The sequence below is a fragment of the Thermobia domestica genome, chromosome 12, assembly GCF_964235325.1.
Source record: "Thermobia domestica chromosome 12, izTheDome1.hap1.1, whole genome shotgun sequence".
Taxonomy (NCBI): domain Eukaryota; kingdom Metazoa; phylum Arthropoda; class Insecta; order Zygentoma; family Lepismatidae; genus Thermobia; species Thermobia domestica.
In genome coordinates, this window is record NC_137465.1 from 202914848 (window position 1) to 202986936 (window position 72089).

The 72089-nt window shown below is 35.6% G+C and overlaps 2 protein-coding genes across 3 annotated transcripts in view; both read right to left on the minus strand.

The window, feature by feature from the left end:
- Nucleotides 1-16690: 16690 nt before the first annotated feature.
- Nucleotides 16691-48553, minus strand: wfs1 (wolframin ER transmembrane glycoprotein wfs1). 2 transcript variants are annotated; one of them, XM_081734560.1, is made up of 6 exons: nt 48435-48553; nt 41362-41466; nt 35548-35667; nt 33961-34057; nt 30563-30783; nt 16691-26519 (listed from the first exon to the last, which is right to left on the minus strand). In XM_081734560.1, exons 1-6 carry the CDS (start codon nt 48451-48453, stop codon nt 24568-24570), a joined length of 2514 nt encoding a protein of 837 aa, XP_081590686.1. In that variant the 5' UTR covers nt 48454-48553; the 3' UTR covers nt 16691-24567. The 2 variants fall into 2 exon arrangements, with proteins under 2 accessions (XP_081590686.1, XP_081590685.1); XM_081734559.1 differs by having other exon boundaries at nt 48104-48477.
- An 11930-nt stretch (nt 48554-60483) lies between these two features.
- The window catches only part of LOC145665860 (phospholipase D1-like), an 11643-nt gene continuing 37 nt past the window's right edge, over nt 60484-72089 (minus strand). Inside the window, exons 1-6 of the mRNA XM_081732974.1 lie at nt 72004-72089; nt 70555-70663; nt 69742-69873; nt 66289-66492; nt 65237-65353; nt 60484-62009 (exon numbers count right to left, since the gene is read on the minus strand). The exon at nt 72004-72089 is cut by the window's right edge and continues 37 nt beyond it. Coding sequence (XP_081589100.1) covers nt 61905-62009; nt 65237-65353; nt 66289-66492; nt 69742-69873; nt 70555-70663; nt 72004-72089 — 753 coding nt within the window. The 3' untranslated portion in view covers nt 60484-61904. The remainder of the gene's footprint in view (nt 62010-65236; nt 65354-66288; nt 66493-69741; nt 69874-70554; nt 70664-72003) is intronic.

A 72089-nucleotide genomic window follows, 5' to 3' on the forward strand; every position in this document is an offset into this window, starting at 1 on the left:
ATGCTACAAACATATTACAGCAAGTAAGATTACTAGCATCAGACAAAGAAATAGTTTTTAAATTATATTTTCCGGTTTTTGCTAATATTTCCGAACAACTTTTATTATTATTATTATTATTAAAGGCTTCAAATTTTTGGAAATGTTACCGATTTCGATAAAATCTTCAACAAAGATGAGGTTCGGGATAGTTTTTATTATTTGACTTTGAAGGTGCAACTTGAGGGAAGGGAGAGGAAAAAAATGACAGATACAGAGGTTGTTCAGTCTACATTTGGCCAATTTCGACTTACCTAAAAATTTGGAAGAATCCATGGCGCCAGGTCAGTAAGTGCTTGATGTGGTTCCCTTGGTTTCTAACAATAGCCCGACAGCGTAATTTCCACTGTAATAGGCTTCTCTGAAGAACTGTGAGGGGAATCTTGTCCCATTCCCTTTGCACAGCTTTCCAAAGTCCTTCCACAGCTGTCACACGCCGTTTTCCCAGTGGCCTTGGTGCATTCCCGTTTCCTAGGCAACTTCGTTGGTGATCCAAATGATGGAGCTTCGTTGCCCTTGTACTTTTTAATAACATTTTTTATTCCACTTAAACTGATGTTGCAACCATTCTTCTTGCACTGTTTTATAATGATAGAAACACTAAAGTGGGTGTCATAAAGAATCGCAACATAGCCTTCCCAAAACCGGTTTAGTTTGGTCAGCATTTTGGTCACAGAGCGGAAACCCACACACTTGGAAACAAATTTAACACAATACTCACAACAATGGTCCTGTTTTGTGCGTTATTGTCGTCCGCGCGGAAAAAGAACTCTGTTCCCAGGAAGCCACTGCACAACACTGCAGGACGCCACGAGCCAGGACGAGTGAGTCCATTCTGCCCGGGAGGGGGAAGGAACGAAATCGGCCAAACGTAGGCTGAACAACCTCTGTATTAGTGTCGAATCGATAGTTTTCGGGGTGGCTGAGATGAACAGTGATACTTCCGGCCGTTTAAATCCAAATTCAGTCCCATTAGTACTCTAAGGGAGAATGGTGAAATTTAAAGATAATTGAAAATTACGATATTAATGTCGAATTCATAGTTTTGGAGCTCCAGAATTTCATTGGTGACAGTTTTGGTGCCCTTTGTGTCCAAAATGAAACCTATTCTCCTCGTGTGAAGAACTGGTATTCTGCTAGTCTGTAATAATAACGAACGGAACTTTCACATACTTAACCCTTTAATATATTTCTCGCTGCTCAAATTTACTCACTTGTGCGGTATATATGTGTATATGTATATAAGATCATCTCTCTTTTTGAGTTATTCGAAAAATGTACAAAGAATACCAGAATTTTACCAGAAATCAGAAAACAAAAAAGTAGAATTAATCTTGTTGCTTTAAGTATTTTTCCGTTAGCGAAATACATTGTATATACAGTAGGACGTCGATAATCCGAACGTCAAAAATCCGAACGCGGTCCCTAGAAGCTTTTTACATTTTGTCTTAATATAACTCTAGCGATGAACAAACAATAGTGTGTCCGTCGACGTTGTGTGAGGTCAGTGTTTTTACAAGGGTTCATTCATATGTAATTGTTTGTCATACATATTTTTATTTTTTATCTTCTCTTAGACTTACAAGTTTTAAGTGTGACTTACAAGATCAGTGTAATTTAGTGTACGAGCAGGTTCTTCAGAAACATTAAATGTAAGTAGCCTTTCGTACAGCATTATAATTACTGTATGTAGGCCTACTGAATAACCACTGTATCGGTAGAACATACCGTACAGTATAAGTAAGCCTAAATGGCATTTTCTTGGTCATTTTTGAAAATCCGAACTACCTGTGATCCCAATTAGTTCGGATTTTCGACTTCCTACTGTATATGCTGCAGACATGTTACAACAAGTACGAAGACTAGCATCAGGCCAAGAAATAGTTTTAAACTATATTTTCCTGTTTTTGCCAATATTTCCGGACAAATGATTTTTCTAATGGATTCAAAATTTCCGGAAATTTTATATAGAACAAGGAAGACATGTTTGATTTAACATATTAACTAAAATGATTCTGGCCCCGTTATTTTAACACTTCCCTGCCAACGAGGGGGAACTTCGTAAGATTGCTCGAGATAATTTTAATGCGTCTATACTAATTAAGCTAACTAGGATTATATTTTAGTTTCTTTTGTAGTCATAACTCCGTTCTATCACGGTGCTAACTTTGAAGTGTTTGGATGAGTTGTGCACAAAATTCCCTATTCTAATGCAAGAAACATAAGTAGGCCCCTACTCAATTATCTTAACTCTAAACTAGTAAATACAAAATAGTTTTAATTTTGAAAGCATAATATAATAAAATATTCGAAAATTTCAATTTTACCCAAATTTTCCGTTTTCTTCCGAGTGCGGGAAAACCGTAAAAATCTGCTTTTCTACACAAAATTTCCGTCTTTTCCCCAGGCCTTCACAACACTAGTGTGAACATACAGTGCACCGGACACTCCTAACAATGGGCCTCCGCAGCAGACGATCCATTCATGTGCGAATGTTAACACCACGATATCGGCAACTACGACTGAAATGAACACGTGACCATCGCCAGTGGACCTTGGCAAAGTGGCAGAGCGTTGCATTGTCTGATGAATCCCGATAACTTCTTCATCATGACGATGGGAGGGTGCAAATCCGTCGTATTCCAAGGGAACAGCTCATTGACACCTGTACTGCGGGTCGGAGACAAGCTGGCTGTGGCTTAATTATTATCTGGGAAACATTCACGTGAGCATCCATGTGTCTAGTGGAGCTCGGGCAAGGCACCATGACGGCCGAGGCGTATCGCACACTGCTTGCAGACTACACACACCCCTTCATGACGACCATGTTTCCCAACGGTAATAGCATTTTTCGACAAGATAATGCACCGTGTCACAAGGCCAAGATTGTGATGGAATGGTTCGAGGAGCGCATGAGCGAGTTCCAAGTGATGTGCTGGCACCCCAACTCACCGGATCTGAACCCAATCGAACACATCTGGGATGTGATTGAACGTGACGTCAGGGCGCATCGCCCCCCCCCTCCCCGGAATTTACGGGAATTAGGTGACCTGTGTGTGCATATCTGGTGTCAACTCTCTCCAGCGACCTAAGGATCATTGCGAGCATGCCAAGACGTGTCGCCGTTGTTATTTGTGCCAAAGGTCGACAAACTGACAATTAGGTAGGTAGTCACAATGGTCTGGCTGATATGTGCGTATATTTTAACTTGTATAATTTGTCTCCATTCGAATTACGAGACGTCTCGACTCGAATTCGAGTCGAGTCGAGACAGAGACTGTCGAGTCGAGACAGAAACATATTTTCGAGTCGAGACAACATTTTCTCGAGACGAGTCGAGACAGGCTTAAATCTCGACTCGACTCGACTCGTGCGCATCCCTAGAAATTAGGGTATTTGCAGTGAATCAGGCCCGTATCCAGGGGGGTCTAGGCGGCCGCCCCCCTTCCCTAAATTTTCGCTGGCCCCCCTAAAATTTTCACGGTAGGCTTGCAAATGCACTATAATATGGTGATGAACTATAAATGGTTGGATCGGTCCCCCCTAACTTCAGCCACCTCTCCCTACATTTTTGGGCTGGCTACCGGCCTGCAGTGAATCAATATATTTTTAGTGTGAAAACACAGAGAGAACAGTTCAGGAGTTTAGATTTATATCAAATTTGCACCACCAGAGCGTGACGCAATGTCAGGTGGTATTATCAAGGGGGCAAAGGCGGAATCAAACGAGCCTGCGGGGCTTCTAACCCCCTTCGCTCGCCCAGCTATGTTTCATAACGTCCGTAAATCACTTTTTAAAAATCAATACAGTTATGTGTGCAAAGTGGACTAACTACCCCGTGACATTACGTCATGACCGATGGTGTAACTTTGATGTAAATTTAATTACACCTATATACACAGTGAAAGAGTCAAGCATTTCACCAGGCATTTTACTTCGCCAGGTTCTTTACACTTGTTTTAGATTCAAACAAGCTTAATAATAATAATAATAATAATAATAATAATAATAATAATAATAATAATAATAATAATAATAATAATTATTATTATTATTATTATTATTATTATTATTATTATTATTATTATTATTATTATTATTATTATTATTATTATTATTATTATTAGTGGTGTATTTAGGGGGTGGCTTCCGGGCTTAAGCCCCCCCCGGAATCTTACTTAGTATAGAAAAGTAAATGAAATATCTTGCAGAATTTTCACATTTCCAGGCAAAGCCCCCCCGAAAGTTAGCAAAGCCCCTCCCGAAACAAAATCGTAAATACACCACTGATTATTATTATCAGTCACCCCACAACTGTCAAGCTTAGATCGACTCGTTCAGTATCTTCTGGTATTCCCCTGCTATAACCATTTGAAAACCGAATTTCACTCCATTATCGATTTGTATAATCGGAAAATTGACAAAGATTTGCTAATAAGCGCAGTGTTTATGAAACCAACTACTCTGGATGAGAGTTATCAGAAATGGGTATTCTGATACACAACCCAATGCATTGACAGTCCTACAATAAATTAAATATACGTACCGTAAACAGGGGTGATCTGATACATAGTCCAGTAAAGATAGGATTGAGAAAGGAACAAATTAGTAACAAGCTGAAAATTGGTATGGAAGTAGGGGGATGTGTCAGGAATAACATACTAAAAGTCCCCTAAAATCCCACTGTAGCTTTTCCCGCAATTTTGAAAAATGTCCGCCATCTTTAGATGACGACAAGCAATTTATGGAAATCGTCACCCTTTATGTTTATTCTTCTAGCCACCGTTCTAATTATCACAAAGCCATGAATCATATATGGTTGGAAAGTTTGAAAGACAGAGAATCTAAGTAAATAACATATATGCCCATCGTGCTAAATTTATAGAAGAAGAGGAAGAAGAAAACAGCTTTTTTTTATTAAAAAGAGATATTTTCAGAAATAATGAGAAGTTTGCAACACTGACAGTTATTGCACACCAACGAAACACCACCAAAAGATAGCCTTGATACTTATCTCAATCATAGCCAACAATGACACAAATCGGTGCAATACAAGCCGAGAAAAAATATAACTTATGTTACTTTCTGACCTCTTTGTACAAAAGTGTATAAGGTGACATACACTTTCACGGTTCTAGTCAGCTTCTTTTATCACATAGGACCAAGAGTTATATATCATTAGAAATCTTAAGAAACGTAAATTCGAACGAGGTAACACTTATACTAATCAACCCCATTTGTGGAAGAAGCGCAAAACCCAAAATTTCGGGACAAAACGTGATTTTCGCATAAATTCTTTAAAACTTGCAACACTGACAATTATCGTATGTTAACAAAACTCAGCCACCGTTTTCACTATCATCATTATTAATTTATTTTTAAAATGGCCAACGTTTTCTCCAATGGAGTAAGCTTTTATGATACATAGTTTTACATCACTTAAATATAGCACAAAAATCATTTATTGACAGCATTAGAAAGTAGCAGAAATTGGTAGTCTCCTATTCATAGGAAAATCGTAATTCACACACTTAAAATCACTCTCAACTACAGTAGTCCTTTGAGTGTATTTTTGGTTAATGTCTTGTTCATAACTAGAATGCAATTTTCCTCCTAGTATCCTTCAAATCAACTTAGTATTTACATTAGACGTTAGTATGCACTTTAAGAACATTTTTGTAAGTAGTCCATTCGGACTTATTTTATTAGAAATCAATGAGGCTATCATTATCTCGTTCATCTCCATGGTTTTCAACATTTGATTTTGCATTCACACATCCAATTCCTCGAGAATGACATAAATTAGAGCACACAATTCCTGCTTTCCGACAACCGTACATACTTTCACAGCCCTTTTTACAGTTACAGGATATTACACGGAGCGGGTTCCTTGGTCATTCTTGCTGGTATTACCTGACCAGGATATTAGTGCGGTTTTTCGTGGAGGGCGCTAGTGTAGTGTTTACATCAGTTTCTAGGTAAGTGCGGTGGGACAGGGGAACGGAGAGCGTCACTTTGCAGTGTATCCAACGATTTTCAAAAGTTGCAGTTTACATGTTATAAGTAACCTAATCTGTTTCGCTTAATAAAGAACTCCATAAATTATATAGTTGTTATTGAATGCAGTGATGGTTATTCCTGCAGTAATGCAGATGTATTGTGGATAATGGCATATGCATGGAAATTAACAATTTAAGAACAAGATAGCATACAAGTGAGTTTCTACCGTGTATTAAGCAGATTATATAAAATAATTGATTACGTTTTATTTGATTTCATTATAAAACAGTAGAAACCTGTAAAACTCAGTAATAAGATGTAATGACTGAAATATTAATTATGGGTTGGTAGCTTAGATACTTGCGCAATATCTTGTAACTGTAAGTTTAAATCAAGTTAAGGCTCGCGATGCTTGTATTTGTTTTAATGTAGGTCTATTGATTGACAACTAAATTATTTTCTTGAGTTGTAGCCAAGAAAGAATTCCGACACGTTTCTACTCGAGAACTGTGGAAGTTCTCTCCGTTGGTCTATTGGCTAGCGCATGTGTCTTTGTTGTACGTGGTTCTGTGAGAGCCCAACAATTATTTTTACAATGTTTCACTTTCATTAATCATCTGTCTCCTCTAGCATAAAGAGCATAATCATGGGACGTTAAACTAAAGAAATTTCATTTCATTGTTTCGATTAATGTAAACCCTTTGGGGGAAAAGGAAGTGAAGAAGAAATTTTCCTTAATTTTTTAAAGGGCTACGGGGTTGAATAGCTGTCTTTCGGGGTTGCCTTGTAAAACCTGATTACAATGTATCTTTCTTTTAGGATTATAATCGTAATCCAGCCTTTTGGTAAATGTGAAATAAAAGTATCAATAAAACATCAGCGTATGGGTAATGTAAGCTAAATATCATTGGTTCAATACACAATAAATTCACAACTTTTATTTATGAGTATAGAAATTCCCTTTGAACTCCCTCTGAATTTCTTTCAGACCCTAAGTCTCTTGTGACAAAGAATTAATTCTATTATCTGTTTTCATAATCAATATAATTTTGAAACTTGGGAGCCTAGTGTTGTCTTTGTGTCTGTAATACGTAATCATTTGTCGATTGACTTCAGAAGACTGAGTTTAGCCCGTGAGCATAAGTTGCATATAGTTCAAACATATCAGATGTACGGTCTTGTTTAACAAATCCTGTGTGCACATATGAAATTCAAAGACAAAGGTAATCAATCGTCTTTAAACAGCTGTATTTTTATTTCAAGTGTAAGTACTAAAATGTGCTACGTAGATTTCCGGCCAATTGTTTCATCGCCGGTATCTTTGAGCAATGAGATAGCAGTGGAAGACAAACTTCGTTCTTCTAACTTGATATTTTGAAAAACTTACGCAAGTGGTTTTGTTACTTAAATACATATCTATTTACTCTAATCAATTTCAAAAGTACCATTAACTTTATAATAACATAATGAATGGCAGAGTTACCCTGAAAATGTATTTTGTATTTCTTTTTTAATATGAAATTCATTTTTTCTGAATTTCACGAGCTATAAGAAATCAATTGTCAGGCTCCCCACTTTAAATTTTAATCGCTCCCCTACCGCCTCAATGTAACATTGGGTTTATTTCTTTTAAATATATATTTTTTTTAATATGGTAGAAATACTGGATTTTTAAATTACCAAACCATGCTAAATAATGACAGGTTAGATATCAGAGAAAGTTATCTTTATCTACCTTCTTAATTAGGGGCGGATCCAAATCTCCTTCGGAGGCGGTTAGATTATCAGTTTCTCTCTCACCAGTCTTTTGCAGCACAACCGAAAATGATCTCAATGCAAATTTGTTACTGAAGGTACTGTCAATCGATCGATCACATGGTCCAAATTGGTAGCAATTTCGAAGACGCCTTATCTCAAAACTACACAATAGAACTCGCTTTAAACAATGAAAGCGCAGTAGCCAAAGTATAACTTTGATTCACAAAGATGAACTTCGAGGTTTCGTTAACAGATGAATTAGGAATTCCTTACACTCTAATGCTACGAAGTTCTCAGTGTTCCTTTGTACAACACTGAGGTTAGTTTATTCGCAAGTTATTGTCATATTAATATGGAGGGTGTATGTACTTTTTTTTTTTTTTTTTTTTTTTTTTTTTTTTTTGCAGTCCCTTAAAATGTTCTGAAAATAACTTGCATAACTTTTGAAATTGTGTTTGTCTTAACTTGAACATATGCGTGAAGTGGTTTATTATGAACAGGGCAAAAACAACTGTGATAGATTAATTACAAGTGATCCGGTTAGAAACACTGTTGTTTGTATTTTAGTTCCAAAATCGGCCGCCCGCACTCGTTCGCTGGTGGACTTATACGAGGATACCTCCTAATATTGTCCATTCATATTCAGTCGCTTGCATATCATTGAGCAATACCTGGGTTCAAAAAACGTACACTGTCAAAGAATGAATGGAATATACCACTTTTAACGAACACACGCAAAGGTAATGGCCTTTCAGATTTAATCATTGAAGATATAAGATACCTTCGTGTTCTGAATATCCAAACTGAAATCCACCTTCTGTACGATGTAACATGGATGATTCTCAAGTGGTTGAAGACACTAACTTGCCCGAATTGGAATGGATTTATGCAGCTGGTGACAAGCAACAACCATAAGTATCAAACATATTAAGTAGTAATTCAGCCTCTCATAAGCATGGATGCTGTATACTCGGCGCTTATGTTTGCCAGCAAAGAATGTGAAGGAAATAAGCAAAAGAGCGTGCTTAGTCACGCTGGATCAACCTTTGTACTCTAAAGCATGTGACATTGTAGCAGCATGTAGAAATTCTGGTGAATTACAGTCAGGGTTTGTTAGACTTCGGGTTTTTTCACTCTATAATGTCATTTATGGAAACAGTTGCATATATAATGAAAGGTAGTGGCATTGAAGAACTTTGGTCTTGTGTGTATGCTAGTAACTCCATGCCACAGATAAAGCCAGGCCATTCTTATTGCTTGTGCTTTGCGAGCTAACTTTTTTTAACACAACACGCCCGTTAACAGTTGCAATATATACTGTTTAATTAATGAATCAGACGGCACTGAGGAGTTTGTGCGTCAATTGCGAGATGTTTATATTCCTCTGATGACTGAAGAAGATATCGATACTGATGTAGTTGTTCAACATTCATAGTCAATCAAGATTGCAAATGACCTGAAGTTATTCATTGACGCTGCTGCAGAAACAAGCCGTATCTCTAAGTTATTCGCTCTGTGCTTTCAGCTTGTAGAAATTAAGCGTCTTTTCATTCGAAAGAACTGGAAACTTGAATCTTCATCTTCACTGCATGTAAGAAATGTTACCATACTTCTATGCAGCTGAGCATCTTTTGTATGCCAAATACGCGCATCTGTACTTACAAGAAATGTTGCGGTTGGAGGACGAAATGGATCTTCATCAGTTCCAGCTATTTGCAGGAGACAGTTACTTCACTATTCGTAGAAAAGATATATTTTGGAGTGGTACATGGTCTGATATGACGATTGAGCAGGTTTTAGCGAGAGCAATGAAGAGCAGCGGTGGACTAACCCATGGGAGAGACATGACTGAAAAGATAATATCTAGGTGTGTGTCAAGTGTGCCAGCAGCGTGCCACTTACGAGAATGTCTTGAAAAATTATTAAACAAAGATAGGCATGGACTTTACACTGGTCGGCATGTGGACCTGTACCAAAGCAGTCAATCTCGTGATATATTACATCTAAAGAAGTTCTTGCGTTGGTTTTGCCAGCATTCTCCATTCCCTTCATACCCACAACTCGCGTCCCTAAGCACTGGCATGGCAGGTAATGAAATGGTGAACTGATAAATCTAAGGAAATCGGATTGGCTGCTATGGAAGGAATGTTTGGACAGACTTTGGGAAATGTTAAACTTAAACAAAAAAGATAAAGCCATCCCACTATCCGTAATGCACAATGTAGTGCGTATCCGTGATGAGCTACTGGCTGCAAACACCATACTTCAACTGAATCATATGAGTAGAAGTCGGAAAAAGAACTCCAGCAGTGTTTTGCCTACTAGCTTCCACGCTATTCACTTTCTCTCTTCACAGAAATGTCTATGAGAAAAACGAAAAAGTCCGCTTTGTACAACATGTTTGAATATCGGTCAAATTTTAAAACTCAAATTAAAAAAAAAACACTGTGCACGTTATAGATGGAAGCTTGCTTCTACATCATGTTGTTTGGCCACAACATGGAACATACCTTGACGTGCACAACTCGTATGTGTCCTATGTACTCACAAACCCAAGAACGAAAGCAAGAATTATTTTCTTATGGGTATTGCACTGAAAACTGTACAAAAACCGCTGAGCAGTAGCAAGGTGAGTCAAAGGTTCAATCAGCTTTGGTGTTATTCACAAATGAAACCATATTATTAACAAAAAGGGATAAATTCTTAGGTAATTTCAAAAATAAAGATTGTTTCGCCCGTGAGTTGATGGTTCATTTGACACAAGCTGGAATTCAAACCCAGCAAGCAAGGAGTGATGCTGACGCACTTATAGCTAAAACTGCTGTAGCCAAGTCTTTAAATCCTTATCGGCATATCATGCTAACTGGCGAGGATGTTGACATTTTTAATCATTTTGCTTGAACAAGGTAATAATCAGTACGACATCACATTTCGAAATAATCAGTACGACATTGCACGTGTACAAGACGTGAGTAAAAAATTTAGTACTAAGAAGTTGTAAGATACACAGACAAATATACTAACTGTTTTGCTCAGTTATCATGCTTTAGCTGGATGCGACACATCATGTGGTTTGAATCGACAGGGAAAGAAAAAGCCATTGCGATTACTTCAAAAACGGGAAGATTTATGCCGATCACTTGAAGTTTTGAACCATGATAATGCTAGTGTACAATCTATGAAGCTGGCACATCATTTCTACTAACACACTACGATTCTCCAGCAATAGTAACCTCACTGGATGAATTCCAGTATCATTCATACATCCTTGCAGTAAGTTGCTCCCAATTCAGAACGAAATACAATTGGCAAAACTGCCACCCACCAGTGATGCTGCGAAACACCATATCATCAGGTTCAATAGTACCGTGGAAATGATTTGCGAGCGACTGAATATGGATGGACAACATTAGGAAGTATTCTCGCACCAGCAAGAATGACCAAGGAACCCGCTCCGTGTAATATCCTGTAACTGTAAAAAGGGCTGTGAAAGTATGTACGGTTGTCGGAAAGCAGGAATTGTGTGCTCTAATTTATGTCATTCTCGAGGAATTGGATATGTGAATGCAAAATCAAATGTTGAAAACCATGGAGATGAACGAGATAATGATAACCTCATTGATTTCTAATAAAATAAGTCCGAATGGACTACTTACAAAAATGTTCTTAAAGTGCATACTAACGTCTAATGTAAATACTAAGTTGATTTGAAGGATACTAGGAGGAAAATTGCATTCTAGTTATGAACAAGACATTAACAAAAAAATACACTCAAATGACTACTGTAGTTGAGAGTGATTTTAAGTGTGTGAATTACGATTTTCCTATGAATAGGAGACTACCAATTTCTGCTACTTTCTAATGCTGTCAATAAATGATTTTTGTGCTATATTTAAGTGATGTAAAACTATGTATCATAAAAGCTTACTCCATTGGAGAAAACGTTGGCCATTTTAAAAATAAATTAATAATGATGATAGTGAAAACGGTGGCTGAGTTTTGTTAACATACGATAATTGTCAGTGTTGCAAGTTTTAAAGAATTTATGCGAAAATCACGTTTTGTCCCGAAATTTTGGGTTTTGCGCTTCTTCCACAAATGGGGTTGATTAGTATAAGTGTTACCTCGTTCGAATTTACGTTTCTTAAGATTTCTAATGATATATAACTCTTGGTCCTATGTGATAAAAGAAGCTGACTAGAACCGTGAAAGTGTATGTCACCTTATGCACTTTTGTACAAAGAGGTCAGAAAGTAACATATGTTATATTTTTTCTCGGCTTGTATTGCACCGATTTGTGTCATTGTTGGCTATGATTGAGATAAGTATCAAGGCTATCTTTTGGTGGTGTTTCGTTGGTGTGCAATAACTGTCAGTGTTGCAAACTTCTCATTATTTCTGAAAATATCTTTTTTTAATAAAAAAAGCTGTTTTCTTCTTCCTCTTCTTCTATAAATTTAGCACGATGGGCATATATGTTATTTACTTAGATTCTCTGTCTTTCAAACTTTCCAACCATATATGATTCATGGCTTTGTGATAATTAGAACGGTGGCTAGAAGAATAAACATAAAGGGTGACGATTTCCATAAATTGCTTGTCGTCATCTAAAGATGGCGGACATTTTTCAAAATTGCGGGAAAAGCTACAGTGGGATTTTAGGGGACTTTTAGTATGTTATTCCTGACACATCCCCCTACTTCCATACCAATTTTCAGCTTGTTACTAATTTGTTCCTTTCTTGGCAGAAAAATGGGCTATCTTTACTGGACTAACAGTGGAGTGAAGTGAGATAAAAACTATAGTTTACATATTCCGTACATGTTTTATATTTTGCTGACACTATTCTGGCAACGCTGCACCATATTTTCATTTGTCGGACTTAGCGAAGTGAATTGTGTTCGTTATTTGTTTCTTCCCGCCACTTGCCTAAACAGAAGTGCTGAAATTTATACATTGTTGTTGTTGTGTTTTTGTGGTTCCTAAAAAAAATATACTTCGGAAGTTCTATCGAGATCATAGTTTTTTGTACAGATAAGCTATAATGTTTTGTAACATCTTGTGTTAATATTAATCTGATATGTCAATGAGTATTTTGATAGTAGGCCGTGAGGTAATTTTGCACACTTTTTGGGGTGATGTGATACACTGTCTCATATGCTGCCACTATACTGTTTCACGCAGTAAATCTATTTTCTTCATTGTTACGGGGTACCAGACCAAGTTCAATCATGCTCAGAAAATTTCGAAAGTGACTTCCGAAAATCATGGAGCATCCCATTGGAGCTCAATGAAATCCTGAAGCAGCTACCTAATCATAGTGAAGATGCGAATACAGTAGAAGATTCAATGGATAAAAGTTTGATTCATCTTCTGCGCGAGTGGAGATTAGAGCTGTCGAAATCGGTTTTTGAAAAAACCGAAAACCGGTTTTTGAAAAAAGTGAAATTTCATAAAACCGAAATGTCGGTTTTGAAAACCGCTTTTGCGGTTTCGGTTTTGAAAACCGTATTTGCGGTTTTGGTTTCCAAAAACCGCTTTCGCGGTTTTCGGTTTTCAGAAAAACAGAAAAACGCAAATGTCACAGTAATTCGACAGCATTAGATGAGACACACCTTTCAATCGAAACACACACACACACTTCTCCAAATGAAACAGCTGTTTCATGATATTTTTTCAGAGCAGAGAGACCCAAATCTCGTTTGGTTTGAAATAGCTTGGAAAGAAAAAGAGGCTATTTACCTTACCTTTATAACAAAATGTATTTCTGGACATTTGTGTTGTGTTTATCATTGTTTGTTGCTTTTAGGCTATATCATCTTCTTTCATAATCTTCATCATGAAACACCAAATGCCACTTAAAATATATAACAGTTTCATTGTTCTTAATTTTAATCTCTTATACTACCAGTACTATTATTTCTTTCATCTTTCCCTCTGCCTTTACGACTTCCGTCTCTTCAAACGGAATTCCATGTTCTTGTTTGATAGAATGTTCCTAAGATTTTAGTGTTTATTTTCTTTACTGTACAAAGTGTTACATAAATGTGTGACAATAATTTGGGAACAGATTACTCACATCAAAAATTAAGGGAAAAAAATCATATGGATCTGTGCTCAAAAGTGCATAGTTTCGTAGTAATGGGGTGCCGAAATCGTGAAAAAAATTAACTTTCAAGGCCCATAGCTCCACTACTATAGGATCGATCGTAGTCGGGTCAAGACATCACTGAGGAACTAATATGTGAACTATCCAAATATCCATCTTTCAGGACATCCGGTACTTGCACAATCATTTTTAGAGAGGCTGTTTGGGGAGTACTTGATCAAATTGGTGTGCGAATACTGGAGCATTCTTAAACATGGATATTTGGATAGTTCATATACCAGTTTCTCAGTAATGTCTTGACCTGACTACGATAGGCCCCATAGTAGTGTAGCTATGAACTTTTGAAGTTCACTTATTTCACGTTTGCGGCACCCTTAACTCCGAAACTATCCACTTATGAGCATAGGTCCATATGAACTTTTTTTTTTTTTATTATTTTGATGTAATGTGTTCCGAAAATAATGCGACACTTTTATGTAACAACCTATATAACGTAGAGTTTTTTTCTTTCGATAATACATATATATCAACTGATTTAAAAAAAAAAAATAATTTCTTGTTATGATATTAGGATAAAGCACTATACACAGTTCACACTACATCTGAAAGCGGAAATGCATTGCTCTTTTCAAAAATTCAAAATTTCCAGATGCAAATTCTACGCCAACCGTTTTTCGATTGCAATTACAGACACTTTATGTGCTCCAACGTAAAAATTTGCAACACTGTAAAAGTGTTATACTCGTACAAATATTATTACGGTATGGAAGAGCTCTAATCAACTACGGTACTAAGAATTATTTATCTTCACAAATTTTTCTATTCCTACATTCAACGTATGAGACACGGAGATATTCCAAACAATGTCGATTATACGCCATTTCGATCGTACCCAGTTCTCCCGTGTAAATCTTCAAGAAAATAGTTGTTACTCCATATTGCGGGATTATAAAATAACGTTGTTTATTATTTCAATCGTATATAGGTAGGTGCTTTCGATCCTATGCTGGTGTCGGTAGTTCGCATGCCGTTTCGGTCCTAAGCACCTAGTAGTCCACTTTGGGTACGTTTGGAGGACTGACCTAATTTGGAATAATACCTGTTATGCATGGTTCGTCATTCTGTCGAGTTTCCTTCGCATAATGGTTGCTCGAGAGGCCGAGGCCAAACAAGAATGTTGTCACTCTGGTAGTAGTCCTTAATGAATGGAACTAATTTTTTCAAACAATTGCTTATGTGCGCTGAGCCACCTACGGATCCATATACACACTGCCAAAACGACACTTTCTGAGTTCACCGGGCTCATGTTTGTTACAGGTCCTATGCCTTTCAGTTCTACATTATCATACGTTTCTCTTCGTGACTGAATAACGAAGGCCACTTGTTACTCTGAGACAGATATGATGACATTGAAAGTTGTGCAGAAACCACTTACTCAAACTCTTCAATCAAGACGCCATCATTAATGACATACAGCCCAAAATTACGATAAACTCTTTCATTTTGTTGTTTAACTATAATATACAGTCAAGAGAAAACACATATATTCAATCGAAAGATTATAGCGAGCTGCAGATAATCACATGTTTCAGGGTAAATTCCCATGCGTCATTTTCGAGAAAAACGAATTTTTATGGCGCTAAAAAAAGTGGCATCAGTTGCAAATAACAATTTAGTTTTCATTCTGCTGGAGCAAACTATTTTGTTATTTGTCTTCTAACGGTGACACAGAGGCTCATAACAATGACACACATACTACTTGTAAACAATCATAAATTCACTTTGTCTTCAGGTTAACAGATACAATTATGACTTAAACTAGTCAACCGATTTGAGAAACTTTTGATTTTATGTTTTGGATGATTTACCACAGCTGAACGAGGAGTGATCAGAAACTAAGGTTACAAAGCCTGCAGTGAAACGTGTATATATTATTTCATACAACTAATACAGCCAACACATAGTACATACATAGGTTATTCCTTGACATAGTCTCCATATCGGTTGAGGCACTTCTCGCATCGTGGGATGAGTTTGATGATTCCCTTGTGGTAAGAATGCTGTCCTTCCGTGTTCAGCCACGTTATCACCAAGTGTTAACCTCCTCGTCTGAAGCGAAGCAACGGTCTCCTAGGTGCTCCTTCAAGTGCAGAAACAAGTGAAAGTCGCTTGGAGCGAGGTCCGGGCCGTAGGGAGGGTGGTTGATGCTGTCCCAGCGAAACTTCAACACCGTTGTGGTCTTCTGAACTGTATGCCCTGGGCGACGACGATTCCTCTACCAGCCGCAAACATTCGACATCATTCTGCGACATGCTGACGAGACATTACAGTCCCTCCGTAAACATCTATTAGCCGCCGGTGAATTTCAGCCGCAGTTACATGTTTCGCCTACAGAAATCAAATAACTGAACGGACTTGTTCGCGAGATCAGTTTTCCAAACAAGTCGCCATTTGTGTTTACCTACAACTAGCGCCGTAGGTGGTGAGTGGCTGAAACTCTGCTCAGTTGCCAACTCCATGTATTGCAATTCCCGCACACTCCTCATTCCTCTGTAACAGACGAAACTCCAGAAATATCGGTCTTGTAACCTTAGTTTCCGATCCTCCCTCTTGTAATAGCTTTCCTTGACATGAGGAAGAGGAGAGAATTAATTATATATCTGTGATAAAATCATCATTTGTACATATATTAACGTCTAACCTGTGCACAATACAAAAACCTCGAACATCCACTTCTTCTTGAGGGTAATAAAAAATAAATATCTTTTTACACCATAGGAAACATTTTAAATGCAACTTAAGATTTATTTTACAAAATATAATATACAATATCAATCATAAACACTTACAAACACACGTTAGTCATTATATTTAAATTCTGCAGTTACACCGATCACCTACAGAAATAGCAACACTCAACACAAATTAATTACATAGCAAAAACAACTGGCATAATACAATGGGTAAATTCAATGGAATACAGTAACATCAGAAGATTGCAAAACTCAATCCTTACGATTATCATTTTCTGGTAACGTAGCAAAATTATTCATAAACCAGAGAATTTTGTTTTCAAGAGCGACATAACTTCAATGATTGTGTCTTCTGTTGTTGTGGAACAACTCCTGATGTAACTGTTAAAGCTGCCTTTAAAAGGATTATACAACCTCCCACTTCTATGAGCACTTGATATACATCGTTACTATACCACAAAATTCACTCTTTAATTAAAGCTAGATTGAAACTAACGTTCATTTAACATTTTTTAAATCAATAGTTAAACAAAAGATTTCTAATGTACTTGTACATCGCCAAAGGAAATGTTCCCCGGTATAACTTAGATTTTCTCCAACTTTGGAACGAATCAGGTGATATGATAATTTTGTTAAATTTAGAGAAGGAATGTTTTTCTCAGAAATATGTTCTTGAATCACTATATCCACCGCAAAGTTACAGACAAGATATGTCTGATAAGGGCTGTCAACTTTTCTCTGTAGACACACATTATTATTATTATTATTATTATTATTGAAGTTGACTCTTTAAAAAAATAAAACATAAAAAATTACGGGGAAGCAATTCAAATAGAAATTTGGAAATGCCTTTACTATGAAAAATTTTTGAAATTATTACCATGAACAAACGTTTGAACAGTGCAGAGATTTCACCACTAATGACTGTACTAAGGATGGTGCAAGCCAAAGTAACGGAATTGTAGTCATATAGAATCCTTGCAAGTTAATGCGCACACGCAACTGATTTTCCTTTGTCAAATCGTTAGATCCTCGAATGACTAGCGATGCACAGAAAGAATCTCCACCCATTTCCTCTATACCCCCATACAATGTTACCAAACAAACAGAATATCAAAATAAGACCTTCAACCTCTTTTGAAACTTTGATCTCAGCTAAATGGCTCCCTCCGTTGAGGAACCAATTTTCTTTAGTTTTGCGGCATTACATTCAAAAGGTCTAAAATCATTCCAAACTTCTGTTTCAAATTATTGCGTAGCAGATTCCAAAATTATAATTGTAACGCCATAGTTGTTATCAAAATTGTAACAAACAAGGGATTCTTAAAAATGGCCTCCAGGTTTTGTTCACAAAGTGCCTCAAGGCTATCCATTACGCTTAACCTGTTTTATTTGATCCCTATCACTGAACGCATAAACGATAAAAGTTCTACAGACGTAGTTCCCGGTGCAACGGAATTCGTTGCACAGAAAACCTGATATTGATGTGTCATCATTGCTCGTGCTACATATTTACACACTTAGTAATGGATATATCACACCTAACTGAGGGGCCCGCAGGGTTTGGGAGCCCACCGCGAAGCAAATGTCAAGACCTATAGTCTACAAAAAGTGAGCTGAATACGGAATGTTCATTTCCCTGAACAATATTTACTTTGGGAAAGAAAAATATGTTCTGTTCTGTTCTGGGTGAAAATTCATCCATTCTAGCAACATCGGCTTAAAAAATCCTCTTAACACTCGAAGGTTAAGGGAAAATAATTTTTGCTTTTTTCGGTGTGTATTAATTTTAATTTTATTATATTACATGGATTTATTAACCATTATTTCTACAGGGACATAATATAGTGGGAAGTTAATGGGCATGGGAGGGGGTGCCCAAAAATAATCCTGCAGGGAGGCCGACATTTTTGCGTTACGTTACTGCACCTTTATCATATTAGTCACATTTAGCAAAGCGAAATTCTGTGGAATTGCCGTGAACAATCAACTTCAGATCTCATGTACAACGAAAGTTACTGTATTCAATTGGGAACTACATCTCCATAACTTCTGTGATTTTTGCATTCTTCAACGTGTCTTCTCGCAGGAAAATCGCGACTAAACCCAAAATGGCCTTACGCCTTGACATCCTTCCCTTCACAAGTTCTTGTTTGTTATAATTATACTGAGAAAAGCTATGACTAATAATTACATAATTATCCAATCTACTGTAGGCTGAAGTTGCTCAGTGCTGCAGCGCTTACCTCTAGTGCATAGGGACTATTGGTTCGACTTCAGCCCACGCCAAGTGAACTTTGTGGTGGATAAACACCTGTGCATGGGTCTTCTTGGCGTTCTCCCGTTTTTCTCTACTTTCTTAACTATGTGATTATCTACCTCATCATCACAGCCTTCCTTTGCTTCGGTGCATAATCATCGCACAAATTAACCCAAATATATCAGGCCTAGTTTTCTTTTATCGTAATTAAATGAGGAAGGCAACACGTTGCATTGGCAACATTGCCAAGGCATTGGAAGTGGGCGTCTGCTACGATTCTCCTACATGTCGTGTGACAGGAAAAGAGCAGCAGCATTCTGCTCCTTGGCTGTTCCTGATTGTACAGTACATAAAGTACTGTATTCGTAAATTGTTCTTACGATATGCTTAATGTTCATAAAGAAATGAGTTCACAGAACTCCGGCCTTCCGACACATTAGGCCGGATACTCGGAAGTCTACTGTATACATATATACACTAAACAATATCTGGAAACCTAATTTTGGAATGGATGGCTTTACAGCTTAGAATAAAACCTTTTCAACCTAATATAAGATGGGACACAACATAAGAATAATCGGGGAAAGGAAACAGAAGTGAAAACATACTTTAATATGTTGTTCTTTCGTACGTCTACTGGCGAACTGCTTTGAGGAACATACCAACGGAGTAATTTCCCATTTCTACGTTTCGAGCAAGATTTGACAGAGCGATTATGCACTACTTTCTAATTAATCTGCATTAAAAAATAAAATAAAATAAAAAAAAACAATCATTACCAGTTCGTAACTTTTGGTACGTTAACGATATCAGACATGCATATCAAATACTCATTCAATAATAAAACGCACAATTAGAAAAAAATAATATTAAAATAACAAAATAAATATTATACACATTATTACTGATACACAAAATTCTCGCAGTATTTGCTTTCCACTGGCTCCTTACACTTGATATAGAAATGACTGTCAAAATTAACATTCATACATTAAAATACAAGTATATATAAATCATTCTAAAAAAAATAAATACTAAAACAACGATATGACTTTCTGATCACAACCAGAAACGCAAATAGACAATTACAATATTTGAATATTAAGTATATATGATGAACATACAGAAGATAACAGATTGTTGAAATCTATATTCTCATTAAATACAGACAATTTCCACATATTTTTCTTTGAATACAGAACATACTTTACTTCGAATGATGAACACCGCACAGGGATTTCAGACCTTTCCCCTTGCTTTCCCTCGCATAATCAATACAGGGGGTATAAAAAAGGATACAACAGATTTGAAGACTCATATTGATTTATTCATTATCTTACAGACAAGGTTTTGGTGTAATCTTGTAGCAAAATACATCTAGTTTTGACTCACGTAGTACACTAGTTCAGAAACAAGCAACCACAAGTGCTAGCGGCAGTTGAAGCAAAGATGGTTGCCTTTACTGGTCCCGAGCATGCTAGCTGTATGCTTTGGTTTAAAGAATCGAAGTCTGCGACAACAGTGCAACGTAATTTTCGTACAAAGTATGGTAAAGATCCTCTCAGTAGGCCTACTATTTATCAGTGGCATAAGTGTTTTATTGAAAGTGGATGTTCGGTGAGACACAACAAATCTCCAGGTCGTCCCCGTACGTCTGAAGACGTTGTACAGCAAATGAGACAAAGCTTTGTAAACAGTCCTATAAAATCAATCTGGCGTGCTTCTGAACAGCTAGGCATCCCACACAACAGTTTGGCGTGTGTTGAGCAAACGGTTGCACCTCAAACCATACAAATTACAAATGGTGCAAGAATTTAAAAAAATACCGATAGAATTGCTCGTAAAGGAATTTTGTGTGGAATGCATGGATGTTTTGGAGGTATATGTGTCGCATCACCAATGGAAGCCACATTGAATCTCTTTAGGTATAAGGTTTAAAAAAGAAAAAAGAAAAGAAAAAAAAGAAAAAAAAAAGAAACGCCAAAACCACATCTGTAAGCTAAATAAATAGATCAATAAAATCAATATGAGTTTTCAAAGTTGTAAAGTCCTTTATGATATACCCAGTACATAGTTTTATATCCTTAACAAGAATAGTAGGATTCATTGCAAAATATTCATTCTCTTTCTTGTATACTGCCCTGCTAAGCGAAAAGGCCTTATCCCCATTTCACATACTTTCGAGAAAATAAGCAAAACGCGTTTTGGTTTAGGCTATACGTTCAAATTTGTTGTATTTCAGTAAAACTTTATTAAATATATTTTCACGATCTAACATTTGTGTGGTAATACAGTTAAATATTTTTGCTTATGAATTGCCACTTAAGATCTTTTTATTTATTTTCAGTTAACAGTTTTGAACATAAGGTAGACATTTATGACGTCATTACCCCCTACCTATTGGTGAAACCACGTCAAATTCACTTTAGACAGATGCAGAATTGTACTACGAACATTCCCATACCAATATCTCGATTTTCGAAAAATGTGGAGTTAAGGTCTTTTTCGTTTAGGACAGCAGTATATGATTCCTCTCTATTTCAATTTTCAACTTTACCACATTATTGTTTGTATAAATTCCTTTTAAGTAAACCACTGTTTTCCTTTCTTATATTTATAGTTCAACGTGATTTTATTATTATGTGAGAAGAATCACTACAGTACGTACGTACAATGGTAACGCATAACGTATACGGTATTTCCCTTCTTTGTGAAGCGGTAAAAATCACCTGCCAACATTTTTAGTTCCACTGACAAACTCTGCATTGACTAGTCTAATATTGCCACTCTCAAATATTTATCTCTACATTTATTTTAAAAATTTACAAAAGCATATGTCTCGGCGAGCAAATGACAGCAAACGCTAGTCAAACTGATAGTTGACTTTTTAAAATAAAGAATACGGTCACGATTTCGATTAAGTTCGTATTCACTCTCACTAACTTCCTCCTCTACATTTTCTAGACTTAAGTTTCTTGAAAACAAGAATAGCAAAGAACAGACATACATCAGATAAATACTACTTCAATGTGCTTAATAGCTTAGTTTTAATAGTATCACTCTATTAAAACGTTCTTTATTTATGCACTCCTTATTATTCTCACACAATGGATTTTTTAGATCTCCCCACTGGTCCAGTGACAAGCGCGTAGTTCAAGGTTAGATTTCTTGTGAAAACGCATTAAAATTTCAATGTATTATGGTTCGGATTTCAGCTTAAAATGTACATCCACGCCTCAATACAGCCTCGCTTGCTAAAAACGGACGCTAAACTTAAACGGACGCTAAACTTCAATCAACAAACTTTTTTTTTTTTTTTTTTAATGTAGCTTAACCTTAATGTTTAGAACTTTTGATACTGACTGTGCAATCGTTTCTCTGCCTATCACTAAACAAGGAAGCACACAAGTGTACAAAATTAAGTTCTCTACAACTTCTTGGTAACTCTTCTTCCATATTGAATATTCAAACACACGACTGTCTAGAAAGTTATAATTTTCATAAAGAGAACTGGAAATTAATGAATTCATTTAAATCATGTACAACTATGTGCTTTAGCTTAATGAATGGGATTTCCATGACGAATCGAATAAGACACGTGTGTATTAATGACAAACATACCTAAAATTCAGATATCTTGGGATTACGGAAGAATGGAATAAATTAGCCGGAACACTACTGTCATAACATTAGAACGGAAGAAACACATCTGTCTGCGAACAACAGAGAGCAAAATGGAAAAGTCGTGCTCCGTTAAACACCCATCAGTTTTAAGTTCTACAACGCTACGTATAGAAACTCGATGATGCCGTGTTTTATATGATCATCTTAATTGCTTGCTTTTGTGGCAAATATTGTTGCATTTCGCATTACATTCTATTACTATTACGAAATGGTGTTACTATTACGAAGTAGAAAGGTTTGCAATCCATTACTAAAGTAAAAATAGCATGACTCAACTTATTCACATTTAGAGAGACAAAAACACGAACCCATTTGGTCCTACAACAAATTGCATCTTAATAAGTTTTGAAAAAAAAAGTATTAAACATTAGAAAACGCACAGACATATGATCGTTGTAGTTTCTGAATAGACGATTATCATTAAATACGATTACAAAATAATAATAATAATAATTTAAAAAACTGAGAAACGTCCGAAACAAATTAATGCAAAAATACGAACCACTAAAAGGCTGGAAATTCAACCGAACACACATATTGGAAAATCTAACTATTTAGCACTAATCACTTAAACTGAAAATTAACAGAACTTTTGTATTAAGTCAGAAGAGATTTTATAATGTATCTTACCATTTTTATGTTAATATTATACATTAAGACATACGAGGGGCAGTCAAAAAGTTCACGGAATTTTGTTTGTAGCTCTTTATTCCCACTACATACGTACACATTTACTTGATCGCCTTCGGAAAACACACACAGACACACACACTAGTGTCCACTGCTCCTGCGATTGGTGGAAACACCGACGGAAGGTCTCTTCTGGTATCTTCCGAAGTTCAGCTATCGGGTTGGTTTTTATGTCTTCTACATTGGCAAAACGGAAAAGGACCATTTTTAGCTTTGGGAAGAACCAAATTTCCAATAATGTTAAACTGTGTTTTTTTTTTTTTTTAAGACTATTAAAGTGTCTGAAGCAGATTTTCCCCAATTTGCACATGAACTTGGCGTTTGTGTGTTGGTCGATCTGTGACATTGTGTTAACTGATCACCACACACACACACACACACTCCTCCGTTCAGCTTCGCTACTCGTACACTGCCTGTTATGAACCTGTTCACACTTGTCAACTTCATAATCAGACAACCAAAGGACTGTACTTTACATGATTCATTGAGATTGCATTACAAATACCAAAACTACAACAACATTCCGGGAACTTTATGGCTGCCCCTCGTATTACAAAAACCGTCGTTCATTTTTCTTCGAAAAGCATTATGATACTCATGAGCACAGATGCGTGCTTTACTTCTTCCTTGTTTTTCTGGTATTTATTGGAAGCGTCAGTAATACCTTCAATTGTGGAAAGAACGGTTAGTATAATATTACTTTGCATATGAGTGGTTTTGCGAAACGTACTGAAACACAGATTTTACTGTAGAAGCAAAGTTCTAATTGCTTAAAATTTATTCTATTAACTTCTAGAATTTTACTGAATGATTTCCTCCACCTTCCGAGAATATAAATAACCACTTCTTCCTGTACTAAGTGTACAAATAATATGGAACATGTTATTTCATGTTCTGACTGACTTCTTATTGTGTATCACATGATATGCCCATTTTTAAAAAATATATTATTGTGCATTTATAATATTTAATTTCACAGCCACTATGGAAGGCCAAACTGATTGCTTCTGTACGCCTACTTTCCTATTCGGTTTGTTAAACAATAAACACAGAACACTAAAGCGTTTATAAGAAGTAAAGCTTAACATTGACTAAATTAGTTTTAATTACTTTCAATACGACCAAAAAAAAAAAAAAAAAAAAAAAACTACGTGTTAGCTGCAACAAATGTATACTTATAGCTAAATGCTCGTAATTTTATCTAGAGGCATCATCGCGCCTGTCTTACTTATTTATGTTTTCATAACAATGTCACCTGACATTCCTTACATTTCTTAATTAAACTTAATTAACGGGTTAAATATAAAATTAAATATTGATTTTAGGCCAACAGAAAGTTCTGAACGAAAACTCATAACATGGACCTTCTGAACTGATGGAATTTCCTTATGACAATCCAAACAGCCGACCTCAATCAGATCAATTTCTGGCCGAACGCCCCCTAAGTCTTTGGATAGCTCCCCAGAGAACCAAATCCTGTCTCCCGGTTGAAGAGCGAAAGTAAAATTCTTGAACACGTCCTCTGCAATCAGAAACATTTCGGCGCCCGCGCCCCACATTCCTGATTGCATCTTCACTCCAATCTCAAATTCGTACCGATTCCACGTATCCAGATGGCAATTGTGCTGTCTTTTTAGCCGACGAATTAATTTACACTGTCGAAACTCAATCTCTTTCATTGTCTCTGCATTGCATTCTGGGTAAGTAGTTCCATAAAAACAGGTCAACATTCGATTAGCAAAATCAGGCAACAAATCAAAGATGCTTTTCAGAACATTATCTAACTTGCGAATCCGAACTGTAGTAACGTAGCCATTCCAATGAACAGGCATTCCAGTTAAATGAGAACAGGACAACTGCACTAACGCTACTGATGACTGTTCCCACGCTGGTTGATGACAATAATTCTGATACTGCTCCCAAGGAATGCTCGGGCTATCCATATCTTCATCAAGGAATCCTTTCTCAACAATAACGATATTACGAAATGCAGGTAACAAAGAACACACAGCGATCAGCCCAAACGCCACTTGGATCCCTGTGATATACTGACTAGAACTTCGTTTCGTCTTCCGAAGCCACCAAGAGATCCCAATGGGACAACCAATCAGAATCAGGGTTACTATCACCTGTATCAAAACGCCATGGTCGGACAGATATTTCAGCACTGCCAATACTGGAAGTAAGAGCAGCATAAATCCCAACAATGGAAGAAAAAGCACAATCCCTACTAAGGCAAACGTTCCTCTGATCAGTCCTGACCACGTGGCGCCTTCAGCGGCCAGCAGAGCAAACTGATACCAAGACAATGTCACAAAGTGAGGGATCAAGCATCGATAGACTCCCTGCCAACGATGTCTAGCTGCCATTTTCACAAAAACCACTAACATCGAGATATAAAATATTCCACGCAGATTGAAAGACATTTCAACGCCAGTGTCAGTCACATACGAAGGAGACTCGAACATGTAGATACTCAAATACTGTGGACTCTTTATGACGGCGCTATCATGGGAGTCCGGATGCCTTGTGAGTAAATTCAAAACAAAAGACAGTAAAACGAGGTAATCCACTTTCTCCATAGAAGTGAAAAGAGTAAGGAATGTAAGAAAAAACGAAAGCACTGTCACCTCCGATTGGAGGGACCATTTAGCACCAACGATGGGAAACACAAGCAGGTTACAAAACAATGACAAGAAGAACCTTACATAAGGCCACACGTTGCTTCTACAATACCTCGATTCAGCTTCCTCAGGGTTTAAGTCCCAGCTGTAACTTAAAAATAGACTAGACCATATCTGGAAATCACTAAATTCTCTTCTCTTCTGAAGAATTTCAAAAGTAGATACCACCATTACAGCAAGAGACACATAATACACAATAAGGGGTAAAAGGAACGCCACTGTCTGAGCGTTAAACATAGAGTAGCAGATAAGAACGAGAATCGTTTGCAAATGAGTTTTCGGGAAAATAGTAGCCAGAAATTTTGTGCCCCTTTTAGCTAACACTTCTACTATTTTTAAATACAACAAATGCAATGTTCTTAGTGGATGCAAAAGAGTGCGTTGCAAGAAGTTCATGTCTTCGAATTCTTTCAACTCCGGGTTTGTCAAATGGAGAAGCTTTTGGACTATGGGTAACTCTCCTCTCGCATACATCGCTGCTGCCGTCACTAAATGGTCCTCTGTCAACTTCTCACCAAGGTACTTGCTTCTCGCTGCCCAGTCTGACAATTAGAACAACAAATGCAAAAATAAATAAAACTTTAAAAACTTTAATCATTATTTTTTTAAAAAGAATATTAAAGTTTATATAATAGTATGTTTCACTGTTTTATATACTAGATAAATCCCTTCTCCCCCCCCCCCAAAAATAAAAAATCTGGTTACGCAAAGCTTTCCTACTAATAAATTCTTCGATAATTTTAGCACAGCTATAAGGAACTGTTTCCAAATATTACCAGTACGTATGCAACACAAAATTTCTTGTCAACCTAATGAAGAATTTCAGGTTTGCTACACATTCTGATGAAAAGATTTCCCAGATTCTGCATAAGAATTCCATGACCTTAACAAATTTCTGTGAAATATCGTCTAACCTGTAGCCGACCTTACTCACCAATTTTGTATTTCTTCTGATAAATTGTTTACTTACTTTTCTATTATTTTCTTTCATATTTCTCCATAGAAGTAAAACGGTAACGTACATTTGCATACAATCCTATAAGCATTTTAAAACATAACTTAAGGAGAAATATTTTACTTAATTGTATAACCTGTTCATAAAGTGTTAAAATGGCAAAATGAAATGAAATTCTAATTTTATGCTCCACAGTTCTGCCCTTTAGGCTACACAAGACGGATTATCAATGGCAGTGAGTGATTAGGAACCCAAAGACATGATATAATTCACAACACATTCACTTAGTCTGGGATCGAACCAAGGATCCCTAGCATCCGAGGTGAGTGCTCTACGACAGCCAGTGGTCCCCAAAAATGACAAAATCTCTCAACCTAGAAGCGCACAAAAGTAAACTTTTTGCATAACATTATAGTAGACTTATGTACTTGTATGCTACAGTTCTTTCGGTTGAATTCCAGTGTTCAGATGAAAACTGGTCTTCAAAATTTGAAAAAATGCACTACTGGACCGGAACTCGAACCCGGAATGTTCGGCGTACCGTGACGATGCGTTAACCACTACGCTGTCCAGTCCGCTTCTTGAACAGCCATATATTCCTTCACTCTTGAAATCGATGTTCATTGAATTCGTACCTATAGAAACTGGTATGTTAGAGATTGGTTGTTTCCTCTATTTATGAACATAATTTACATACTTTACTTACTTCTTATATTTGTATACTTTACTTACTTCTTATATTTGTCTTGTTTATGTTAACCAGATCGGTATTGATGGCAAAGTTTTCCCATAATTTTTCTGTTTTCAGACATATTCTATACTGCTTCTAGTCTTTCACTTGTGCATCCAACGTTCTCTTCCCAGCTACTTTCTATACTGCTTTCATGTGTTGCTGTAAGTATTCTTCAGTGACTCCTGACATCTTTCACACAAGCCATCGATCTGCAGAAATTCAGTGACTCCTGCTTTTCGAATATCGACATGAATATTTCTGTACAATAATTATTATATCATTCCTATTTTCCATTAACAGCGACTGAGTGACTGAAAAACGTCTTCGACCATTGCGCTTAAATGAAATAATGAAAGCTCAATTTTCACAGTCTCCGGTAAATTCGTACTCTTCGTTGTCGTCAACAAATTTAATTATCGCAGTCATTAGAGTTAAGTTTTTAAAAGTGTTTTCACCAAGCTTATCATGAACGACGCGGGAAATATGAAGTAAATCTTACCTACTTACCCCTCGGCTCTACAGCTCGGGGTGAGCTTTGGCCTCCTGTAGGAGCAGCCTCCACATCTTGTCGCACGCCAGTTCTTTTCATCTCTTCATTTTCATGTGGTTTAGGTCTTCCCTCACGTCATCTGCCCCTCTGTTCTTTGGTCTTTCCACTTGCCGCCTGTAATATAGCATTTCTCTGAACATTCCTTTTGGCATTGCAGAGTCATCCATGCGCTCGACGTGACCTAACCATCTAATCCGTTGACTTTAGATGAACCGTACGATGTTCTCTCCTTGGATTATTGCTTCCAGTTCTTCATTATATCGCTTTCTCTATTTATCTCCAGCCATCACTGGTCCATAAATTTTCCGCAGTATTCTTCGTTCCGTTCTTTTCAGAGCCTCCTTACTTGCTGCGGTGAGTGTCCATGTTTCTGATGCATACATAATAACAGGTCTTACTAATGTGCTGTATACCTGTAGGTTTGTACTTCTGGAAACTGGTTTGCAATTGAATATTTGGAGATTTGCGAAGTATGCCCTGTTTCCCGCTTGTATCCTGTCTTGTATACATGTGATCTTTTTGTTCCCGCTGTCTATGACGTTTCCTAACTAGGTGAATTTATCTACTCCCTCAAATTCCTTATGTCCTATTTTCAAATTACGTGTTTTTCGTCTTGTTTCAGATGGCGACAATATCATATATTTGGTTCACTATCAGTTCCATTTTTTGTTTCTTCTTCCAGCTGTTCAAACACTTCTATTAATCTCCGTTCTGATCTTGCCACTATTACTATGTCGTCCATAGAGTAAATCTAGTGAAACAAAAACAAAAAACAAAAAAAACCATAGGGGTCCCAGGATGTAAACCTCTTAACAGTTTTGTATTTCAAATGAATCCTCCTGGCCCACAAGTTTTACTCTTTCTGCTTTCTTCTTCCTGGCAATACTATTATGAGAGATCGTGAATTCCAATAAGGCGTTCATAAATACTTTGGTTTGTTATTTTCTTCTCTTCTCTATGTGGGTACTTACGACAAGCCAAAAGCAATACAAAATCTATTGAACGCATCACGTTGCTTACAAGTAGAAGATCTGCATTGTTTATAGTCTCTACATACAACCGTATAATACATCTGCAAAACTACATATATGCATCTACAATTCACAAAACTTCGAGTAATATTAAGAAAACATGAGTGGTTTTGTGAAAGCTGAAAATTATTAAGAGTACAACCTTTGTTAGTGATAATATCAAAGAATTTGTACGAGAGGGTATGGTTAAGTTTTAATTATCACCAGGAAAGGAAGTTATTAAGATATGGTGATGAAATTTTGTCAGTATTATATCTGGTTCTTATGTGCATGGTGTTAAGGATATTAGCTTCTAATGATTGTTACTGTTTTACAGGGTGTGCACCAAGCGACCAAAGTGCAAGACGGATCCTCGTAAGACTGAGGGAACCACTCTTCCATCTCATGAATGTCATCATCTGTGTTGTCAAAATGGCGACCAGCATCGGATTCTTCATTTGGGGAAGCAAGAGAAAGTCACTAGGTGCGAGATCGAGAGAATAAAGCGGATGCTGCAATACCTGGAAGCCATACGCCGTTGCTCTGTCGACAGCAACTTGAGATGAATGAGTTGGTGCTTCTGAAAAGGTGTCAGCAAACGAGAAACCCAATGCGCAGATACCTTTAGACATGTGAAGTTCGTCATGGATAATTTTCCACACATTGCCATAACTGAGACCAGTCTCATTCATAATCGTTTGGATGGTTACACGTCTGTCTTCGAGGATTAAACACTCCACTTCCTTCACAGTGGCCGCATCGTCCGTCACAGATGGTGTTCAAGGCCTTGGGTCGTCTGTGAGGGACATATGAATTTCCTTTTCCACTTTACAATGGTGCCATAAGATGGACGATCATCGCCATACACAGCCTTCGTCTCGTCATGAATTTGTCTGGTATTACTACCCTTGAAATGCAGAAACTTTATCACACTCCGAGCCTCAATCTTATTCATATTGCACTTTGGTCACTTCTGGCAAGCCCGTAAAAAATAACAATCATTAGGAGCTAGTTTCCTTAACATCATGAACATATAAAACAAACATAGCACTGACAAAGTTTCATCATCATCTCTTAATAACTTCCTGGTGATAATTGAAACCTTACGATACCTTCTCGTATATATTTTTTATCATTAGAAGAAATGTTTTTTTATTGATATTACGGTGGATGTCATGCAATGTGATGAGAAGATGGAAGTCCTTAGTGTAGATTATTACGACATATACGAAGGTTAGTCTAAGTGGGTATTTGTAATTATGCGTCAGTTTAGTTCCGTAAGCTATAATTATTACCAATTTCAACTAAGAAAAAGACAAAAAGAAGAAACTTGTTACCTGTATTGACTTCTTCATTTTCCTGTTCTTCCTCCTCTTCTCTCTCGAGCTCTTCCATCTTCTCCTGAGGCTCCGGGGGTTTTTCTGGAGTCTCAGGGCTGTGATCCACTGACCGGCTCTTTTGCAATTTCTCCTTCATTTTGTCCACTCCAACTCTCACCAACTTCTTAATTTTCCGTTGCAACTGGTTTGTAGTGATAAACTCTTGGCCCGACGATAGACTATACACAACAGAAATATAACATGTATTAAATAAATTTCACTGCCTTAGTCTTGCAAGGTAATATTCCATTCACGAACTTTATCTCGGTTACCGAACAGATATTGAACAAAGAGATAACTACGAGGTGCATCCAGAAAGTAAATTTCCCACGCGTCCCATAGCTAGGAAACCGTATGTTGTGCGAAGCGACTGCATGCACGTGAAAGAGTAAAGTCCTAGCATGGTGCATGCGCCAGAGGAACTTCCCTACTGCTCTTAGGGCACTGCTGGCAGTGCTTGAAGATGGACATTCCTATTTCAGCTCCCACCGCGTGTGAAGTGGGAGCAGTGATAAAGTTTTTGAATGCACAGGGCATAGCGCTGATTGAAATCTATCGTCAGCTGTATTGCTGCAAAAATGTCAATACTGAACCCATGCACCTTGCTTTGTGTTCTGGAGTCAGCTCCTTCGACACCCACCTGGCACACAATTTCTTGAACAATAGGCGCTCCGTGACAATGGTGTGCAATAAGGAGCGGGAAATCTGCGGAAACTGACCGCTGAGTTCCGTTATTGTGAAGCGACTATTCTGCATGATGCTTTCCCAAACAAGGTCCACCAGATCGTCTGTGATGACGGTTGGCCTCCCACTGCGCTCTCCCTCATGCACATTTTGGCGTCCTGCTGCAAATTGTCTACACCAGCAACGCACCATCTGCTTGCTCATGACATTAGGTCCATAGACCTGGCATAGCTAATGATGGATTTCAATCGGCGCTATTCCCTGTACATTAAAAAGCTTTATCACTGCTCGCACTTCACACGCGACGGGAGCTAGAATAGGAATGTCCATCTTCAATCCTTACCACGATGCTACTGAGAACACTAGGGCAGTTCCGCTGGCGCGTGCGCCATACTAGGACCTTACTCTCTCACATGCATGCAATTGTTTCGCGCAACATACGGTTTCCTAGCTATGGAACAAGTGGGAAACTTACTTTCTGAATGCACCTCGTATATTGAGGAAAATATCTACAATTAATTACGTTGATCTCACCTTCTGAGTTAGAACCTTCTGTTTCATTGAAATTAATTAATTTCACCGTATATTTCATTTCATAAAGACAATTCCTTTAGTCGTGCCACAACGTATCACTTATCTACATGTAATCTTCCAGTGTTATCTAAAATTAGATTTATCTCTTTCTTACGTTAAAACTGAATCATCAATTGCTGATTTATATTGTAACTTACCCTACGGCTTAAGAAATTCTACAATTCATCTTGACTCTTTATACTATGCTACTTCCAATATATCCCTTTTGTATTTTTTGTTTATATAGATCTTTCATTAAGGCTAATTCGCTCCTATTTATTTATTTTTACGTACAATTAATTTCACTTAAAAATAATGTTTATGGCTAAATGAATGCTATATTTTTAACATAGTGGAAGAAGAAAAGAAAAGAGCGTATTTAATTTAAAATACATTACATCATGACAACTATGCTTACAACATCAAAGCTTATTAAGTTACATTTGTAAGATCTACATGGATAATTAAAGAGGTTCACTATCGTAGGATTACTTGAGAAGTAGTCTTGTAAAAGAGAAACCAAGAAATACTGGTCTTTATTTGATAATAGTTCGTAGTGCACCCACACTAGTTTAATAATCCGTATCTCATCGTTCTCTTTTGTTTGAAAAGATGAAAAGAACTCTCTCAATGTTTTCAGGGATTCAGTACAATTCTTTCAAATTGTCAGTTACACAAGCGATTTGTCTAAATTTATCAATCCATTTCCTTATTGTGTGTCGGTCAGGAACACGACCATATAGACCTACTCGCAAATGATGTTTGAATTTCCTCTGTGTAACTACGACATTTTCATTATTTTTAAAATACGTTTCCACAGTACGCTGATGACCAACGCTCAATCTCGAAGCAAATGGTCACAACTGGCGTGGTGGATGCAATCCTCATTGCACGGAGCGCTCAGATATTAACCTCGGAAAATGCTAGTTGAACGTGTCCAACCCTGTTAGTGTGATTCTACTACCAACTGGAATATCATTTATAGTATGTTATTTAATAAAGATTAAAGAAAGTTGCGCAACTTCTCTGCTGCAACTGACATTTAAACAAAGAAAAGAAAAACTCTTGGCGCAACAGCACTTGGGCGCCAGAGCCTATCAGCCGCCTTACAGCACTGATATCTGCTGGGCAAAGTGCGGTCAGTATAATGGCTCGTCTTGCCGTTAAGGATGGCTTTCTAGACCAGAACTATCCACAACAGTGAAAAAAATGTCAATGAAGAAACTTATACTATTCACTTGATTTAAAATATACGACAAATTCCAAGAAAAAATTAAATGAAATTTTTGAGTTGTACGTCCCACGGTTATGCCGGTTAGGCTAAAGGAGACGGTGATGATGAGAGATGAATGAAATGGTGGAATGAAGAAAGTGGGAGAAAACGGGAGAACCCCGAGAAAACCCACGCACACGGTGTTTGTCCACCACAAAGTTCACTTGGCGGGAGCAGGATTTGAACCCGGGACCCCAAGCACCAGAGGTGAACGCTCTACCACTGAGCCACTCCGGCCCGACAAATTCCAAGAAGTTCTTGAAACTTTTCACTAGACTAGAGAGGAAATGAACCCCTCTGTTCTGTATCAAATAAAGCCAAACCACTTAATTCTCCGCTTACCCTGGGTTTTACCAACAATGTTGAGCATACATTTGTGGTGAAAAAGTTAGTTCTGAATTATTAATTTAAAAATAATAAAAAGTAAACGCCACTTCAGATCTAAAGTTTGTCTTTACGAAAAAAGAAAGGCAATTTGGGTTAAGAAATTAAAGAAGCGGGCGCAGAAGTTATAGCACATTCAAACAGAGTGTATTACCTATATTACACAGTGCATATTAAGAAAAAATGAAATATTTTAATTTAACGTCCCCCAGTGTGTGCTTTAGGCTGAAGACGAAAGATAATTAATGAACATAAGTAAGAACACGTGGGATGAGAATGTGAGAGGAAAGGGAGAACTCTGAGAACGAACCAGGCAAACGCTGCTCCAGATTCGAGCGCATTGCCACTGAGCTCCCTTCAATATATATAAAGATTTTACTAATTAGCACAAATAAAACCCTAAAATCAAAATCTATCGTCGAAAAATATAGCAGATATTTACCTCGAAAACATTTCCCTCGCTGCCTTCCTCGCAAGCTTCTCATCTTGTGGCATACTGAGACAATTCTTCACATCTAACAGGTTCTGTTCAGTTATTCCTTCAAAGAGATAAATATCAGTTTTAAATATATATTATTGCATTATTATTAAACGTGGGTGAGAGGGCAGTTGTTATGCTAATAGAGAAAGAAAAGAACAAATATCAAACTACGTTTTCAATAAAACTGAAATATACTAGAAACGTTTCAAGTTCATCAGTACATCCTTTCTAACTTATGTAAATAGAAAACTAACTCATGAATTTAAGACACATTTCAAATAATTTACACATCGTAAATTAGTTACAATATTCTTCGCACATCTTAAGTTCGTTTTGTATTTTATAAATCTGAAAAGGAGATCTGATTGGAACTGAAACGTTTTCATTATATTCAAAATTAAGAACATATTTTGATTTTATTTTTGCAATATAAAAATACTTTCTTGTAGACTTCTTAATGATAAATCTAGTATTTCTAGCACTGATATATGTGTATTTCTAGTATGTGTATTTACTAGCTTAATAGTTTCTCTTCACAGCATTTCAGTTTACAGCATAACACATCTTAACATATTAATCTATTAAAGATATAAATATTTTAAGAATTATCACTAGAAAGAGGAAAAATATGAAATTTCATATTTTAAACCATGCTTCCTAGCGCAATGGGAACAATGACCTTAATGTTAATGTTTCGAAATACTGTGTTTCATAATTTCATAATATTTTGACAGAATTTTTATATTTAATAAAAATTTTAATATTTGCTAATATTTTGCATACGTCGTGAGAGTAAACTGATCTCCAGCTTCGTTAAACCGAATGATCTTGCACCACCGTCAGAGATAAGCACGCTTCCCTCTCACGTCTAGAATTAGATCTTCCCTTCTTACGAGATCAACAGCAATGGACCGAAGCCTATCTAGTAGTTAGGCGAAAGTGGAAGTCTACCAGTGTCTACAGCGAAGCGTTTTCCTCCTTTCGGTGACACGAGGCGTCCCGACTCGCAAGACAGAGAATCCTACAGTATGACCACAATCAGCCAAAGCCAAACCCCTTGAAACTAGGGAGGGGCTACAATCCCAGCACTATCTACCTTAGATTAGGGTTCAGGTACCTTAGATACTTGCACACTATTGGAATCAGCAAGTCGTGAAATCCACCCACTTGGGGGAGTTTGAAGAATCTCTCCTCCTCCAAGCAGGATGTCTTCACATATGACATAGGTAGGTAAGGAAGTGAGTCCATTTTTATTTTCCGGCCTGCCCTTTCGCCACATTAGGCCTCGGCGGATTTTCAGAAACAAATTTGAGTTGAGTTGAGTTGATTTTAGTTTAGCGTCCCTTTCAGCAGCGAGGCTATATGAGACGTGGACCTACTGATTAACGGGGAATCCGAACCACATGAGCTCCTGCCGGGAATCGAACCCGGGTCTCCCAAGAAACAAATTTGAGAAATGTTGATAAACGCTAATCTCTTCATGTTATTTTTGTGAAATCAAGCAGTACACCAAATTCAGTAAACCTAACAAAATGTGGTAGCGCTTACCACGTCCCGTTTCCAAGCAATGCCTCAAGATGTCAGTTGCTTCCACATGTCCTTGCTCAGAAGCCTTTATCAGCCAGTAGACGGCATGTTTCGCGTTCTCTTCTCTCTCACTTTCCAGTTCTACAAAAAGAACAGTGATTAGTTTATATAGTTTTTAAACAACTGAACACTATATAATACTTATAACCTAATTTCATTATTATCATCAATTATAACTCTAATGCAGCGTACTTACTAATAGAGCTATAGTAATATTTATTGAATATTTAATATTTATTTAGATATAAAATATCTTGGGATATGATAATCTTTAATTTCAAGAACAGACAAATTTAATAGATAAAAATTCATTTTATTACACTGTCACCACATCTAATCTTCACAATAGTTAATTTTCTGTACTTTTGACAGTCTCTGTAAATTTCAATTAATATTTACAAGGCTGTGAAAATCAGCCGTATAAGAACTCCTCACTCATAGTGACGGCTGCTTTTTTGAAAATTCGTCAACTTTTTTTAAAAAAATGACGAATTTCGTAAGTTTATATACCATTTTAACATACAGCAGAAGTTTTGCACTTTTTTACGGACAAGAATAATATATAGCAATTTTCAAAGATCCATTATGTGACGTGTTTCTCAAGGAAAAAAGTTTAACACATTTTATGACATAAGGATTACGTTTACTTTGAATTTCCTAAGGGTTCCACAGGAAGACAGGAAACTTCTCATATGTTACCAGTTTAGCAGCGGACATACCTCACTGATAAAGACGCCACAGAGCATTGAAACAGTTTGACACAATTCTAACTACCCCAGATAAACGGTAAGATATTTTATACCTATCATTAAAAATGATCTAATAAATCTTCTGTAAGCAATGTGATCGTTTAATTAGACAATGTAATTGTGATTGTAGAACTAGACAATTGTATTATGATTGCAAACTTACAGAACGCTATTCCTTAAAATTAGATTATACCTAACAAGGGACATCACCCAATTGTCCGGCTTTGTTTTTTTTTTTTCTTTTTTTTTAATAACTGATAGACGACATGTATTATTTGTGATGACAGAAATTTTTGCCATGGTGCACGTTTTCTATTTTTCTAAAACTTTTTACGAGTTGTGATGTGGTTGTTAAAGATTACTGCAGAAGTCCCTTACTACTCTTTGTAAACGGAGTGTTAATGAAAGAACAACCATGTAGATACATAATAAGGCCTAGGGGGAAGTCGTATGGTAGGTATGACCTTGACGGCAGCCATCTTGAAATCCGCCATATGGAATTAAGGTCAAGATTTTTACATGGGAATAGGGTAATCTGATACGTAATTTCGGGCTAGAATTTAATCAGGAAGACAATGGTGAAGTTAGTTTTAAGATATGCCCTTTTGGAGAAAAGTTATAGGCATTAGTTGTTTATACTTACTACGAATAAGTCCCTTACCTCTCCGCTTCTAACCCACGAATTAATGATAATAAGTGGATAAAAGGTTCGGTAATACATATTATGCCTAGAGGGAAGTGATACGGTGAGGGTATCCTTGATGGCAGCTATCTTGAAATCCGCCATTTTGAATTAAAATAAAGTTCGAAAAATGAAAACCGTAACATGTGACACCTCATTTTAATAGTAAATTTTCCCAAAAAGCCAATGGTACGCTTATTTTTGTTCTATAGTTAACCAGTATGAATTTAGCTTCTAATGTGCACCAAACGTCCATTACTTAATCTTTCAAATTGGCAACACTCCTAATTTTCACCGCATGTTTTAAGATTCCAACTAGCACTTTGCAATTGTTGCCATGGCTCATGTTTTCTAAATTTATTACACTTTTTAAGAGTTGTGATTTGGCAGTTCACGAATAATGTCGGGATAAGGATCCAGCAATCTTTCTGAATTTTGAAGACTTGCAATGTAATTATTTATTTTAAACCAGAATATATAAGCAGCCTATGGACCTATGTAACGTAAAGAAATACAAATTAAATTATAACAAATTGGTGTTATATACTAACATAAAATTATCAGGAAATGTAGCCCACATGTTGCGCATATGACAAACAATAACATATTTTTAATAAATACAACTTGAACGGAACAGCAGCAATGATAGAAAATATCAAAGAGGCATAATATGACTGTTCCCAACACGTTGTTTGTACCATGAACATAATATGAAAACAGATAACTTGTTTATAAAGAGGTGTAACTTAATCGAGTTCCCGATCAACACTGATTATACATCTTACAAACATGAACCATCGACAACAATCGCTAGAAAACGAATGACTTTTTTGTCTGATCAGCTAAAAAACTGTCATAGAAAATAAATAAATAAATAAATAAATAAATATACAATAAAGGAATAAATATTAACAAAACAAAAGACCATTGATTTACACAACAAACATATTTCGTTTTCCTTTTTGAAGTGAATTTTCATTTGATTTCTCGTCTCATCTACTATCCATTACAAGCTACGTCTTTGCTATTGCCTGCATGCAAAGTTGGAGTTGTTTCGTTGTGCGATGATTCATGTCAGTAAATGTGTTCTTGAAGGGCAGGTATAGGAAATAAATAATTACATGGCAAGTCTTCAAAATTCAGAAAGATTGCTGGATGCTTATCCCAACACTATTCATGAACTGACAAATCGCAACTCTTAAAAAAAATGTACTAAATTTAGAAAACATGAGACATAGTAACAATTGCAAAGTGCCTGTTGGAATTTTAAAACATGCGGTGAAAATTAGGGGTGTTGCCAATTTGAAAGATCGAATAATGGACGTTTGGTGCACAGTAGAAGCAGTCCTAAATTCACACTGGTTAACTATAGAACAAAAATAAGCATACCATTGGCTTTTTGGGAAAATTTACTATTAAAATGAGGTGTCACATGCATATAGTTTTCATTTCACGAGCTCCTTCGTGGCTAAGCGGTTAGCATACGCGCCTATTGCGTGGGAGATCCGGGTTCGATTCCCGGCAGGAGCTTATGTGGTTCCGATTCCACGTTAATCAGTAGGTCGAGGTCCACGTCTCATATAGCCTCGCTGCTGAACGGGAAGTTAAACTCAAAATCAAATTAACTATGGTTTTCATTTTTCAAAACTTCACTTTAATTCAAAATGATGGATTTTAAGATGGCTGCCGTTAAGGATACCCTTACCGTATCACTTCCCTCTAGGCATAATATGTATTACCGAACCTTTTATCCACTTATTATCATTAATTCGTGTAGTAAGTATAAACAATTAATATGCCTATAACTTTTCTCCAAATCGACGTATCTTAAAACTAGGGTGGAAAAAAATCATGATTTTTTTTAAAAATCATTTTTGTTGATTTTTTTTATTTGAATCGATTTTTTTGATTTAAATCAAATCTTTCTCCTCGTATAATACAAGTCGCGAACTAAAGAAAAAGCATTAGGAATTAGTATTAAATGCTAATTATGCCATTTAAGTGAAAGTATTGGGGTTGAATTTTGAATTATCCCCAATCGTTAACCTATATCAATCCCAAACTTAACAATTTTAAATTATGGCTATTTTTAAAGGTAAATTATAGACTTTCAGTCAAACAGCTACAGCACCATCCCTATTTATCCTAGGATCATGGTACATACATCACTCTCTTTAGAATAGAACAGCTTTTGAAACGGTAACATTCACATTTCCTTATGTCCATGAAGCGGGAAATTTTGAGAGTAATCGGCATATTTTTTTAAACTTTTTTAAAAAATTTTGATCCCCTCTGGATACCCCTGTGTTATCGCACAGATCTCAAAATCAACTGGGAAATACTAAGGGGTGTACTAAATTTCAAGCTTCTATCTTCAGTAGTAAGGGTGAGAAAACTATTTAACAATGAGCTACGAGCATTCCCACAATGCCCCAGATGACCCGGATGTAATATAAAAATTTCCTCAGACATCCCTATTTATCCTAGGATCATGATTTGTACATTATTCTCTTCAGAATAAAACAAATTTTCAAACGGTACCCTTCAAATGCCTCCATCATGTACCTGGGGCGGGTAAATCACAAAAAAGAAAAAAGGAATTTTCTGTTAAAAATATTTAAAAATTTTTTTTTTACCTCGATGGACCCCTCCCCGTGTTTTAAGGCAGAGATCTGAAACAAATCTGAAAAATACTGAGGGGTTCACTGAGTAAATGTGTGAAATTTCAATCTTGTAGGTGCAAAAGTAAGCCCGCGAAAAATTATATTCCCCAAATACCCCAGATTCCCGGATAAAACAGAATCTCAGGTAACAGTTTTCCGAGACATCCCTATTTATCCTAGGAGCATAGGACGTACATCATTTTCTTGAGAATAGAACAGCCTTTCAAATGGTACTATTCATATGCCTCCATCTGAGACGGGAAAATCACGAAAAAAGCTATTTTTTGTTAAAAATATCCTTTTCTTTAAAACATTTTTGCCCCTCTGGACCCCGCTGTTTCCACGAAGAGATCTAAAAACATCTGAAAATTATTAAGGGGTGCACTGAACGAGTGTGCAAAATTTCAGTCTTCTGAATGCAAAAAGTAACCCGCCAAAAAGTATAATACGCATAACAAAAATATATATTTTTAAATTTATGACGTCATCACACACTATGCCTCAACGCAGAAAGGCGTGAAAGCATATGTAACGTGTTCTAAAATGCCTCCAGTCTTGAAAAAAACTAAGTAAAGAGCCTTATTGGTACTTTTTTAATCGAATAATGAAAATTCTACCCTATCATCCAGAAACAGGTTATATAATTTAAAAGGTTAAGCATTACGGAAAAAGTACAGCAACATTTATCAAAATGACACATTTTATCACAAAAGTTACTGATATTTGGCAGGGGCCTATTTTTAAAAACTCAGAACTACCTTGCGGCATGAAATACATAAATTTCGCCTAAAATTATAAAATTAACAAGAGGGAATAGGACCCTTCTAAATACGCCCTATTATCTGGGAACAAACAAACAGACACGCACAAAAAATAATTTTCGTCTTAAATGTCGATGGTGATTGGAATAGTTAACGATTTTAAAACCCAAACCCAATGTTACGAAAAGAAGAAAGCAGGACTACTCAGTTACCTGTTCAAAACGGGATTTTCCCTAATCATCCTCTGCATGATACTTGTTTTCATGCTATACTCTACATTTGAGTCTCATTATATTATGATTATTAACTTCCATAATCGAAATAACAGAACAGAAACGGGATTTTACTTATTTTCACTTTAAATTAATTTATTTCGGAATTCGATTTAAATCAACGATTTTTATTTAAAAAATCAAGTGATTTAAATCTTGATTTAAATCAGACTGATTTAAATCAATCCACCCTGCTTAAAACTAACTTCACCATTGTTTTCCTGATTAAATTCTAGCCCGAAATTACGTATCAGATTACCCTATTCCCATGTAAAAATCTTGACTTTAATTCCATATAGCGGATTTCAAGATGGCTGCCGTCAAGGTCATACCTACCATACGACTTCCCCCTAGGACTTATTATGTATCTACATGGTTGTTCTTTCATTAACACTCCGTTTACAAAGGGTAGTAAGGAACTTCTGCAGTAATCTTTAACAACCACATCACAACTCTTAAAAATTATATATAAAAAAAGAAAACATGCACCATGACAAAAATTTCTATCATAACAAATAATAAATACATGTCCTCTATCAGAAAAAAAAAACTGAAATCGGAGCCGGACAATTGGGTGATGTCTCTTGTAAGAAAAGCAAATGACCCATTTCATTTTTATCAATTTCCGTGTTAGTATCCAGCTCTTACCACTGTTGTCTTCCAAAAGCTGTTTTGCCAGCACAACTTGTGACTCTGGGCATCCATCTTCCGCCAGCTGACTCCGCAACCTCCGCAACGAACCTCTGGGACCATCTGACAATAAAAATTATATAAGTAATGCCAAGAAAATAAAAATGCTATTCACCATCACATTTTGCTCAGGAATTTAATGACTATTCCCCAAATGAAATTAGTGAAACCGAACCACAACAAGAATAGTATGCGCGAGACAGTGAAAATAATGAACCCGAGCAAAAACAAGTGCAAGCTCTACTGATGAGCTTGAGCCTCACTGATAATCGTGAGCATGAGTTCAGTAGAGGGAAGTGAGGTCGAGCGCGAGAGAATACGAAAATGAAAAGAAATCTTTGAGTTGTACGTCCCACACCTATGCAGGCTAAGCTAAAGGAGACGGTGATGATGAGAAATGAAGGAAATGGTGGAATGAAGAAAGTGGGAAGAGAATCCGAGGAAACCCACGCATACGGTGTTTGTCCATCAATAGTTCACTTGGCGCCAACTGAGATAAACCAGGGACCCCATGAACCAGAGATGAACGCTCTACCACTGAGCCCAGCAGCCTTCGCGAGAGAATACGGGCCCAATTGACATTGGCGATTCCGAGCTCCACTGAACGTAGTGAATCCGACCCGAAGTAGGAGCATGCTTGAAAGAGATTATTGAGCGTGGTTTCTAAAGAGGTTAGTGAGTGCGAGACTTATTGAAGAATGTGAGCCCAAGCCCAAGTAAGCAACCCTCAACGAGAATAGAAAGCGCTAGTCTCATTAAAGGTAATGAAACCAAGCCCACTGTGGTGTCAGTGAGCTCGATAGTAGTGAAACCGTGCCAGTGAACGTACGTGAGCCCGAGCCGAAGTGCGAGCCTCATTGAAGGATGTAAGACCAAGACCGAGTAAGCGCGAGTCTCATTGAAAGATGTGAGCCCGAGGCTAATCAACACGAAAACAGTGAGCGCGAGCTCCAATGAAAGTAATGGACCCGGGCCCAAATGAGTGCAAGCACCACTGGTGTCAGTGAGTTCGAGCCACATTTATGATAGTGAGCTCTAACCCAGTTGAAACAAGCGAGCCCGCGCAAGTTAGCACGAGTCTAATTAAGATTAGTGAGCCCTAGCCCAAGTAATGGCGCGCTCGAAAGATTAGGGAGCTGATCCCCATCGAATCCTGGACTGAACGCACGAAAGGTGAGAGCGTCTGTGATTACGCTACGCTGGGTCACTGTCAAGCCATTAACGACTTGTCTATCTGCTACAACTTAAATTCTGAGTTAATAATGACGATCTATAGCTTCGGCTAGTATAAAAGCCTATATAAAAAAAAAAGTATTTAAATTTTAAACTACAGATTTAGAACTAGGTCGTTACTGTAACAATCAGGAATTTAATTACAGATAGTCCTGGACTTATGCAAATTGTCCGACCTAGAGCTCGTTGCGCAAGTCGAAATTTATGTAAGTCAAATTTTTACTATAGCCTAAGATTTACTACAACTAATACATATGAAAAAGTGAAGGTTGAAATATTCAGTTAATGGACGAAACTTGAAGCACAAGGTAAGTCACATTTCCGATAAGTAGAATAATATTACAAATCCAAAAACTTAATTTCACAATATATTCAATGAATGAGGCCTTATATTCTTACAACGCTGATGGTGACAACGTCGTTCATGCCTCACTTACTAGAGGACTCTCAAAACAGAATTTCGAAATTTAACACTACTACTTATTTCAGAAGTGAGTACCGGTACCGTTCGTACATTTTATTTATCAGAAATTTCTTACGTAAGTATAAATTTACATAACTCAGGGACTGTCTGTAACTGTGTGTGAGACCGAGAATGAACATCAATCACGATTAAGAGACTCCAGATCAAGAACTAATATAAATAAGGACTGAAGAAACGATATCGTCGTCGTGAACTCCCAGTCGAATAAAGAACTACATCTGTATTTTAATGTGCACCTCGAATTTAGGAAGCCATAACAATAACACTACAATAAATACCTTTCTAAAACATTTATCACTATACGACAGCTTTTTGCAATATTTTGGAAATGAAATCTTTAAGTTTTACGTCCCACGCTTATGCCGGTTAGGCTAAAGGAGACGGTGATGATGAGAGATGAGTGAAATGGTGGAATGAAGAAAGTGGGAGGAAACGGGAGAACCCCGAAAAAACCCACGAGCACGGTGTTTGTCCACCACAAAGTTCACTTGGCGGGGGCTGGGATCGAACCCGGGACCCCAAGCACCAGAGGTGATGCAATATTTTGGAATATATATATGGTTATGCCGGTTTTGGGTGGATCGTCTGGCAAATTTTTGTTTCTCGGTTGCCGACATTGTGCTGTATTGTTGCTCTACCCACAAACATTTCAATTGTCGCCTTAGTCTGAACTTCTCGCATTTCTTCAGTCTGTGTAGTCATGGAGCAGTTTATTATAGCGCAGCACGTGCTAATTGTGAAAACTTTTTATCAGAACGGAGAAAATTATGCAGCAACTGCCAGGCAACTTCGCGCGGTTCTAGGGCGAAATGAGGCACCGAATGAATCAACAGTTCGAAGACTTATGAAAAATTCATTGAAACGGGTTCAACAGTGAACATTAAAAGCCCTGGGCGTCGTCGCAGTGGTCGTTCTGAGCAATACATTGCGGTGTCAGTCAGTCATAGCGAATTTCACGAACAGAGTTATTGCATGCTAGCACAGTAGAGGTGGTCGTATGCCCGACGTCATTCACCATACCTGAAATCGGAACGTATGATGAACATGTTTATGAATTTTGTTAGTGATTTGAAAAAATAAAGTTCATAATCTGATGTAACAAAACCGTCGCGCTTTTTGAATAACTCTATAGAATGTTATTCAAAAGCAACTGAACACTCACCTAGCCTTTAGAATCTCTTTTATTTCTAAGACTATGGGAGCTCCTCCCGGTCAGCGTACGCGCGAAACCCAGGTTCGATTCCCGGCGCGAGTTCATGTGGTTCGGATTTCACGTTAATTAGTAGGTCCACGCCTCATATAGCCTCGCCGCTGGACGGAACACTAAACTCAAAATCAAATCAAATCAAATGAATACTATGTTTTGAAATATATCTTATGTCTTCCAAGAAACTGTCTTGCAATTGAATGAGCAGATAAATATATTATGCTTCTGAAAATAAATTGGGTGTTTTTTCTCCTTCTCTTCAACACGACTACAATTTCCAAACTTTTGTATTATAGGATTGGTGCAAGTACTTCAGAAAAAAAAAAGCACAGAACAGGATTATTCACGAACTGTCTCCATCATAGTGAGTTGGAGACGAATCATTACTTATGAACGCCCTGTTCTCTCAACTTGAATCAAATCCTAAAATACTTTACCTACACTATAACTACGAAGGTTGTGTGGTGAAATGAAGTGCAATTATACGTTGAACATACATACCACATTATTCATGCATTCATTACGACATGTGCACACTTTTTCCCCTTGTACTAACATTATTACTCACAGTACATAGTAAATGCATAATATGGGTTAAGCTCTGAAGACGAGTGTCAGTAAATCACATGGAAAGCATTAAATTGAAAAGACGAACGAAATACTTATTCTAATCTACTTCATATGAAAGGAATCAACCAATTTTTCTTACAAGGCCCTCTACAGGTGCCAATTTGATCAAAATTTAAAGTAAAAATAGTTCGAACGGAACTGGTCTGTGGCTATTCGAGACGCGGACTAGGTAGAATAACGCACAGACACGGTAAACCGGAGACGTGAGTTCGATTCCCCTGTACAGTCCCACACTTCTTTTTGAATTTTTATTTTATTCTAAGCCAGTGGTTCTCAAACTTGTTGTTACTACGACCCACATTAAATAATAAAAAGGTTCTGTGGCTCACCTACTTTTATTCAAATACACATTGACATTCTCTCTCAATAATTGTATGATATAAAATTGCACGCATGCGCAAAAAGGGTTAAAGTGTTCCCATAGAAAGGTAACAGACCTGACACTACTCCCGACGCAATACCCAACTCCGTGACAGATTTTGACTCACCCAATCCAGGGTGTCTTCTAAAATTCCAAAATGAAATTTCGTGACCTTTTCTTTATCACAAACTATAAAGTTTCGGAACATTCTCAAGAGCGAAGTTGGATGCGAATTAGGCCGAATTTTCATGCATGCGAATTGGTAGCGATTTTGTAGCGTCTAAAGTCGACCATAGACATTTTTGGTGATGAATTTTGATGTTTTGTAGAACAAAATATTTCAGTTTGTACGTACATTTGTACAGATAAAAAAATCGTGACCCAAAAGCTAAATTTCTTTACTTTCATGACATTCATGACCGATAGACACCCTGCAATCTTTTTCCATCCTAACGCAGCATCTCTACTAACTATACAACAGGGCCGGGCTCTGAGTAACCACTTCCTCTGTACCTCATTAACAAACGCTTCCAATTTTCATTTTCTGAATAGTACTTCACAACATATGTTTCTGCATCAAAATAAAATTTTCATAATTAAAAAGAAAAACTTCTCGTGACCCACCACGGGTCGCGACCCACACTTCGAGAAACACTGTTCTAAGCTACGGTATCTGAATTCGTGGGTCTATCTGCACTATCATACAGGAACACACAAATTGTAAGCAATACTGTGCAGAAAAAAATCTAAAAGTCACCACTTACGGTACACGAACATAGTGTTCTTTGCGATAAAAAAAATAAACAAATAAATAAATAAAAATTCTAAAGTCTTGAGATGTTGCATTTATCGGCAACTTGTTAATTTGGTCATTTCATTCATTTTCTTCGATTCAGTGATTTGAATGTTTTGGTTCTGATTTTGAGTACGTATCTGTTCTTCTACGTTCGTTACTGGTATCGTCACGTAGTGACGTACTGTTGCTTTTATGTTAGTGCGCGATAGTGTCGGAGAATATTCTTCTTCATTTAGTGTTGCTTATGATTTGACCATGTGCTTTGCTTCGTTGCTAGAGGTACATTTTGCACGTGTTGCTTTCTAATGTGCCTTAAGCTGTTTTCCTGGCGATACATGTCTAATGTGGTGGATGTTCTTTTACATTAGTTGTCAACATTAGTGTGTGTTAATGAACAGTGTTTTTCAGTGGTTATTCGTACTTAGTGGGCAGTGAAGACATTTAACTGTGAACGACTCCTCTAATTTCGTTAATCCTTGAATGGGGCATATTAATAATGGCGATACAGTTCGGCTATTAGATATGGAGTGGGGAATTTTGTTCTAGTTGTAATACTGGGGGGAAATATTTATTCATGAATCAAATTGCCGAACTATATTTACCACACTAAAAATGCAGGTATTTAATCCTAATTTTCTTTTATTATTTTAAGATACATAGATGGTTCTGGTTGAGGGGTTCGGGGTGAGTGTTTTCTTTTAAGTATATAATTTTGTGAGATGTTCGTATTAGTTTTAGTATTTTTTAATTGTTGTTCAGGGGGGTTACTTGGCTTGCCCCCTTATGTATATAATCTAATATGGTACGAATTTCTCATTCATGCCTTTTGTGTCTTTTCTACTTCGGCTCTCGGGTGTCTCATTATCTGTTGTGTGCTGTTTATAGCAGACGAGAAATATGGTGGTTCTTGCTGTAGTTGTTTCTCTTATTATTTTATACATTGCATATTTCATGTTTCGATAAATGTAGAACTATGTTAGGATGAGAAGTTAGGATGGTTCTAAATCTATCAGTATTTCAATCTGTCAATGTATAAAAGAATCATAGAAACATTAATTACAGTATGACCACCATGATTTCTATCCTATTCGATTCATAGGAACTGTTCCGAAGAACCAGTTTCCCACGAATCGATTCATTGAATGAAATGACCAAAATAAAAACTTGCTCATTTTTATTTTACTTACGCTTCCCATGCACGTAAAGGTAATGACCATACATACAGTGTTTTCAGCATAAAATTTTCTCCTGAATGTCCTAGAAACATTGAGTGACTATCCATTTTTATTTGGGTTATTTGCACGAGACATTTCTTTTGCAACCCATCGGGAAGAAGTGAGGAAGTCTGAACGAACGAACACAAAAAACACAGACGATCAGGAGCTACCGGTACTTAAGGCAACACGACTTCAAACATCCAGACCAAACACATGTCAGAGTTACTACTATGCAAATGCTTTCTTTATGGAGTATTACACGGTAATGATGCTTACATTATTAAATTCTATTTTACTACTTTCGTTAAAATTATGCGCCAATATAAATAAATACCTTACAAATTACTCCGTATTAAGCGCAGGAGTAGGTTTAGCCTAACCTGAAATGTAACACTAAACAAAAACAAACCTAAGTCTAAACATCTTGCATCTATTTCAGGCATAAAGGTCATCATTACTCCTTCTAATGAATTAATACCTGCTTCAGTAAATCTTCAATATATTGGGATGCTAGTAATTTTTCAAAATATTCTTACTTTCACTTTTATTTTTATGACGGGACGCTAAATTCAACTTCTATTTATTTATTTATTTTTATGGAATTTTCAAATGTAATGTAATCCATTGCCATATAGACAACTGTCTTCGGAACTTGAGCCAAAATATTAGTACATGCAAAAGCGGTAGCATGCAGTATTCAGTGTGTTGATCAACATTTAAATATAACTTATTACGTGTTTTATTACATAGTTACAAAAAAATTAGTTCTTACCATGCAACGTCCACTGCCTTCTGGATGTCTTCCTTGCAGCAATGGGAACGACACCAGCCATAGTTTACAATAAAAGGACAAGCTAAGCAACTACAGAATTACATTAAACAAGTATAAACACGTTCTTACTACGACCTTCAACTACTGAGGCCAAGAAAACCGACATCCACATAAAACAATTCTGTATTTAGTACTACTATTTTGCCTCAAACAACAACACATTTTCTTATTTTTCCGTCCTACAAATACAGGCTACAAAAACTGACTGGCCCAGGTCTCACATTATAATGAAATAAATTTTCAATAAAGCATCTTGTCCACTCCCACACACCTTCTCTCAAGGCGGCCATTGACGTCTGCTGTTTGCTCGTTTGTTGTTGTGCTCACTGTTCTGCCTCGAGCATCATATCACTATACTGTGCATCATATGGCGTCCTCCGAAATAACATGATTCTGGAAAAGAGATAATACCAATTACTTCATTGTGAATCATTTCAGGTTTTAAGAATATTCGGTGCAAGAAATTTTTAGCTGTAAAATTCTGATAAATAACGCTTTAATTCTCTTTCATTAATAGAATCCGAAAACATAGATACAAGATTGCAAGCTGTTTCTGTAATGTCAGTTTAGCTATACTCATGGGTAAAAGTGAGAGGGAACGCGGGAGGACGCCATACCCAACCTCGCCACAATTAATACGAGGTCCCCCCTGTTTCAAAAAAATTACAATTTGCAAAGATAGGCAGGGAGAACGGCGTGACGTCATGCCGCAACCTTTTCAGATCCATTTTTACCCCTGGCTATACTACTTACATTGATGACATATGTATAGGTTCATCAGGAATTTATTATTATTATTATTATTATTATTATTATTATTATTATTATTATTATTATTATTATTATTATTATTATTATTATTATTATTATTATTATTATTATTAGAAAGTGTTTCATAAGAGGATTTGCGTTACTTGATGTATATTCACTTTAAGAGGGCTTAGCCGTTATGAGTTTAAATACAGTGTGGTGACTTACGCCATAAAAGCTAACGCAAATAACATTAATCAACTTGTGCTAAGTGGTCACTCAAGAACAAGTGTCTTCATATAACACTTCACTTCTTTATGAGTTTTATGAGTGTGTTTCCAACTTATAAAGGAATCTCATATATTAACTTATACTTTTGCTCCAGAATTATGCTTTTGTTAAATAGCCTATAAGATTCTAGATCAAGGCCCTCCCCCAAAAAAAATCAGTAGGCCCTGTATGTTTTCCAGGTGTGCGTCCCACCGCATACTTGTGGGTGTGTTTTCCCACGCCACCACAAAACCATTTTTAGCTATGGCATTGCTCACTCCCTTCCTAACCACACCATTATGTTTGAATCGTCAAGTGAAGAAACAAAATAATCCCAATGAATCTTTAATCATCGATGATTGGCCAAGATATGTTGAAACATTATATTACATAAGTGTTTACTAGTTACTCTTGGTCAGTGCGATTCAATATTGTGTTGTGAAGTAAATAGTTTTTGTGCATCTTCCCCCCTCCCCCTTAACGATGGTGACAATGCAAATTCAGCGGGTAGCACAACAATACTTCTGACAAAATTTTCCATGTCACTTCAGAGCCAAACTTCATCCTTAGTAACTGAAGTTTTACATTCAGGTTTACTAAAAAAAAAATTATATACCTAGTACTTTACTACTGAAAGTTATCGAAATCTGACCATAAAATAATCTAAAGTATATTTAAGTGCTTCAATAGTTTTATTTAAAGTAACAAGTCGCGATGAAAAGTAAAATATTAAAGAAAGAATCATTCGAGTTTATTACGCAGGATATCAAGTATGTAAAGATATGGATAACCCCGAAGACAAGTGTAGCAGTGAAAATGTCAAGTTGTGATGTTCTGGAATAAGAAGTCAAAACACTACTTCAATATTTTATTCCATGGTTCAGTGAAAAGCTATCATCTAGAAGAGTTACGATGATGCATAAATGCTTTCTGATATTTTTGCGCGCGAGAGCCGGCCATCCGTCCGTGAACCCGGACACGAATTACATGGGCAATAATCATTATTATTCCTTTTATTTTTATAAAGAAAAGTGTTTTAGTAAAGGTGTATACAATTTGAATTATTAATGAAATATTTTGTGTCATCTTAATATAGTGAAATCTGTTGTGTAATGTAATAAGTACCCTGTCTGAATACATAAAAAAATAGAAACCAAAAAGAAAATGCAGAAATATAATTTCAAAACGTAAATGGAGTTGATCATTTCAGAAGTTGATTCAGTGATGCGTGTTAGTTTAAGATTTTAATTGCATGCTAACACAGTGTGATTTTTGATTTATATGTTTTAATGGGCTTGCCCGAATGGAATAACATAGTATGATCGCAAAGTTATTGTGTTACGGGGATGCGTATCACTAAAAGATCGCAGCACCTGGTTTGATTCTTTTTATAGTAGGGAGGGTTCCTATAAGAGTACGCGGTCTTCAAAAAGTACGCAGTGCCCATTTCTAAAATTGGCAGGATTGTGGGATGGTAACGTCTAGAGGTTAGCAACCAGCAGCACAGAAGATTGTGTATGAGCACAAAGGTAGTAACAATCAGCTGACAAGAACTGAGTAATTAGCAGGTAAGTACTTTCACATCACTTCACTGTAATATTACACACAGCCATGTAGAATATAATGGCTGTCCAATAACACTGACTGGAAGACAATGACTTTTATAGTAAATGAATCGGTCATTTGAGAAACACCTCATATCCAAAGAAGTAAACTTTCGGGAAATCTAAAAAAACAGTTTTTCCATAATTTAACATAATATATTTTTTAATTTTTTTTATATGTTTCTACAGGGATTTGGTAAGCTAATTCTACCAAAATAAAATTTTATTACTTTTATTTTGATATTTTAAAAAAATATAAACGTTGTTGGAGATGTGTTGTTTCTCAAACGACTGACTAAACGATATGTTATCAGGTGTGAAATAAAAGGTAAAACAATTCAAATTATTAATAAAAATCAGTATTTTATTTTTCAAATAATATATACACATTTTCCAAACATTGTTTCTTAAAACAGTTCAATGTCATCCATATCGATAGTTGGCCAGTCATAATTTTTTGAATAAAATCCACCAACAATGTCTGCAGGTATATAGGCTTCGACTTTCTTGAGGTCATTGATTTTGTTGATATTGATAGGTACACATTTTTGCGGGTAGGCACTGATTTTTGGAAGCCCTGGTAAACCAGTTCCTGGTTTTTTCAAGTCAAAATTTGTTCATTGAGTCCACCAATAAAGTTTTTTATTTTAACTTGGCCAATGTGTTTATTAGAGTAATGAAACTCCATAAAAGTTGAAATGTTGAATTTTATTTTGTTTTCCCTTGGGATGTTCCTTGCTTGAGTCTCCGTAGATATTACATTTTTTTTTTTTTTAAATATAAAATTGACCACACCATGATTTAAAATCTTTTACACTTTCTACTATTTCCACCAGGAACTTGTCCTGAATAGCAGCAGAGTGCAACATAAGTTCAGCATACTGTTTTACTGTGTAAATCCTGTCAGTTGTTTTATTTTTTCGTTTGATTACACTAAAGTCGCGGTCACACGGAAGGTACGAATGACCTCGAGTAGGAAAATAGTGATGAATACTGTCTAATCGGCCAGTTTTTATTAGGGCAAGAAAAAAGCACGGTGCTTTTGTTTTGTCCAGGTGCACCATCGGAAAAAACATGAAGATGCCTAACACCAGCATCAAGAACTTCATTGATATAATCAACTAAAAATGAACAAATTTCATTCGGCCCCTTCTTAGCTAAGCCCTCATAATATACATAAAACTTGGCTTTATTGGTTGCAACATCATGAATATTAAAAACATTCACTGACAACTGCCGTAAGTAAAACATTTCTTGAACTGGTATTTGAGGAAGTTGAAGGTTTTGCATAAAGTCCATGCAGATCCCACCTACTTTTTCATCCTTTAGACACTTTTGTCTAATATTTTCAATGGCTTTGAAAAACTTGTTTGATCTCCTTTTATGCACCAGGAGTTCCGCAACACACACTCTTTTAGTTACATCATTTAAAGATGAACTTTTTGTTTCGACAGACAGTTCCTCACATTTACAACAAGAATCAATCTGAGGCCTCCCAAAAGTTAGGTCAAAATACTCATGAAATATTTTCAAATAAAACTTGTAATCAACACTCAAGTCTGGATGTTTTTCTTTGAAAAGTTGCCACATAATTCTTACATTAAGGTTAGCGTTCAAGTATTTGTAAGACCTGTTGGTGTAATGGGCTTCTTTCTGAGGAAAAGAGGCTATGTGGTCGGCAATAGCCTTTGTGATATGGCCTGGTTTAGCGTTCCCTGGAGAATTTGTCATTTGAGAAACAATACATTTCCAGGAGATGAGGTGTTTCTCAAAGGAATGGATATTTTCTAATGCGCCATCACTATGGTTACTAAGTGGAGATGAGTTGTTCTTTGCGTATTGGATTTGTCTAGCCTTCACCAACAATTTAATATGTCTAACTCAATTTTGGCCAAAAATAGACATGAGGTGTTTCTCAAATGACTGATTCAAATATATTTTAACGCCTCGCTGATTGCTTCTGCCATATGGTAACCGAACAATGAAAGTTGCGTTGTCCTCAAAAAGTACGCATTGACCTGTACCCAAAGAGTTCGCATGAGTACTCTTTAGGGACACAGTAGTTTCTATGTAGTAAAATTCCTTGGATTTATTATATTTATTTCAAGATGTCTCAGATTACAATTTTTCAACAATTTTCTGTAGAATTATAAGAATTTACATATTTTGAATCACAAATAAAATGGAAGTACAGTGTCCTATGCGCATAAATGCATACGTAAAACATCAATTTTGTAACAATAGTTGTTTTTGTTATTATTTATTTACAGGAGAGCAATACACCAGGAGGAAACTAATCAATGTTCAAACATTTCATCTGGGTTTCATGAGGATAATGTTCAACATCCGAGGAGCTCCAATAAAAGTGCAGTGGCTAAAAAAATACAGACTATCGAAGTGACACTGGCAGCTACAAACAGTCAGAATGTAATATACAAGTATCTCCTGGTTTGTTTCCCCTGCCCAAAGTCAAGCAAGAGTAGGAGCGCAATAGACGTGGACAGAAATCCGAAATCATGACATCATCACCATATAAGGCAACAGTGGAGTGTGCAGCATCCAAAAAGCAAAGAACCAAATAAAGAATGCAAGAGTTGTAAAGGAAAAAGGGCGCTTAAAATTTTATGCTGCTGTACCTTCCACATCTAAAAACCTTCAAGAAGATGTCATGTGCCCAGGATACCACGAAATCTACGAGAACCTAATTACAGAACACTGGATTAAATGTGGAGGTTGCGAGCAATGGTGGCATGCAGCTTGTTCTAAGGACGAGGTGCCTTTCAGTGTGACATGTGTTAAACGTTTCGTTTATCTCCATAGACACTTTCAAGTGCGTACTCTTTGAGGACGCGTTGCGTACTCTTTAAGAACCTGTCCTCTAATAGTACTGTTTTGTATCCACTTAAAAAAAGAAGTATATATCCTATGATGTGTTTACATTCTTATTTTTTGTTATATACGAAAGTAAAAATACTACTTGAGAAGTAAGGGCAGTTGTTTTGTGTTTTTGTTTGTTTTAGTTCCCGTAATATCACTTCTAAGACTAAGTGCGTACTCTCATAGGAACCTACCCTAAATATGTGTGAAATAGCCGAACCGTATTTGAGACACTGAATCGGAATCGATCCAAGCAGATAAACAGTGTTATTGATTTAATCTTAATGTCTTTGTTGATAAATGTACTACTATATTTTATCATACGTATATGTTAATGTTTCAAACAAATAAATTGATGGAAGAGTCATTATTTCAACATCTTTAAAAATATTTCTGAGAATTCCATTGTACTCCAGATTGTATTCTTCCCACTTTCATCTGTAGCCTAATAATGACAAGACTTTTAGGTGTATTTCCCCAGAACATTAAGCCATATTTCTTTTATAGAATGAAAATTTGAGTAATACAGAATTGTGCTTACGATTTATGATAATTATATGTGTTTGTTTCATAAAATAGCAAATCTGTTGTTATGAAGAATATAATCTCTGAGTGACGTCAGTTCTTCATTGAATCTTACTGCATGAGGACATTTCTCAGCTGTCAGCTAATATTGTTAAAATGTTGAAATGAACTTATGTCATTGGTAGGAAATGTAATGAAAAGTTATCTTCTTAACTATTGATCAGTAGTACATTTTCTGATTAGCATATTGCAATAAAGTTTGTCTATAGGCCTACGTCTGTAAAAATGAAAATTTTATATTATACTATTATGAATCACATTCGATTTTGAATATCGCAATAAATCAATGAAGCATATTCTTTGATAAATATATTGTGTCAACTCTATAACGTCATGTTTCAATACTTCATGTCTGTGATAAAATGGAATATGCTAGGGTTGCCAAGTTACCCAATTTTAGTGGGTACCACCCGATTTTCAGGTCCTATATTCATCCCCTGCTTAATCATCTCTTAATCACGAAAAACCACCCGCTTTTTGGTTTGGAGAAAAATATAAGACGATTTTGTTAACAAAATATGTTATATTCAATTCAAACCGTTACATCACCGTGTCAATCTCAATCGCGATTGAGTTAAATTTGGACTTAAACTCAGGCTGAACAAGTCTATGTTTTTACTTAGTCTATGTGTTCACTTAGTCTTTATATATTCAGAAATGATTGCAAATCGAATTACGGTATCCTTAGCATTTTGTTTAGATTAGATTCATTATTAATATTTTTTCTTTTAAAATGTTCATACTGTATTTCATATATTGTAAAGGTGTGGTAATTTTGTATGTTAGTACGATTTAAAGTAGCAATCTTTAAAAATGATTAGACATTTTATATGGAAATGGACCAAGACTCCTAAATATGTTTTACCTTTCTTATGATAAAAAATTAGAAATTATTTTGTGTTTTTTAGAGAGAAAACCGCATGAACAAAATCTGTCATATATTGCTTTTTTGTTGTTGTTGTTGTTGTTGAAAACTTGCTTTACAGATATCCTTACAATTCCAGATGTCTTATTGTATTGCTTACTTAATACTTACTTTACAATTCGAGACTCACATTTGTTGAACTTAATAACACATTAAAGGCAAAATCTAAATTTGCTTTACTTTAGTTTCGTTAGAAAAGTACATTAAAAGTGTCCCTTAACAAAGAAATCACCTTTAAAAAAAAGGTCCGAAGGATCACAAGTCAGTATTTGTAATACACAAGTTCACATCAGTACTTACGGCTTAGAATCCCCGCTTTTCTAATTTTAAAATATGGCAACCCTAGAATAAGCTAATAAACAAAGTACATGAGTATTATATCCTTTTATCTGGTAATAACCAATGAAGCATAGTTTTGGAAAATACATGATTCAATGAAATAATGCCATTCCAAAATGTTGATATATCAGCGACTTAAAAATCTATTTATCTTATCTCCATTAAACCAGAAAACAAACATGTGTTGTTTCAATGTATTATGACGTCACGACAGCTATCAATTAATCAAATTCCCTGTTAGATGCCGTTTAGGTTCCTGATAAATGAGGAAAGCGATGGCATTATACAAAGTTTGTCCGGAAAGAAATTTGACTGGGTCCAGGAAATAAAATTTAATGAATCGATTGGTACAACTTGTTAAAATGTACAACGAAATGCTCTTCTTGCTTATCGACACACCACTGCTAGCGAAATTTCTACTCTGAGTACACCTGGAAATCAACCTCCGACAACCTCCTTAGTACATCCGTCGTTGCTGCTTGGATGGCCAAAAAATCGTCAAAACGACGATATTTCAAGCTTCTTTTGAACTTCGGGAACATATATATATCAACCGTATCAATCAAATTCAACCGAAGATTATCAAATACTGGAAGCTCCATCATGATAACGCGTTCGTTGTGATGTTATTACTGGCTAGAATCGGTATTACTACTTTGCCGCAGCTACCGTAGAGTACGACATGAGCTCAGTGAACTTATATATATACCGATTCTAGCCAGTAATAACATCACAACGAACGCGTTATCATGATGGAGCTTCCAGTATTTGATAATCTTCGGTTCAACTTGATTGACTCTGTCTAGCAGACCTTTGAGAATTTCCGAGTAGTAAGCCGCGTTGACAATTTTCCCTTCATGCAGAAATTATTTGTTTACCATCCGTTTCATTTCAAAGAGAAACAATGAGCATTATCCTGATCCTACATTTGAACATCCCTGCGTTTTGGGCGCAGGGACTCTTTGATTTGCCAATCCGAAGTTTGGCGCTTGCTTTCGGGGTTGTATTGTAACACTCATGTTTCGACACCTGCAATTACGTTATTTAAAAAAATGGTTCACTCTCCACTTGCTCCGGCATTTGACGGTAAATGTGAAGTCGTTTTTTCTTTTCGTTCGTAATCCAGTACTTCGCACAAATTTTGTATGTATATTCAAATTTTCAGTAATAGTTTTGTGTACCACTGTTTTGGGTAGATTCAGTTCTTTGGCTACGATGCTCATACTCAAATAGGGGTATATTATAAAAATGTAAAAGTATATCAGAAAGTGCAGCAATATTCCCAGTGAACATTAAATATATGCACAATAGAACTTTTATATTTTTCATTCACAATTCAATTCAGGACCCTCCTCACAGTATCGTCATGGGTTCAGATTGATTGAATGATTGGGGATTATAATGGGGACGTCAGGATCAAAACCATTTTCCCCCGTTCCAGTAAAAAGTGGCGAAATAGTCGGCCTGCCAAGTGTAAATCAAGTATTTAAAATGAAACATGAAAAAATAAAAAGCCATAACAAAGCGGGTCAGATGTTGTATTCTCTTTAATGGAGAATGTGGAGAAACACTTAAAAAAATCGAGTCTTTTATTGTGGAATTATCCTCAGTTGCATTGCATTTACTATTTTCACATTGACCTATTTGTTGAATGTATCGGTTAATTTTCGAAGAAATAAAGCAAGATACATAATTTTCAGTGACCTCTCATGAATATGAAAATAAGGTTGCTGTAATAGTTTTCCGAAGGGTTAGTAAAAGGGAGACTAAGATTTTTCGAAACACTTGGCATTTTTTAAAATCAAGACTTGGTATTTTTTTTACCAAGACTTCGCATTTTTTTAAATCAAGACTTGGCAATTTCAAGTTTCACCCCCCCCCCCCAATCTTGTAATGCTCGCTACGCCGCTGCATATATAAGTATATGGGGTTCAATTCCTGGGCCATTATTTGTCTTTATTTAGGTTTAACGTTGGTTCGGAACTTCTACTAAAACTGACCATATAACCACTAGACCATACAGTTCGGAATTCAGAGTTCGGGACAGAACATTTTGGGAAATTGGCAAACTAACTCTAAGACTAACTCTAATTGTGTCTCTAATGCCGATACAATTTAATAATACGAATATTATTACGTTGTATAGGCATTTGCCTAATTATACAGGAAAGAAAAGTAAATTAAATTTTCTTAAATCTTAAAACAAATTTAGACCATTGTAATTATTTTGGTAAATTATTATGAAAGGATACGTGTAATTATAATTTCTTGATTTTAATTAATAACCCTGAAACTTCACTAACATAAATTAAATTACACTTTGACACTTTGATTTAAATAATTAAATATGATAATGCAATTTTACACTTGGCCCAATAATCTTCATTACGATCGCAGAAGACGCGGGAGTCGCGAGTTACCGGTTGAACTTCAATACATTATTTGTTTCCATTGTTTCACATTTTCACTTGTCACTCACATTGATATCGATGAAAGAGGATTCCTGGGTGGTTCCATGTATGTGTACTTGAAGTCGGAAGATAGGATTTTCCTTGTTTTCCATTTTGTCTTCTTTTTAGACAGTCATGCACTTAGTCTACAAGAGTCGTTCCGCAGGCTTCCGGCTCGTGCTGATGACATTTTCTTATTTAGAGTTGGTTTGACAATATATTATAATTAACTTAATTATGTAAATTTATACAGCGTGTTTCAAAACAACACCGACAACGTTTGAGAGGTGAATCCTGACACCAAGATAAGACAAAAAGTATAAACCAAGCTGAGTGCAGAAATGCTTCCTTTCGGAGTTATAAGCTGAAGAAAACATGAAAAACGGAATTTTACAAGTCCTTAGCTCCAAAACTATGGGACCTACAGTAGTCGGGTCAAGACTTCACTTAGGAACTAATATGTGCCCTATCCAAAAATCCATGTTACAGAATCCTAAGATACCCATGCCTCAATGTGCGCTGCCCAAAAATGCATGTATCAGAATCCTAAAGTACTCACGAAGAAATTTTTATAGGAGTTTAACTACGGGCATATAATTTGAAGTACTCAAAAACTACCTCTATAAAAATTGTTACGGAAGTACCACAGTACTTGTTTATCGTTGCACTGTTGGCACATTTATTCTAGTTAGTCTAAAATACTATTATTTGGACGTTGCGTTGTTAGATGTTGTTCTCGGTTTCTAAGCACCCGTCAGACTAACTTGGTTTTTCTCCCCACAGGACTTCCTGTTGGAAACACAACGTAACCAACTGATGTCAGAGCTAAAAATAACCATGACAACCTATAGTTAGGAATGTTTGGAGACGAAGTTTCTTTCTACGCTACATTTATTTGGAGAAGCGAGAGGGTCCAGACTCCGTAGGAGTCACACACACACATACACATATTCGTTTATTGGCGAAAATTCTTAGAATTGCTTTTATACGAGGTTCACTTAAAACGTTAAAAATTTTGCACTGATTCTTATGGCATTGCCAATAACATAATTATATATATATATATATATATATATATATATATATATATATATAGAGAGAGAGAGAGAGAGAGAGAGAGAGAGAGAGAGAGAGAGAGAGGGAGAGAGAGAGAGAAAGAATACTTACTGTAAATATTATGTATAAATTATTACAAATACTCTCTTGTTGATATTCTTATTTTTGTTGTTATTCTTGTTATTTTTGTTGTTTTGTTGATATTCTTATTTTTCTTGTTTCATTGTAAAGTGACCGTTGTGTTGTATCTGGAACTACACACGTACAATAAATAAATAAATAAATAAATATTTTATTACAATAATATCATTCTCTTCTCTTCAATAAGTTCTCTCCAATAACTCGCCGTTCAACGAGGTAGATTTCTATCATGGAAGTTCCTTTTACACCGATTCCAGTAAAAGAAATAACTATATTAAATAACGAATTAGGACATCTTTATTAAATGAACGATGAAACCAGACATCAGAACGAATGCAAGAATGTTTCTAAATCAGGATACTTTAATAAAAATAAAAATATATATATTATACAACAGACATGTGATCACTGAATTTCAGCCCTCTTACAGGAACAATTTTTCATGTGTAATGTCAACCAAATTGAGTAAAACTGTTTACTGTTAGACATATTCATTTCTTTACTACAACGGTCTGATCTTATGGGCCCGTCCGTTTATATTGTCTGTAAGGTAAACGAATGACCAATGAGAATACTATCACTACTCTACTATGGATTAATTGAAAATTTCAAATTAATATATGTTCTAACCAATTTATTACAAGTATAAATCAAAAGAAACAATTGACAAATTTAATGAGTGGTAGTTTCAAACCAACCATTTAAATACTCAAATATATACAAAAATTCATAACTTAAATATTCAACATAGGAAAGGGTTTGATTTATTATATAATACAGTTATTCTAACTTCATACAGTGACTCGTAAAACGTGCAAAATTTCACATGCATTTCCTCACTTAATCTTTAGTAGATAATTCTTAAATATTTGGTTTCCTTTTCAAATATGTACACTCCTAAGTCTCTCAGCTCTCTTTGAAGTAAGTTTTCCATTGAATTCCAATGCTTCTTCCATATAAATGAAATAGAAGACTGAGTTGTCATTAAGTTACTATAGAGCTTGATCACACCATACAGTGAGAGTACATAAGAATGTTATATGTGTTTCTTCTTTAAATTTTTTAAAAAATCCATTTGATGCAATAATTGTAAACAGCTTTTGATAGTCAATATTGAGAAATGTAAAAAAGGTTAATTTCCCTAAAATTGAATTTATTTTATATCATATGTTTAATAAAGGAAGTTTATCATAAGTACCCCGCAGTATGCAATGTCGTAAAAGTTTGTTCTTTATTATTATTATTATTATTATTATTATTATTATTATTATTATTATTATTATTATTATTATTATTATTATTATTATTATTATTAATTGATCTACATCATAAAAATTAGTGTTTGATGCATAGAGTTAAACAATACGCAACAGGTGGAGTTTGCTCTGTCCAAACTCAAAAGTTTTAGTAAGAACTGTAAAGACGAATGGTGCAGAAATTAAGTTTTACTTGAATTAGTCGCGGGTTTCTCAAACGTAATGTTTGGTAGTTCTGTTGTCATTATCCATTATATTAATAACTTATGAAAATAACTTAATGTTCGCTGAGGATATGGATTGTATCGAAAATTTAAAACTGCGTGTAGTTTGTACTTCTACATCGTTGTTGTATGTTGTTAGAAGAGTCTTGGGTGTTACAGTTGAAATAAATTTTAAATATATCTCATCCCATCATTATCTACTATATCGAAAGATATCGTTACTTTAAGAGGCTAGATAGTCCGTTTGATATGACATAAAATAGTAGGTTTGTGTTCTCTTCCAGATATTCAAAAGTAATATTTGCATTTAGTTTTCGTCTTATGCATACACGAGGTACTCATAATTTCGAAATCAGAACAATATGGACTTACAGGGCAGAATATAAATACAAAATGGTTACTTGATCCTATTACGAGCCCTAATACCACCAGCTGGATTTCCTTTCACATAATTTGTGAGTGTAGTTGTAAAAAGAAATTGGATTTTCAAACAAAGAGTGTCCACTGGTTAATATTCTATCAAACTTGTTACAATATCAGTGGTTCACTGGTATATTCATATCATACATAGAAATTATCACAAGTTGATGAGTTCCATTTCGGCATATTCACTAAATATATACATTGTGGATGATAAACAAAGGTATCCATTTCATAATTTCTAATGAGTACACACGGAAACACAATTGTTGCTCATAAAACAATATTCTTACCTAGTAACATGCCATATAAATCGATTGACGTAATGGGCGCTCACTGGATGTGTCATTACATATATGAATACTAAGTTTGCGGCAGGTATTTCAATATATTTGTTTTCGAAATTTGTTTTGAATATTACATTTATTAGATAACTTCTCTTGTCTAAAGATGATCTAACAGCCCACATTTGATAGAGCTTCAATGTCTACCAGCATCATGAAAGTAGTTCAGTTTCTGTTTCATAGTCTACATTGATGTCACTCCCTTATATCCTATTATTCCTTCTATTCACATAGTGAGCTCATTCGTGGCTAAGCGGTAGCATACACGCCTTTGACATGGAAGACCTGGGTTCGATTCCCAGCGGGAGCTTATGTGATTCGGTTCCACATTAAGCTGTAGGTCCACGTCTCATATAGCCTCGGTGTTAAAAGGGAAGCTAAACTCAAAATCAAAATAAAATCTATTCACATAGCTTCAAGACTATAACAATTTCCATCAAATAACTTTGGTCTTTTTTGTATCAGGAGATCCTTCACTGAATTTATATGTATGAAAATAATCAAGTCCAAAGAGTGCTTGGCATTAGAGCGGTTACTGTTCCACGGACAGCCTCTTCCAAATTTTCTTCTTCTAGAAAGTGCAGCGGAAGGTTCACTAGATGTCCCTGAAATTATATTTATTTCAAATGGCTTAAATAATTCTAATAGATTATATTAACATATCTGCATATAATTATTAAGAGAAACTATTTCTACATCACATAAATGTCCAGGATTGTCTGATAGAATGCAAGATTTCGATGTTTTCTAATGTTGGGTAAAACGGTAAAAGAATTTAAAAAGTGGAAGAAATATAAAATATACTAGCAATAGAAGCTTCGTTACCAAGAAAGAATAATTTGTGAGGATATACAGTTCCAACAAAATTGTTATCTATATGTTAAAATGCTACGTTTATATGTTTGTGGTCAAAAAGAGTTTATATGTTTGTGGCCAAACCTTTCGGCAGTGAGTTCTCGGGAACTATAGGCTTTAGAAAGATGCCGTTTTTACTGATCGATTGCAATTTTTCTGTAGAATATTCAGTTTTAATTAAATATTTAAAAATGGTCGTTATTTCTTTATTACAGTTTTAGGAATACATTGGGAGTATTGAAGTGTTGAAATTTTGAAAAGTAAAGCGTCATATCCTACGAGTTATACATTCCAACATAGTTATACATAGAAGTTATATATCTCTCAGACAATTCTTTCGTGGCCAAATGATAATGAAAACCAAAGGATAACTATTTCTCCAGTCTAAGATGAATTTTAATTGTTTGGAGTGTTTTGCCCAATGAACACCATATATCACTGACATTATAATTAATTGTGTGTGTAATGTATTTGCTTATTACATGCTGCATACAAGAAGAAAGAAAACACTGAACATACATGAATTAGAAACTACAACCGGAAGTATTCACAAATCTTGTAAACGATGCAAGATACTGAAAAAGTAATCGAAAAAAATCTTCCCTTTATGATACCCCTTGCCGATTTTTATGAAGACGTTTTTCACTTGTGTCTGTAAAGGGACATGTCCACAGTGGTGCTATTCAGCCGGTTCGCACCGGTTAGCTAAAACTGGTTGTTAAAATATTTTGAGTTCGCAGAACCGTTAATTATACCAAGTCAAAAACAAATGACCTATTTAAAGAATCTTGCTTTGCTCTGTACATATTAGAAAATTACTGGCGGGGAGGGGAAGGGTAAATTTTAATTTTATATTTGCTTTTAGAAATTCTTATAGCTATAGGGTTAAACATATGATCTCTCAGAATAAGGTATAAGCGTTTATTCCTAATATATCAAGAATGAGAACTGGGGTTATATGAGTGATGAAATGTGGGTTATTTATATTTGAAACACATACCTACCATTATTGTTAATTACCGATCCATTGCTGGATGGTTTTTCCAATACTTTTTGAAAACCATCTCTCTTGGACAATTCGTTTTCAATATTCGCAGTGCAATATAATTTCGTCACATCGCTTTGTATTAGAATGCTGTATATGTCGCTATTTGTTGCTTTGGTATCCAGTGAAAAAATGGTTTTGTCTACCTTGTAAGATTTGTTTCCTAAAAGAATCATATCTATCTACCTATCCATATATATACAGAACCGGTTGTTAGATTAGAATAGAAAGATTAGAATAGCACCAACCACTGCATGTGCAGATGTTGTGAGGAACGACAAGGAGATTCATGCTCATATATGAATGTGCGTTCTGTAGAGAGCGCGGGTTCAGCTAGTTGGTTATATAACTCAATCCGCTGAATGTGTTGTGTCGTCAGAAAACCATCTCGAAAACTATCTAATTATTACATTTATAAAGTGGTACATGTACATAATTATAATTATTAGATAACGATTTCAAATAGAATAGATTTTTCATACTTCCAATTTTATTTGGAAAGTTTCCGAATACGTTAGTGTTCTATGATATGAAATTGGTTGACACTAGAAAATATTTCTTGCAACTTACAGTTTAAACATGAACATTGAGAATCTAAAAAATTAAAGCAAATTCGGTACTCACAGATTACTTTTGAGCCTCATAGACTGGGCTATTCTAGATGTTTAAAAAATCAAAATTCTTGTGAGTGAAAATATTTAAAATGGTATCTATTATACACATAATGTTCTGTTGTAATTTTAATTATTCTACTAACTTGACACTTAAATTATAATACATCAATTCCCTATTCTCTTTATATACTTCGGTTAATGCTCACCAAAATTTGGGCACTTCAGTCCCATCATACACTAACACAAGTACTAACACGAGCGCAACAAGTTCTGAAATCATAATGAACTTATTTGTTTTCATCTCTCCTCAAATACGACAGTGCATCGGATGATTACACCAGTATTGTGCAAAACTACCTTGACTACAGTTTCAAAAGTGCTAGACAGGTCACCGTGTCAATTCCAGATTTAATACTACTTGCTTGTTATCTTTGGAAACACTTTGACACTCAAAATCTGTAGAGTAATTCAAGTATCAAGCCGAAACGGCAATCACCACCAAATCTCTGTGTTTTGAACATGTTGGATTATGATTTCTTTAAAGCTGAAAAGGTTATTTATGGTTTCCTAAAATGCCGTGTTACTAATTAGCTGTCTCACATAACTAGAGACTTCTAATGAGTATAAAACCTCTTCTCGGTTTAATATCTCTGTATATATCACTGAGTACGTGTACATACCCTTTGTAACCACTAAGGTTCAGTGAGAAAAAATTTTCTACAAGCTTATTTGTTGTATTATATAAATCTACAACTCTCTCAATCTTCTACAATTAACACAGTAATTAATACTTTAATTTCATTCACTTATGGCTCATGTTCCCTATAATCACATCAGCCACTTGTGGCTCTAATCGCAACATCAACAACTTCATCCATATTATAAACATAATATAGTAACGTTATTCATTTGTCATTCAATCTTTCAATACTTTGTCCGATTATTCTTAAGTAACACCGACTGAAACCCAATAAACCCTAACAGAACAGGAGTCATTTTAGTCGTGTTTTAATTTCGTTAGATTGCGAACTTTTCGGTCAGACGAATTTCACTACATTATGTTAATTATATTACATTGTGATTGTCAACAGTTTGATCCTACCATTGTTACCACAGTATTAATGAGAAACAGCATGAAGTGTAGGATAACAAGGGTCAGTCAACATGTTTTATAAAACTCTAGACTTTTGGAACATCCTACACATACCTGATCTTTTTAATTTTTCAACAAAATACGTTCTCTATTATTATATATTGATAAATTCAAAGAAAATTTTGTATGAATAAATCAAAGGAAAATTTCCAAACACAATCTTACCCTGATGATTTTAAGGAGATCTTCAGCTGCAGTCCGATCACTACGATGTAAGCCTTTCTGTAAATTATGAAGGTTATCAAATGTCTTGATGTCATCCGAAGGTATACAATGAAAAACCTTCAAATAAAGAAAATAATATAATTCATTTAAGGTAGATTATTAGCCAAACAAGTTGAATATAGTTGAAACATATGCATTTACTATATTTAAAAGAATAGTATGGTTATCATATAAATGGGTATTCAACAATAATGTTAACGATAATGAATATTAGAGACATTGAAATCAAAAGTACTCATGAAATGCAATTAAAAGTCTTTATTTATTTTTCTTCTCTTTAATAGACATTCCAGAGATTGAATTTGTACTTCATAATTGCAATTGAGATTTCAAATCTTTAGGAGCAGACTTATTTCTCCTTTATCACTAAGTAATGCCATTAATAATTGTTTTGTAGCGTACCAATTTAAAAGTAAAAACGAATGGAAATGAAGGGAAAAGTTAGCGGATGAATCTCGGTCCGAGCTTAAGTTGAGTATAGATCATTTTATTTGATATAAATAAAATTCGTTGTTTTCTCCTATAAACTCGACAAAGTTACTTTGAAAATTATTTCACATTGTCTTTTAGTACGCAAAAACACTTACAGTATCTTTTACGTTCTTGATGTCTATTGATGTTCAACTTTTTACTAATAATAAAAATTAAAAAAAACTTTTAACTTGTAAAAGTATATGACCAGAAAATAGCCTGTACCGTTCCAACGCTTCGTGGATTGTTTCCTGTTTCCTAAGCTCTGATAACGATCTAATAATAATTGAAGTATAAGTTGACTTCCTCTGTCTATTAACTGAACGTTGCTCAAGAAAACAACGTAAATAGCTTGTATTTTGATGTCCGTGTACCATCTGGTGCTGTATTCACTATAGCTATGATACAAGACCTCTCGATCAACTGATTATATTACATTTTGAAACTAGCAAGCATTATTAAATATTAAAATAAATAAATGTATTATGTAATCATTAAGAATAGTTAAGTCACAAATGTACCTCATTGTAAATCCTTGTGTTGTTTTCAGCAATTGTTTTCCATACTTCGTTGTAAAAATAGTCTGAAACTGGATCGCCAACATCTATATCTCCTCCTTTGAGAAGGCCAAGATGCTCTTTGAAGAGATGCCTCCGGAACGAACCAGCAAACTTTCCACTAGGATATGACTTCCCATTCATTGTACTCTCTTCAAACTCACAATCCTTCAAACACAAAGTAATTAACATTGTTAAATAATTCCTTCACATAATTATTACCGTAAATTCATATAATTATCTTAAGCTCACAACCCAGACCAATCGAAATATGAGATTGAATGATTTATCATTTTGAAGGTTATTTTACATTTACGTTTCTACAAAACAACATACAATTCATCAATTCTAAAAATGTAATGCTTAGAACAAATATAGCGCAAAACAATGGGTTCGATTTCCGGTGGAAGCTCATGTGGTTCGGATCCCATGTTAACCACAGTGATTTTTGTCTCGAACTTGCAACACTGTATGTTGGTATTCTGAGTTGTGGCGGCAGTAGTACACAGGCCCGTAGCCAGCCCAAAAATGTAGGGGGAGCCGGCTGAAGTTAGGGGGCCCGATCCAACCATATGATAGTTCTATTGCAAGCCTACTGTAAAACTTTTAGGGGGCCAGCAAAAATTTAGGGGGGCGGTCCCCCTAGACCCCCCTGGATACGGGCCTGGTAGTACATTTCTGTTTCCCATCTACAGTTTGTAAGAAATAAATTCTCTCTGCAGCAGGGTATTTGGGTGACAATTGTCAACCGCACGCCTATATACGTAACAAGTAGGAGGAGTCGAAGGTATGTTCTGTTTCTGATGAAAGTGATTATGAAGTTTATCACATGAGTGCAAGTGACCACAACACTGAATCAGAGCAAGATGACCCATGGTGATAGTTTTTGATCTTCTAAAGATATGTGCAATTAATGCAAATGCATCCTAAAATTTAATACCAGTTCACCTTAATTGTCACGAAGGATTTTTTTTTTTTTTTTTTTTTTAAGAATATCCTCTGGGAAATGATTAAACCTCAGATACAACGCCTATGCTGTATTTCTCAATTCCAGTTGAAATTAGGAAGAAGGGCCGAGTCAGACTGTTACTTGGTGTTGAGGAAAAGAGAATGGTCATCTTGAGAAGCCATCAGGCTCCAAAGGACATTGCCATGCTTATAGAAGAGGAAAAGACAAAACTACAAGAAAGTGGTGCTTAACATGTACGGGAGGAATGTGTAGAAAGCATCTCAAAGACATTTGTGTAACATGCTTAGAATCAGTCTAGTAGTCATGAAAAAAAAAAAGAAGTTCGTCATATAAAGTAGAACACTGTGTACAACCAAAACTATAACCTGTAATTAAAATTTTATCAAATAAATGAAGGAATCATTATATAAAGATAATTTTACTTATTTTAGATATGTTTGAATGGGTAGGTTGCACAATTGTCACCCACGCGCCTAATTATGCAACACAAACGTACATGCCTAACGCAGAGTTAAGCAGTAGGTCCACGTCTCACATAACCTTACTGCTAGAAAGTAATCTAAACTCAAATCCAATCCCCCAACCTAATGTAAATATAACAGTTATATTCGAACAATTCATTAGTGATGCAATTATGAGGAAATCATTACCTATAATAGTTTTTTTAACAATCTACCACATAGTAAGAGTAAAATGACCAATAAGAAATAACCAATAACCATAGTAAGAGAACCAATACAATAATAGTAACAACATGCGATTTATTAAAATGTTGTTTCAATTAATATAACAAATAAATAGTTTCAACATTCGTCTGATTGATTTCTATTTAACGGCTTGTTTTCCTTATCACACAAAAATTACAGCTAATAATCAATTGTGGCAACAGAAACAATTTTCTTAAACAAACATTCTTTACCTACATTATTTAGACCTAAGATGATTCTTTAGTTCAACTTTCAAATGATCTCGAGAAATTGAAAATTTCGTTTTTAATCACGATTTCTTTAACACTCGTTTATTATTATTATTATTATTATTATTATTATTATTATTATTATTATTATTATTATTATTATTATTATTATTATTATTATTATTATTTTAACTTTATACACGGAAATAAGAATTGCTTAGTTTCGTAACGTATTAAATTTGTTAAAGTTACTTTAAATAAAAGCACATATGTTCAAACATTACGTGATTGTTACACTCGAGGTGCAGAAGAATGTAAAGAAGTGCGCATTACCTTTTTTAATTATGTATAACAAGCTAAAGTAATTTTATAGAATTAGGAAGAATAATTTTGCAACCTACGGTTCTAAGTACGAAACTACATTCTTCATCTGTGCAATTTAGATGGTGAAACAAGTGAAACATGTCACTGATTAACTCAGGAGAGGTTAACTCAGATAAGTTTACAGGAGAAATTTCCAAGCTACCGAAGAAGATAAAGAACAGACGTCGAAAAATTACCATTTGGTAGTTTTTAAAAGAGGGTAGAAGATATATTTAGAGATAAATCATTGCTAAATATGAAATATCAATGTGTCAATTTACTTCATTAAGTAATCATAATAACTGTTAAATTTCTTTCCATATTGCACTTACTTTGCCATCCCCTTGTTCTTTATGTACTAGCATTTGCATTTCTTAATTGTATACTCTATATACATACGCGTATAATCCTTCTTACTACTACACCAAGCGAGTATATTGCATTCTTACATCAAATAATTTTCTTTTCCATATACAATTATTTGGGCTGACAATGCTACATTTATTCAAGTTTAGTAGAAGTAAAATTTACTACAGGTAATACACTTCTCATGTTTAAAATGTTTTTAAGAACCTTTAGCAAAAATAGGCATCGGAACCTTATAACCCAAAAGGTTTGTTTCTCGAAGTTAAAAATATACTTCATACCTTAACTATGGTTACCATACGTCAATATTTATGCAGACATTCATATTTTGAGAGTAAAGAATTCCGTTCCCATACATTTTCCGAACATACTGTAATATTGCTTTTTAAACACTTGCATATTTAAATATTTAAATGGTTAAAATAAAAATGAAATGAAATTTTTGAGTTTTACGTCCCACGGTTATGCCGGTTAGGCTAAAGGAGACGGTGATGATGAGAGATGAATGAAATGGTGGAATGAAGAAAGTGGGAGGAAACGGGAGAACCCCGAGAAAACCCACGCACACGGTGTTTAAATGGTTAAGTCTATGCACACTTCGTATTATTGTGCTTATTATAACATTTCAGAAAATCAGCAGGGTAAAGAAAGCAAGACATTTTATATAGAATTAACAATGTGGAAGTGTGTCCGTATTTAGTCATTTCGGAGTATAGTAGCCCTACCAAATTAATGAGAGTATATCATTTGAAAAATAGTCCTAGAACCAGTAAAAATTAACATTGCGCATACTGTGTCTTACCTTAATAATCACAGCAACCTCAGAGTCCCTCGTTCCAAGCATGCTTCTGTCATTGATGTTGGCAGAGCCACAGATGACTAAGTTATCATCAACAATCAGCAGCTTTGAATGGACGTAGATCAGCTCAGTTACCTTCGAGTAGACACATTAAGATAATCAAATTAATTAGGAACAAAACCGAAGCACTCGAACATACAAGAAACATTTAATTGTTACTTGTTTTACGTGCGAATAGACTACACTAATGAACAAATAAAAAAATAAGTTGAACTACCCATTTTGTTCCTTCACATCACGGAGTTGGCAGTCAGATGATAATGTGCAGGCCGTTCACCGAGGTGAAGACTTACTCTAAGCCATGACGGAAGCTTAAGCGCAATGCTGATCACTGAGAATATTATGAGCCTCCCCCAATACACATCGTAAGACAAAGTATATTATTTTCCTTCATCTTTCCATATAGGTGGAAGCCTTGCCTTAAGTATTGAAATACTAAGTTGGTCGAATAACTATTTCAAAAAGTATTTGTGAAACAAGTTCCTCACTAAATACTTTCTAGCAACAATTTATAATAGATGCTATTGTCTTCTTTCTATCAGCCATAAGCAATTGAATCAGTCATTGTTAGAAAGGGGATATGTTCCATTCAAAATACATTGCACATATCCCTTTTTAATATAACCGATTCAACTGAATCACAATCTTAATTTGGTTAATAAATCAATTTAGAAACATAATAAATTTACAGAATTATAATAAGTATAAACAAGTAATAATACAAATGAAAATAGAACAGAAGAATATTCAACCTACCAAGTCTCCTTTCAGGTAGTCGTGAGTTCGAAGACCATAGAATGATATGTAATTTTCAGGATTTTTAACTCCTTCTTCCAGAAGTTTTCCTATCACTGACCCACTTCCTCTGAAATAATAAATGAATCCTTTTAGTACTTCCTGATTCCAAAACAGAAGTGCGTTTGCTATTGATGAGTTTGTCAAAAATCAAATGTAAATATTTCTGAATCAAATAAATCACTACATATGTTTGTTTGTTTTTTTTATATAGTAATTTACGCATTTTTAAAACTATTGAAAAAGCGATAGTGCATTGATAGTGCATATTTACATTGGTCTTCCTGGACGGTCTCTGTCATTTGTTCTGTTGCCTTGTTCAACAGGTTAAATCCAGTGGTGCTATTCAGCCGTTCGCTAGAATCGGTTGTTAAAATATTTCGAGTTCGCAGAGCCGTTTGTTATCCCAGACATAACAGTAAAATTTACTCAATTATACCCAGAAACAGTAATTTTTAGTTTAACTATCTTTGATTTTAGAAATTCTTACAGCTACAGGGTTAAATATATGATTTCTCAGAACAAGGTATAAGCGCAGATATCAAGAATGAGAACTGGGTTCACATGAGTGTAGTGTTGAGGGTTATTTATGTTTGAAACGCACACATACCATTATCAACAATTGTCAATCCATTGTTGGATTAAGGTCTTTCCAATACTTTTTGATAACCATATATCTTGGATAATACGTATCCAAGGTATTCGCAGTGCTACTTAATTTCGTCACACTACTTTGTATTAGGATGCTGTGTAGGTCCGCACTAGTCACTTAGGTACGGTATCCAGTAAAAAATTTACTTTTGTCTACCTTGTACGGTTTGTTTCATAAGAGAGTTATATCTGTCCATCTACTCTCTCTCTCTCTCTCTCTCATATATATATATATATATATTGTAACAAAAGAAACATTGACCAAAGCTTCAACGCGCACTGTATTTTAAGCTATAATGTGTAACGGTTTCGGATTTCTAACATATCCTTCATCAGACACTATATAGAAACTGAAACACATTATAGTATAAAACACAGTGTGTGTGTTCAAGCTTTGGTCAATGTCTCTTTCGTTACAATATCCAGTCCAAAGCCATGAATAGTGTTGTTATACAGAATGGGTTGTTAAAAAAATTAGAATAACACCAATGGACACACATAGTTCTTGTCCACAGAACATTCGTTAAATCTCAAGTACTTTCATCAAGAGATTTCTGTAAGAATTTTTTCTACAAAAGCAACAATTTTTGTTGTGATTGATGAGGCTTTAGGTAGCAATAAGTACTGAACTCTCTACTATTTATATCTCATGCTTCCAAAGTTAGACACTTTTTTTTTCAATCGGTCCATGTATTTATAAACAAAAATCGGTAACGTTGGATTTTTAAATTCATTTGCTGTTAAAATAGAATATAAAACCTTGAAATGGAGATGTAGTTCCAGTGAGTTACAGCCTGAAGAGCAGCTCCCTCCTGAGTTCCAAAACTTCCTTCGAACGCTGGAAG

Excerpts from the sequence above, each read along its gene's own strand:
- wfs1 (XM_081734559.1), bottom strand. The coding sequence starts at position 48,164 with ATGGCTGGTGTCGTTCCCATTGCTGCAAGGAAGACATCCAGAAGGCAG. Across the intron at positions 35,668-41,361 it reads GCTTTTGGAAGACAACAGTG|AACTGGAAAGTGAGAGAGAA; the intron begins GTAAGAGCTGGA and ends TTCTTTTTGTAG. Across the intron at positions 26,520-30,562 it reads AAATGAAGAAGTCAATACAG|ACTGGGCAGCGAGAAGCAAG; the intron begins GTAACAAGTTTC and ends TCTAATTGTCAG.